General features: G+C 35.1%; 2 protein-coding genes and 1 non-coding gene across 3 annotated transcripts; 2 read left to right on the top strand and 1 right to left on the bottom strand.

Moving 5' to 3' along the window:
• The first annotated feature begins 306 nt into the window (after positions 1–306).
• Positions 307–379, top strand: TRNAM-CAU (transfer RNA methionine (anticodon CAU)). The gene has a single exon. It is a non-coding gene; the product is annotated as a tRNA-Met (tRNA).
• Positions 380–4,765: 4,386 nt separating this feature from the next.
• LOC129274363 (nostrin-like) lies at positions 4,766–29,293 on the bottom strand. The gene is made up of 15 exons (XM_064108881.1): positions 28,944–29,293; positions 24,445–24,530; positions 21,222–21,302; positions 19,510–19,572; positions 18,476–18,557; positions 17,605–17,667; positions 16,700–16,810; positions 15,289–15,513; positions 14,419–14,538; positions 12,677–12,785; positions 12,183–12,265; positions 9,081–9,209; positions 8,228–8,483; positions 7,728–7,808; positions 4,766–6,889 (listed from the first exon to the last, which is right to left on the bottom strand). Exons 1-15 carry the CDS (start codon positions 28,989–28,991, stop codon positions 6,744–6,746), a joined length of 1,683 nt encoding a protein of 560 aa, XP_063964951.1. The 5' UTR covers positions 28,992–29,293; the 3' UTR covers positions 4,766–6,743.
• Positions 29,294–39,369: 10,076 nt separating this feature from the next.
• On the top strand, positions 39,370–57,494 carry LOC129274878 (uncharacterized). Its single transcript, XM_054911617.2, has 7 exons — positions 39,370–39,478; positions 45,906–46,010; positions 46,484–46,562; positions 47,249–47,344; positions 50,160–50,270; positions 51,901–52,141; positions 52,680–57,494. The coding sequence occupies exons 1-7, from the start codon at positions 39,468–39,470 to the stop codon at positions 52,733–52,735; spliced, it is 699 nt and encodes a 232-aa protein (XP_054767592.2). The 5' UTR covers positions 39,370–39,467; the 3' UTR covers positions 52,736–57,494.
• Positions 57,495–60,948: the final 3,454 nt, after the last annotated feature.

Here is a 60,948-nt window from a genome sequence, read left to right as displayed (position 1 = left end):
GAAGGTTTACTTACTCAACGCTGTTAGGCGCCCTTCCCCACAAGCATTTATCGAGCGTTTCAAAAATTCGTCGAAGTGTCCGATCTTCCGCTTGTAGTATCTTTTGGAATACCGACAATCGACGATTCTTGAGGTCCACGCACATGCCTTTGCCTTTCCAAGTACGAAAAAAAAATGCGTGCGCTGGTGGCTGGTCCCATATATTGATAATTTCGTTGGAAAGATAAAATCAAGTTGGTAAACAAAAAATGCGCATGCGCAGTAACTCAATCGAATTTATTTATTAAAGCACCGATAAAAGTGGTAGCCTCGTTAGCGCAGTAGGCAGCGCGTCAGTCTCATAACCTGAAGGTCGTGAGTTCGATCCTCACACGGGGCAGGCTGCTTCAATTTTTTTTTTTTTTTGGGGGGGGGGTTATTGTACGTTTTGACTTAATAATTTCATTTCATTAATTTTTCGTATTTCTCATTGACATTTGATTCACACAAAAAAGCAGCAACAATAATGCATAACTATTAAAACTCTGAAACCAATAAAAAAATCAAAAGAAATGCTTTTGATACTTTATAATCGAAGATTTTGTGTAATTTCTATTGTGCCAATAATCATAGAACACGTAAGTGTATGTGATGGAATTAAGATGGTGTTTCCGGTCACTTTATATTTAGTCACTTTTTTGAAGCACTTAATGATTTTCGGACGCGATTTTTATCTGGGCTTCATTTTTTGTAAATGATATCACAGACAGAGGTGACGATCACAGCTCAGATTTATATCAAAGTCAAATCAATGTTAGCCAATGCATTTAAGTCATTTCCATGTCAATCGTATCCATTATTTCATATTATGATTGTATAATGCATTCAGAGAAGAATATTGGAAAATAAAGTTCATGATTTCGAAAAAAAAGAAGTGTTAGCTAGTACGTTTATTCTCAAATAATATGAATTCAGAAATTATAGTGACACAATTTTTTAACTATCATGATATATCTTTTCAATTAAATGGCGCAATCAGATTTCCCCTATGGCGGCCGTAAGACGAGTCGAAAACAGCCGTTTTAACCTTTTTTTGGTACCAGCTATACGTATACGAGGTGGTTTGAATAAAACTGAATAATACGGCTGTTTTCGACTCGCCCTACGGCCACCGTAGTAGAAATGTGACTGCGCCATAATCGGGATACTTGTAAAAGGGGGCAATCTGGTAATGCTTTTCAATCCCCGCAATACACTGCAGTGCGTATCAAAAAATTAAAAGTTTACACTTTGAAAAAGCCCTGGGAATTAAAAAATATACAACATGTGGGTGATTTTTTTTTCACATATAATCCTGGGTTTGGGTCTGATCTATCCAATGAAAGTAAAAGTTATAACAGAATGTTACACTTGAGTGAGCACTGTCCAATTTTGTAAAGCTCGCAGAAATCTGTTTGCGCAGAAATGTTCGTTTTCACGCTGTGTCAAGGGGAAATCAAACTTACCCTGCGAAACATTTCTCATACATTTCCCTTGCAATTTTAGTCAATTGAAATAAAACGGATGCAGTCAAGCATTTTGTTCTAATTATTTTGCCACCTAAATTGAAATTTCAACACTTAGCATGCTTATATAGTAAGCACAACCTTTACCCTTTTTGTGCCAACTGGATCTGAGGACATAACTGAATCTGAGCCGCTCATCTCCAGCATTTTTTATCACTTAAAGTGGGTTTACATTTCTCTTCGAAGTGTTTTGGGCAAGGAAACAAGTTGAAAAAGGTAAAATCAATTTTACTATAGCTAAATTCCAAGTGTTCTTCATGATTAAGGTCTACTTTTATTCGCATAACTATTTCAAAGTTCTGCGCAAATCATTTTTCACTAACTTTTCAAAAGTACTGATAAGTGGTGCTCACTCAAGCGGAAATATTTTTCGACAGTTATATCGTCATTTGCTTAAATGGATCTGTACCAATGTTTAAATGTGGAAAAGTCTTCAGGATATTAAAAATATATAATTTTACAGGATTTGTTTCTAAGTGTAAACTTTTTTTTATACGCACTGCTGTATAGGCCTGTACTTTAAAAAAAGTATGCAGTTTGGGATTTTTCGTGTTGTTGATTATAGTTTGTAGAATTTTTTTTGAAGTAAATGTGTGTGTGTTGATATTAACATATCTCATGGTTAAAGGTCAAGTCCACCCCAGCAAAATATTGATTTGAATAAGAAGAGAAAATTCAGACTAGCATAACACTGTGTTCATCAAAATCGGATGTAAAATAAGAAAGTTATGCCATTTTAAAGTTTCGCTTATTTTTCACAAAACAGTGATATGCACAACTCAGTGCTATCCAAATGAACCAGTCGATGATGTCCATCACTCACTATTTCTTTTGTCTTTTATTGTTTGAATTATACAATATTTGAATTTTTACAGATTTGACCATATACAGTGCGTATAAAAAAAAACGGGACAGTTTTGAAAAGTCTATAAAAAAAATTGTTTCTAATTATTATATCTATATTTTGATGTTAATAGATGCTCTGATATCTTATCTTTAAAATGCAATTTAAAAAATATATTTTGTTCATGCTTGAGCGAACATGGGACTTTTTGTCGGGGGTTCAAAAAGAGGCTTGCGCCAAAATGGCAGAAATTAGAAATTTGATGATTAGACTTTTGGCCAATCAGCAGACTTCCTCTTAATCTTTTCATTATCTTTGCCATAATTTTCAAATTATGCTGTCAAATTTCATTTACAAATTTATTTATTTACCTGAATTATTTTGTTTTTCATTTAAACTTCTTTACCTTTGAATTTTCCTTCATAAGTAAGAAAAGAAGACTTTTTGTCAACCCAAGTAAGAAGATTTGCATTATTACTTGGAGAATTTGTAATTATTCAAATCCTTTTATTATGTGAAACAAATTATGTTATGGTACCTATACAAGACATGAATCCTTTTTTCAAGGGGTTATTGAATCCTTCAAGTGTAATTATGTGCTTGGCATGACAAACAGTAAAAGGATTCATGTCTTTCAATGGCAATGGTGTAGCCTATTGACAATTTTGAAGGAGCAAGATAAGGCAGATCGGGTAAAATGTAAAAGTTGTGGAGCGAGCAAGCAAAACATTTCCACTTTTTTTATTAAAATATCAAATTTTGTGATTTTGAAATAATATTCAGAAAATTATATCATATTTCACTTTCTATGTTTTCTGTAATTTTCCTTTTCACTTTTTTCTTGTTCATGATTTTTTTTTTTTTTGGGGGGGGGGTGGGCACCCGATCCCCCACCCATCAGTATGCCATTGTTCAAAGGCACCATAACCTTTGTAGCACACAATGAAAGGATTTGAAAAAAATTGACGCTCTCCCATACTTCGGTTGAAAAAAAAAAAGTTTTTGCTTAGAGAAGGAATATTCAAAGCTGAAAGAGAACATATTAAAAACGAACAACAACATAACTATTCAAGCAAATAAGTAGATTTGGAAACGAATTTTGACCGCATAATTCGAAAATTATGGCAAAGATAATGAAAAGGTTAAGAGGAAGTCTGCTGATTAGCAAGACGTCCGACCATCATATTTATCATTTTATGACATTTTGGCGCAAACCTCCTTTTTAACCCCATACAAAAACATTCCGTGTTCGCTCGAGCATGAACGAAACTAAATTATTTTGATGGTTTTTGAAGGATAAGACCTCAGAGCACCTATTGACTCCAAAATATAGAGATCATAATTTGAAACAAAAATTTTATAGACTTTTCAAATCTGTCCCGTTTTTTTTATACGCACTGTATAGGGATCGACCTGGCTGAACCATACAATATTAAACAATGCTAATTCCACATGTTCAGGGAGGAATTAATCACTGTTTCACTTGACAATGATGAGAAAATTAGAATATTCCATATCTCATATGATAAAATACAAAAGAAATAGTGAGTGGATGACGTCATCAGTCTCGTCATTTGCATACCGACCAGGACGTGCCTATCACTGTTTTGTGAAATTAAGCGAAATTTTAAAATGTCATAACTTTCTTATTTTACGTCCGATTTTGATGAAATTTTCAATGTTATGCTTGTTGGATATTTTTCTTTTTATTCAAATCATTTTTTTTTGTCGGGGTGGACTTGTCCTTTAATAAAATAAGATTGTACTTGAATTCTCAAATGCACTATTCTATAACATATAACCGAGGTAAACTTTGTTTGTTTTTTTTTGCTTTGTATTTAATGTAAACAACATTAATTCAAGGAAAAAAAAGTGGGCTCCGCTGATGAAAATTATGAAAGCCTACATAATTATATTTGTCATCACGTATACGACATGCGTGTTACTTGTATTAAAATACACATTACCTCTTTGAGTACAGCATTAAATTACTAAAGCAGTATGTTGTGTATGTGTCATATTATGTTAAAATGGAAATGAATAACTGAAATAAAATTATGCATATAAAGTAAAACAGACACTATGATCAGATGCCGTGGAACCGGGGTGGTAGGATTGTGAAGGAGTGGCCTTCAACCCCCCCCCCCCCCCGCTTCCCACTTCCAAAATCGTTGTGCAGTCTCTGACGAGCGTGATAAAGGATCCTGCTCATATATAAGCTCAGTAGAAATTTACCAGCACATTGACGTCGTCCATTTTCTAAGTTTAATAAACAGCTTAGGTTTTTATTCATAACTTTAAAATAGGCGAAATATCTTTAGATAAAACATTATAAAACAAACTCGAATACATTCAGGAAATGGCACTACAATAGAAGTTCAGGGGGTGTAACTAACTAAAATTTATTTTTCAAATGATAAAAAAGGAGAGAAAAAAAGAATGGTATTGATGAAAGAGTTGTGCACAGCGGAGCCTGGTAAAAGAAGGAAGTCACCCGAGGCCCCCGTCCCATTCCCAAATATTTCAAGTTTTATACATGAAGAGCAATCGATGACTTTTGATTGAATAGTATGCTCATTTCAATTCAATAGAGAACTCACTAGGCATCAAGCTTTTAATCAAATAATGTAAACACAAATAAAATGAGTGCAAAATAAACCTTACGTTTCTCTTAAATGGTTTTCCTAACTAAGTCAAAGTTTTGCAATTTTATGATAAGAAAAAGATCAATAACGTGGCCATCCGATTTCCTTGCTGATTCAAATTTCTCCCCAGAGTTCAAACATAAACTAAATATGTCTCTTCTCATATCGCTTATTCTATTAAATTCAATTCTTTATTTCATTTCCAATAAAACATGACACAAAGTAATGAAAGTAATATAAATCAGATACAAATTAATGGATTAACATTTTAAAGTATAGAGTATATGAAAATCCGGCAGTGCTTGTAAGCATGGTAAGTGTGGATCCACCTTGAAAATTAGAAGAAAAAAATATTGGGTATCAATATTATGCATGTGTATATAAATAATAATAATAAAGAAGAAATACGCTATACAAAACCAGGCGCACACTATGCGATTCGTTGCGATCCGAATTTCAGAGAAATTATAATAACACTTGATATGAACATTCCAACCAATAAAATTCAAGCGATCAGAGTTCAGAATAGTGGTCAAGGTGGTAGGAATACTGAAATTGAAATTCCGTCTAGTTCGAAATTGAAACCGATTTGGGCTTTACTCCGACCACAGGGCTTGCCGCAAAGGAAAATTATGATTTTATCATTCCTAACTTAATGCAAAATTTTCACTTCTTGGAACTTTCACATTAATTGAAAAATACGATTTATTAAAGAATCGGCTCGCATTGGATCGCATAATGCGCTGGGCTTCAGTGCGCAAAAACTCTTTATGAAAACATTAGTCAATAAATTGCTCATGCAGTCCAAATAATGTATTAAATGTTCCCGTCATTTCCATTTTTTTTGGAAACATAGATTGAACCCAAACATCTTTAATACTCTTCTTTGATGACCCTTCTTGCTCCTCATTTTTCTTCACTTTTGTACCATGTCCCCACCCCCCTCCCATCTATACTTTAAAATCATAGTGGTTGTCATCGCGATTGATATAATGATATACATCATATATATACTCATTATTTAAATGTTTTATGCTTTCTTTTTAAATTACATCATTCGAAACAATTTTATTCATAAATTGTATTTGATGCAATGATAAATCTTTACTGGTTTACTACATTTTGACATTTCTTCTCTTGAACCTACTGATATACCAACAATATATTTCCATCAATTACTTGACACTGGCCATAACCATAAAAAACATTAAATATTTAAGAAAGTCGTTGATCGTAGAAGGGTCGGAGCTGGTTTGATCCAACCTCGCTCCTTACTGTTAAAGGGGTACTCCGAGCTAAAATTGATATATCATATGATAGGGTAAATTCAAAGTTATTAAAATTTCAAGCTTATCAAATGCAATCAAAATTATTTCATGTTTTCATACGAGTGTCTAACAAAGTTCAACAGAGGTTATCTAACAAAGAAAATCATTAGTAAATCACATTTTAACATTATTTGGAGCATAATATTTGAATTAACATAATTTCGTATAAAAATGAAACACAAAAGAATTAGTGGGGATATGACATTATCAGCTCTGTCATTCATATTCATGAGGACATAAGTAAAACCTTTGTTACAACTTTGTCGTTCCTTGTCTAATTTTGATGGAATTTTCAGTGTGTTGTCTGTCCGATTTTACTCTATCTGTTCAAAGCAACTTAGTCTGAAGTATCCCTTTAAGGCTTTAGCGATAAGGACATCGGTTACACCTGATCGTTGCCATCATCATTATCCTTGTCGTTGTCCATATCTCCTTTGACGTAGGAAGCTGGGAAGAGACCTATCTTACCCTCCCTCTCACCTTTCCACCAACCATCTTCACCTTTCTCAACAATATTGATGACGTCACCTGTATCAATGTCAGTATAAGAGGGTCGCATTTAGTAAGCACAATCTACACAACAAAATTTACGTGGTCAACACCTTTACACCGTGGTGACTGCATATCAAACTGAGAGTAACCAAAGGTGTTGTAATAACACCAATGTGGTGCTAACGTAACATTTTAAATCCAACACCTTTAGTAAAATAAAATGACTGGTGTGCTTATCTATAAATGGATAAACACCACGTGTTGTGAACCAATGTCAACCAAAGTTTCCCATGATCAATCATACATTCACAGTTTCACTATTCATATCATGTTAATCTCTTCTATTATTATAATATTTAAAAAAATATGTAACCGATGTAAAAATGGTAGGTGTCTCGTTATCTCGTTACAAACGATGTCTTCCCTTTATCATGTCATACGGTACGTCACTCCGTTAATATATACGTTACTTCAGCCGACGAACACAGCCAAAATTACTTTAAATAAGCACATTCTGCGTGTTCTCTTGATAAAAGGTGTCTTCGCACGACGGATTCAAGAACACAGTAAATGTATTGAAAATGCCAGTCGAATGACAAAGAATAGTTGAGAGGTCTTTGTCGAAAATAATTGGTGAACTGTAGCAGCAGTTTCGTGCTATGTTTCGAAGCTGACGAAAAAAATTGCAAATATTACGCTTTTTGTCGAGAGGTCGAAACTGCTGTTTTGATGACCATCAATTTTGGACAAAACTTCCTGGTAATTCATTGTCATGAAAGGCATTTGACAATAGATTTTCTATGTTCTTGAATCAGTCGTGCGTTGTGGAGCGAAAACACCCTATTATGGCAACCTTTACGGTTTCCTTATATACCTTCTTTAATATCAATTTGATCCTCATCTGTGGCGTCATAGTCATAAATGGCAGTGCACTGTCCAAGCACCCTTGTCGTGTCTACAGGAAAAAAGTTTATTGTAAGTAAAGATTAGAGATTGATGAGCTTTTAACTATAATGAGGACATTATAGTAGCAACAGCAAGAAGAACAGCCACATGAATTGGCAAATGAGCCATACACATTTTTTTTTGGAAAAGATTAATTCATGTAGCGATATTGTGTATGAGCACAGCAAAGAAGATGCGAGGTCATTTGTCATTGAATGTGTTGCAGGGGAGCTGACATCTCTTCTCGTAAAATACTTATAAAATCGTTACAATGGACGTTATTTAGAGGTAGGAGGACTTTTTGAGGTAATAGGTTGATGTGATCGTCTTGCAACTCGCCCCCACCTTGCCCGCCTACCCCCCTAGACATTCTAGAATGACCATAACCACGAAAATCGGCGCACATGACGGCGATGATTATCATCTCACCTGACACTTGGTAGGCTGGTGGAGGTGGTGGTGGAGCCGCAGTAGCTCCAGAAGGAGGCACGGGAGCGGGAGCCTTCTCCGCTACCACAGCAGAGGCTGCTACGGCTCCTGGTGGGCCAGGAGCTGCAGCAGCGACCGGAGCAGCTGCAGCGGCAACAGTAACGATCGCCAAAGACGGTACTGCGGAGATGTTACGTGTCGACTTCCTCTCAGGGGCGTTGGTGCGGGGGTAATGGAGGGTCGAAACTGTTGTCCCCTTTTAAAGGAAATAACGATATATCACTAACGATATTTTCTAATTCTCCTTTCACTTAATCATACTCTGGTCCTATTCTTTTAATAGAAAATAGGTAGGCCTAGTGTTATATCCAAAGTAAGTCACTAAGCTTGGCAATTCCAATATTGTGACCGGGGCATTATATGGCGTGAAATATTGCATCAACAACAACAACAACAAACTCTAAGTTGAACAGGGGAGTGTTTCATCAACATTTCCATCCGACAAGTTGTCAGATCTGACATCTTTCTCTGATGTTGATTGGCTGAGAGGTACTGTTACTATGGTAACTGTCGGATAAAATGGGACTTGTCGGATAAAACGTCCGACAAGTCCTTTCATGAAACGCTCCCCAGAACTTCGCATCAGAAATGCATTGCGACTACACACAATATAAATGTACAAAATATTATTTTGTATTACCAGCGTCATGGTTGCTGTCGAGCTGTTATCATAACTCTTCCATTACGTCCACCAGTTGATTGGCTGATGATTCTGTTACCTTGGTCAGGTGTTGGTAGTTACTACCGAATGACATGACATAACAACAGTGAGAGTAGTTTTTTAATGGCTCACCTGTTTATCTTTATTGATTCGTATGAATTGAGCCATTCCACTAACTGGTCTTTGCTTGCCATCCATCTCAGCGATAGAAGCTAATAGCTTGTACTTAGACGCTGTCAACATATTTATGTTATCATCACACTGGTAAAAAAAAAAATCAAACAATAGTCATGCTAATGATGATAATGATGAAGAAGAAAATAACATCAAAATATAACTTTGTGCTAGGTTTTAACATGATATTCAGTAAATCATATCATATTTCACAATGTCCCCTCTTCTTTTTCTTTTTTATTTATTTATTTTATTTTTTGGTAGGGTCATAAAAATGCTGTGGTTCATGCCCCAACCCCCACATGTTTAGCCGAGACCCTATTACAATTCTACACTGTGGTGGGTAGGCCTAATTGGCCCCAAAGCAGCGAACAATTTATAATTTGAGGAAACAATAGTCCACCTGTTTTGCGAATGTGAAATGGTAATTCCTATTTGGCAATCCCTTTTAACAAAAATTTCCCAAAATAATGTTCAAATAAATGGTTCTAATTTTGAAAAAATGTTTGGAGTCCCAGCTGATAAGTTCATTTCATACCTTTTCTTACTTTTGAAGTATTATATTCATACATGTAAATTTAAGAATAATCCTCCAAGTTATGCTCTTTTTAAAACATTTGTTAAAAAACAACAGGACTTGGAATATTTGATAGCTAAGAAAAAAATAAGTTGCCCGCTCACTTTAAGAAGTGGCGATTCACCTTATAATTTGGTTTTCAAAAATGTCAACAGGTTACATGATAACTAATAATGTATATTTTGTATAACAGGCTTAGTGCCCCATTTTTTAAAATGATACTGCACTGTATTGGTTATATGGTTGTAGACATCAGTTCCCATTTTTTCATGCAACTTGTATCTCAGTTTCCTTGATATACTTGTTCGTTTAAAAACCTCCATATTTATGTCGTCTTGGATAACCAGTTGTGTTTTTTAATCCTATCAATAGTTGTTCGGAAACCATTTTATAATCATAGCTTGTATATTTTGTTTTGTCTACTTTATTTACCAAATCACCTATCTTTGTTTAGATAACACTGATATTAAGTTATCACTTTGCCACATTCCTTTTTTGGGGGGTGGGGGAGGATAAGCGGGTAGGTTTTTTTATTCATTATTATGGTTATTTTGTCTTTTTTGTGTAACTAACTTGTGTTTATGTGATTTGCAATCACCTAATAATCATTTGTAATGTGTGGGGTCCAGGGCAGAGCCCCGGAACCTCTTGATATCAAAGCCATTTTAAACCTTGCAGATGGCCACTTATTTTAATCAAATTGCGTGTATATTTATATAGCTTTAACACAACACATAAATTCAATGCAGTTGTGTATCGTAATCATCCAAATATTGTGAGGGGCACACCATAGCAAATGTGGGAAAATTTGTAAAAAGTTGCCAGCCAGCGAAGCGAGCCAGAAAAAAAATGGCCTGCTAAAATAAAATTCTAATTATGTGATAGATTTTTACATCATTATAGCAAATATCATGTCATGTATTTTTTTCATTCATCTCATTTCGCTGCCTCCTTTATTTTTTTTATTTCCCCTTGGCTGTGGAACCACCCCCCGGTACGCCAGTGCTTCAACGTAAAGCTTAATGCAGGAAGGGTCCATATAGGGGCCCGTTATAGAACCCATTAAAGGTTACAGATGAAGAGCCCCAACTGCACGGGGTCTTGACTCTTGGACAGAGCCTTTGGGGATTTAGCAAGTTTATGATAGACTTTCATACGACATTATGCTATTATACCATCCATTTTTCTTCCCGCTCGTTATCTCAATCCTCGGCAGCCCGGTAGTGTACGTTATCTTGTCCCTATTCTTTATTTTCCAATTTAGATTTTGGCTAAGTCCATTCTTCCTTTATTTCCCGCTTTTCTTTGCCTTTTTGTCATCTTTAATTTATTTCCCTGTCTTACTAATCATGCTAATGTATTTGTATATCGGGGCGAATTGTTCTTTCTCACTTGTTCTTTTTTCCTTCCTTTTCCCGTTATCTTTCCGTTTTTCCCTTTTTATGTTTTTTCTTAGTTTTCTTTTCCCTTTTCCTTCCCCTTTCCCCTTTATCTTTCCTTTCCCTTTCTTCCCCCCTTTTTTCTTTTTCCCGTTTTTTTTTATTTTCCCGGTGAGCTCCGCCAGGGGGGGCAGCTTGCCCCCCTGCCCCCCCCCCGCCTGTTACGCCACTGACCACAAGGTCCGGGGCTCGGACCCCGGCCATCGCAACACCTGGGCCCTTTTGGCAATGCGTTTATCTACACTTGCCTCTCTCCACTTGGTAAATGGGTACCCGGTAGGAAGCATGGTGAGGAGTTCATTGAATGCTTGAGCACCTATAGCAACTCAACTAAAGCCGGGATAATAATGACATTTTGTTAAAGGACAAGTCCACCCCAACAAAAACTTGATTCGAATAAAAAGAGAAAAATTCAACAAGCATAACACTGAAAATTTCATCAAAATCGGATGTAAAATAAGAAAGTTATGACATTTTAAAGTTTCGCTTCATTTCACAAAAGAGTTATTTGCACATCCCGGTCAGTATGCAAATGAGGGAACTAATGACATCACTCACTCACTATTTCTTTTGTATTTTATTATATGAATTGTGAAATATTTTGATTTTCTCGTCATTGTCACATGAAATGAAGTTTCATTCCTCCCTGAATACGTGTAATTCCATTATTTTAACATTTTGTGGTTCAGGCAAGGAGGTCCTAATCGTCAAATTCGTAAAAATTGAAATATTGTATAATTCAAACAATAAAAAACAAAAGAAATAGTGAGTGAGTGACATCATCGACTCTCTAATTTGGATGTAACTGGCTCGTTCATATAACTATTTTGTTAAAAATAAGCGAAACTTTGAAATGTCATAACTTTCTTATTTTACATCCGATTTTGATGAAATTTTCAGCATTGTGCTTGTCTGATTTTTCTCTATTGATTCAAATCAACATTTTGTTGGGGTGGACTTGACCTTTAAACAGGGCACGAAGACAGAACAGCTTTCGGTATACTACCCTGGTTAGAATATGACGTTATTATAAAGAATACTTACATGCATGATTTGTATGTGTATGTTACCAGTCTGGACACCTTTGGTTGATTTGACACTACTGTTCTTCTGGTTCCGTGAGATGTCTGAAACAAAAACAAACAGACACGTATAATACTTGGAAATTTTCTCATATATGACTACTTTCTTGTCATATTGCACTGGGACACACTAATTTCTGACTGGAATAACCAGAGAGGACATATGCTAGCTCCCAACTGACCATCGGATCTCGGGTAATGTAAACTCTGGTCTCAAAAGCTAGCCTCTTCACTAATCTGTAAGAGTAGAGGTTTAATTCGTGAACTCATGACGACCAAATCACTATCTGAGGATAAACAAGATGAATGAGACTGTTGAATTTATTACTTAAGAATGAGAAATGACGATTTAGAAGAAAAAAAAATCGATATTTTTGGATTCCCATCATCAGAGTTTGGCCATAGTCTAAGTTAAACTGGACTTTAAAATACGGGCTACAAATAACAGCTACTTACCATCCCTTTTCTTTTCCTCCTTGGCTATCTCATTATCAATGAGTTTGATCTGCCTTGCTACGTACGTCTTGCGTTGATTCAGGGACATACCATTACCAATCTCTTCTTGCTGGAAAAGTTGATTTAAAAAAAGGAAATAATAATGATTACAAGACGGAAAGAAATAAAAAGAATGTGAGAGAGTGAGAAGAAATGGGGAGTTTTACAAGTGAGAGGTAAAGAAAAGGTTGTGAAAGAGAAAAATAGCAAAGAGAGAGGGAGAGATTTGAGTACACATTAATTTATTCATACTACCATGAATCCAACGGCTCCTGTGGAAGACCCTCTACAATAAATTACAGTTACATGATACTCTTTTACTAAGGTGACAAAAATTCGGCACACCCAACCTTGATCAGAAGGTTATGTTTATATCGCATTTGTATTTTCCTTTATTCTATTTTTTTTAATAGCATGTCATGAATATAGGATGGTTATTCCAGAATATTCCTGACAACTTCTGTGTTAAAAAGGATAACAAAAAATTTTAAAGAAAAGTGATATCAAAATCTGATGGCGGTGTTTCACATATTTAAGTGTGACTTGAGTCGCACTTAAGTCTTTAAAAAAAAATCCCAGGACAATTGACGAATTCCTGAAAGTTATCTCATTATTATGAACGTTTTAAAGGACAAGTCTATACCCAACAAAGAGTTGATTTGAATAAAAAGGAGAGAAAAAATCGAACAAGCATACCATTGAACATTTCTTTAAAATCGGATGTAAAATAAAAAGTCATGACATTTTTACTTCCTCTTACTTTCACAAAAGAGTTATACGCACATCCTGATTGGTATACAAATGAGGGCACTGATGACGTAACCCACCCACTATTTATTGTGTATTTTTTATATGAAGTATGAAATATTCTTATTTTCTCCTCCTTGTCTTGTGAAACAAAGAGTTTTTTATCCTCCATAAATACGTGGAATTACTATTCTTTTAACATTTTATGGCTCAGTCAAGTTGGTCCTAATTGTCAATTCTATGAGTAAGGGACATCACCAACTCCTTCATTTGCATGTCACTGAATTGTATACATAACGCTTTTGTGAGAAGTAAGCGAAACTGTATAATGTCATATCTTTCTTATTTAACATCCCAAAGACTCCAAAGTTTTCAACGATATATTATCCCCGAAGATTTGAATAGTTACTCCGCGAAGTTTCCATATTTCAAAGGTGCATTAGTCATAAGTTTTTTTTTAATCCGAAGGTTTCTCAATCTTAAAGAGGTTCGTCATTCAGAAAGATTAATACTCAATAAAATGAGGTACACTCTTAAAATGTTGGGCAACATACTGTCCACACATCAATTGGTTAAACATGTTAAAAAACAACTCTGGGTAGTTTTCAACCAATACTGTGTAGTTTTCATCCAAAGCACACATTATTGGTTTAAAACTACATATAATTGGATAAAGCTTTAACCAATTGTTGTGTGGACAGTACGTTGACCAACATTTTTAAGAGTGTATGGTTCGTATAGTTATATAAGTGGTTATTTTTTTTACCAATTCTATGTAGTTTTAAACCAATGTGTGCTTTGGCGAAATTTTAATACTGTCGAACTTTAGGGAACCAAATTGTAGGCCCATGCCAGAAAAAGAGAGCTTCGGATTAACGAAATTTTGCACTAACATCTACTCATTCAGAAAATAATATTTTGCCAATTATTTACATCAAAGAATGATAATAACTTACGTAGGCATCCATGAGGAGTTGGTATGTTGGTTGAGGGGGCTTCCCTTTAGCCTTGGCGATAGCGATGACGTCATCTTCTGGTTGAACAGCAGAGAGCGCACTGTTTATTTGATCACAACACTGTTACCATGGTTACAAGATAATAAGAGGTATGTCAATTATATATATGCTGTCAAATACGCTTAATATCTTAATAAATATGTTAATAAGTTATGTCTTCAAGTAATGTTCGGATTAATTCATGTAAATAGAATGATCCAAAAGTCCACGTAATACAACCTTATGGATTTTCAAGATACCTGTCGGACGCGAAATGTAAAAGATCAATGAAAATTAATCATGACAATTCTATCTTCCACATATAAAATTACATGCATATAGGCCTAGATCAAGTAAAAAAAATATAGATTAGAAAAAGGGAAACGTTGCCCGAAAAAAAATATATGCACCACAATCATGACAATAAATAAGAGGCACTGCACTGCATTCATTAAAAAAAGAAATAACGTTGTATCTGGAATTAAAATTGTAAGCGAATAATCAAAACGTGCATGGAACATCTTACAAATACCTATGTACATAATAATATGTCACAATGTTATCATCCTTACTAGAAGAAACGTGAATTGAAAGTATAGTCGTAATAACGTTGAAGCAATATCGTACATTTAGCTACGATTTGAAACCAACTTGGCCTTTACTCCAAAATAAAATAGCAAGGGGTAAGGAGAGGTAATGGCTTTCAAACATGTTTATGATATTATTATGGTACAAAAGCTTAAGGAGAAGAATACAAGATATTACATTACATGTTATTCTACCTATTCTACTTTTTTATTTCTTTTCTTATAGGGGTCTTGTGTCGCTCACCGTTTTAATTTTAGGCGTCATATTTACGATGGTCTGGGTGTAAAGATTGAGTAGTGATTTTTGTTGATTGATTCGTTCTATCTCAAGTTTTTGAACAGTAGAAGCAGCTTCGACTAGAGAAATCTCATGATCCTGCCTAGTCTTCTCAGCTAACATTAACTGCTTCATATACTCCTGCTCAGATTTAGCCACACCTTCTTCTGATTTCTGACTCTTACCCTTCAGCTGCCAAGGAAAGACATCACAACATGATATTATGCTGACGCAAAGTCATGTATAAGATAGAAGAACAGAATATTGGATTCAATTAGGAGCAAATTATTTATCCCTCTAATAAGACAATATAAAATGCTCTAAATATCTTACGATTAAGGGCTTATACTCCTGCATGTCTACGCATCTATGACTTGTGTCGATTTATTTATTTATTTATTCAACATATTTATGCAGGACAAAAAAGAAACAGTCTAATCGGCAAAGCTATATTTCATTGATGTCCTGTAAACATACATGAATACATACAATATAACATCCCATTGTAACACTAGATATCTCCGAAATAAAGTATAATAAGCCAAAGTAGAATAAAATCGGATTATGACATACCGGTATCAGATTGAAAATAAAGAACAGTTGTCATAAATCTTCAAATGAGGAAAAGCATAAACAAAATGATAATTTAGAAAAAGGAGATAAATAGTTCACCGTTCGAGCTGCAATGGTGATGATCTACAATAGTTAGAATTGGATCGCAAATAAAAAGTATTATGTTAACCACTGTCATAGGGTTGTACCCCAATGGGCTCGTTTCATAGAGGACTTGCAACTGTTGTAACTTTGTATGCCATTACAGCAGCTACCACGGAAACCTTGATTCTGATTGGCTGCTGAGCCCTGTTACCATGGTAGTTGCCATAATGGCAAAGGTTACAACAGTTGTAAGTCCTTTCTGAAACGGGCCCCTGGACTGAAGATTTGATGTTGACTCCCCCAACATGGTCTAAGTTCGTTGACCCTAAACGACCTTTGACCTTTGTGAACTCAAACTCTGGCAGGATGTTTAGTAATAATTGATAACCATTATATCTGAATTTCATGAACTATGCCCATATACTTCCTAAGTTGTGAAGATATTTCAAAAAATATAACCTTTGGTTAAGATATGATGTTGACGACGCCGCCGTCTGCTATGCAGGCGAGACAATGATGATACTGATATCCACAATGATAATCATAGCAAAATAACACGGTTGATAACAAAAATGGTAAAATGATAACGGGTCTAACGATGCTCACAATTACAGTGGCCACTTTAATGAGCTCGTCTTTTATTGAAATGTGACGTATACCCAGATAGATGGCCGTCTTCAAATTTTCACATCGTAGGTTAGAATGTTATGATGAGACTTACCTTTGACATTTCTTTATCTGAAAGAGGTTTCCCTTTTGAGTTGTTTGGATTGCTCGCCTGGTTCACTAAAACCTGCGAATCTTTTGATTTACTGTATACAGATTTCCGTTTCTGCAATAAATCATTTAAAGAAATCAATATTGAGCAACTATTGTAACGATGTTGTAATTGTTGAAACAAAGAATTGAGAAACTCGTCTAATTTCATGCATGTATAATTCTTCTCCTTGGAATTTACATTACATTACATATTTCAACGAAGAATAAGTGTGTCGGAAAGATATTGGGTCATGAATTCGTAACAGCAGCATTATTTGTTTTATGAAAGAATAGGAACATAACACACAAATGAATCAACGCCTGTTGTTAAAGAGGATCATAAAATAAAAGAAATGGACAAATTTAAAGGCAAGAACAGCCGATGACGAAATACCAACATTATAAATCTTTGGGGTCGTGGATTAATTCGAATCTCATCCATGGCGTAATCGCATCAGCGTGAAATTGACCCGCATTGTTGTACACTCGACACAGGTTATACTATAGTGGGAATGAATCCCTTCATGATGGATTACTTAAATGCATCGATCGGCAGCTGGAGCTAAATCTGCGACAATAATAGACAACTAGATAATCGGAGCTTCATATAGCCTATATATTAATATATTATTATCACCTTCCAATGAGAGTAAATTGTGATTGTTTTTATACACTTTTTTCTCTAATGAAGACATTTTACTCGGGGTTTATTACAGTATATGGTTCAGTTTCACCCATGTAAATGGCTCCAAACTGATCAAAGCTACTACATTATTACTAATGACAGACCATCGATTGGTCTGGGGTAAGTTTGGTCAGTGTGACTGAGGCAATGATTATAACGATTATTTCAATGTAATGTGTTACCTTCATGAGTTCAGCACGCGAATCATTCATAGACTTCACTGCTTTATCAACAGGCGCTTCAAACTAGAAAATAAAGAGAAAGTCATGATATCGACTATTTTCAAAATATTTCATTGCCGCATATAATAAGCCAAGATATGAAATATATTTTTCTAGTTTTTTAAATAGATATTGTAATGATATTATCCTATTATTTTTACTATTGATAGTGGTCGGGGTGCCCCACTAAAATAAATGAACAAAAAATATTTTGAAAAACGTTATCACCGCTCATGCATCCCCCTACAATATTTTATAACATGCAAAAAAATAGAATATAATATTTGTTTAAATATGATATATCAATAATCATGGAGAGCTGTCTTTACCCCCCCCCCTCCTTTTATAGAAAAGTTGGCAATCGAAAAAACGTCATAAAAAATATACGACAATTGTCTACATTGGAACTAACCCTTAATCAACGATTGACGTAAAGCTGAAATCTGAAATATCAGGCATTCATTATACACTTTAAAAACACTGAGTACAATTTTACCCATAATTGGGTAAAAAGGGAACATGCATGTTTACTGGGTATTTTTAAGCCTAGGGTAAATTTCAACGCAACATTGCTTAAAATTTACAAATATTTGGTATCTTTTTACCCAACCAACATGTAGGCCTATGTTTCCATTTTACCCAATGTTGGGTAATTTTTTTTTAAAGATTGTAGCAGCATAAGTTGTGAAAATATTTCATGTAGTAAATTTGAAGAATATCAATGAACAAATGATGATGAAATAATGCATTGTCCTCTACGAGTTAACCACGCTAGTTATTATGGAGAAAATAATATATTAAACATGTTATACAAGGGCAGAAGTCGACATACCACTTTGTAGCTCTTCGCTTGCTGTTCCGACATTTTCTTTAACGGTTTCTGAATGTCTTTTATAATCGTTTCTGCTGCAGTTCTGTATGATATTGAAACAGTATATTACTACTAGCAAAAATAGAATAAAGGGAACAAATTCAACTGCGTTGAAAGATAGCACGTAACATTTAAATAGCGTTCAATTATATTGTTTCTAAGCGTTGCATACTACTACCCCGGATGTAGGCCCAGTTGATATCTCGTTGTTGGGGGTGGGGGAGGGAGGTGGGCATGATATTTACACCAATCACATGATTTTCATAATTAGATAATTCTTTAACTGATCATGGGGCGGGGGTAAGGTATTGAAGAAGAGATACCCTCATTGTGGTACATTGTTCTGGGAAGAAAATATATTTTAAAAGCATATTTTCATTTACCCTACCATTCATCCGGGGCCTGGTAATGGTTTTCTTTTTTAAAAGGGGGTGCTTTTTTTTTGGGGGGGGGGGGAAGCAATTGCAAAAAAGGGGGAATTCGCTCTAAAATGGAGGTCAAATTTCTACAGATAAGCATACCAACCTGAGACCCAGGTGGTTCTGCCTGTGATGGTTTAACACACGAAGCACCCCCAAATCTTAGGGGTGCACACCCTCGACCCCCGCTCACCAGGGTCACACCTTTCAATGGCAGAAGAACGATACTTTACCGGGTGCTTTTTAAGGTTTTTTAAACTCTTTTAAGGTTTTTTTTTAATGAGTGTGATTGATTTTTGGCAGACGTCCGTTTCCATTCTAAAAAAAGAGACCGGAAGTGTTTTACGAAAGTATACTGTTTTATCCAACAGTTACTATGGTAAAATTGCCTCTCAGCCAATTGTTGGATGAAAAGGTTGATGAAACGCTCCCCGGGGCCCGAGTCTCGATCCTCTGCATCGTTTATACCATTACCCATGTAGCTTGGATTACATGTTGTAAATATCGATGAAGTTAAGTGGCATCCATTTCTATTCCTATACACTCCTTCCCTTAATTCCTTTGTTATATACTTACTTGTGAATAGTAGCTTCTGCGTCGAATTGCCCACAAAGAATACTCCATGCTGCACAAAGTGTCCTAATAGAAACAAGATTGATAAACAAAATTTCTAAATGTCTAAATTACCCATGTAAAGTCAAACCGCAAAAATAACTTGTTAATAAAAAAGAAGAAATCAGAAATCAGCTCCAGTCTATCTTTAATTAGAGTTGATATAAGAATATTCACCCTCCCGCAACTTGCGCTCAAGAAACAAATCACTCTTAATAGTTCCTACAACCAATACCCAGTCATATGGTTCACGATCTTTTTATTCCGCATCCCCTCATTTTTGGAACAATCTACAACAAAGTATAAAACAAGCAGATTCAACAGAGAAATTAAAATCTATGTTAAAAACCTACTTTTTTTGTTAAATAGCCTTTCCCTTCGCATGTGAAGCCCCTCAACTGTCTACAGTCTACTGTGAGCTATACAATTACTTTATTTGTTTTTTTTTTGCTGAAATTCCTTCTCTCTTTCTATTTTTCCTAAGTGCTTATAGAGACATGTTTTGAGATAAGTGCTATATACAAATAATGTTCATTATTATTATTATTACCATATAATTATAACAAATCCACTACTTTCCCCCAACCTCAATGTCTAAAGATTGTTTGGGGATAATGAGTAAAACTGCACTGCATGGCCTATTGGTAGGAGTTAAGGTGCTCTGCCCGAGAACAAAAGTAAGTATTCACGGTTGAAATTTGTTTGTGTGTGTTTTTAACTTGTAAATGATCTATTCTCTTTTGAATTCTGAGCTATTAGGCTTATTTAGGCTTGCATTCGAAATTTATTTATAATACTATTATTGACTGTATTTTATTAGTTATATCTTGCTCGCAAATTTTCAAGTAATAATAGCTGGATTTATATAGCGCTTTTTGCCTGACGATACAAAGCGCTTGCTATTATTACCCCGGCTTTAGCTCGAGCTACCATCAACGGCGCTCAGTGCATTCAAGGAATTAATCCTACCGGGTACCCATTCACCTCACCTGGGTCGAGTGCATGGTATTAAAAACTTAGTTCTCTGAAATATTGAGGCCTACCCTTATCACGCCAAGGAAACTATATAGGGATACATGTAATACAACATCGATTTTTTTTTTCGAAAATCCATATTTTATTGTTCGAAATAGACATGAAATGAAATACTCAAAAAATTTACTTTGCCCAATTGATCGTGGGCCAGGCAGCCGCTATGTGCAGCGCCAGATCTACGAGGCTCTGTCCCTTTAATAGTTGAACGCCAAACAGGGTATAGCAGCAACTCCCATCTTTTAACATCTTTTGGTCTGACGCGGCTGGGGTTTGAACCCCCGACCTCCCGGTTGTGAGACGGACGCTCTACCAACTGAGCCAACACACAAAATGGTTATAAAATAATAATATTTATCATTATACTTTATAAGATTATTATTTAATCGTCCATTACTTTCATTAAGGGTCCAACATCATCATCATCATCATCGTCATCAACAATCTCATCATTATTGCCCATGCTCTATCTGCATCGCCATCCTCTTCACCATCATCAAAAAACAAACAGCAAATATCGCAACATCGTCATCAAAAACAATAACAGCAAATCATCTAGACATACTTACTAATGAAATAAACGGTGGTTTGGGAAATACCATTTATTTAAAATTATGAATCACTAGTTACAAGTTTTAACTTACCCAGATTTTAATTTCGTGATTTTATTGGCTTTGACAGTGAGTTTGTTGAGAAGCTTAGCATATGCAATTTCTACTTCAGCTCTGTAAAAAAAAAAATTATGTGAAAACAGAAATATTGAAATTCATTTGCCTTTTGTATTTCATATTCAAATCAAAATATACAACTCCTGAACCTATAATTTTGTATTGAAAATACCAAGAATGGGAAAATCTCCCTGAGTAATTGATATGATGTGTATATATATAAGCACTTTCATACACAATGTGCTAATTTAAAGGCGATACAGGAATAAACCAATGGATGACAGACCATTCATTATTCGATTGAAAGGGGGGGCGATGTCTTCACCTTTCGGTCATCTTGTCTTCACCCCACCAAAAACACAGTGATGCCCCCCCCCCCCTGTGTCGGATTTAAAGTGTGGGGATGTAGATGTTGCTCTGAAAATAATAATAATAATAATAATAACATTTTATTTACCCAGGGTAGCCACTTCAGTTAGGCAACTGCTCTACCAGCGGGCCCTGCATAACATAATAAGTTATTATTACCCTTCTCCAATCTAAATGCTGAGCGCCTAGCAAGAAGGCAGAAGGTCCCATTTTTATAAGTCTTTGGTATGACTCGGCCAAGGATCGAACCCACGACCTCCTGTTCATGAGGCGGACGCTCTACCACTGAGCCACCATGCTGAACACAGCAGAATGAAAGGGACATAAGTCACTAAAAATATATATATTTATAATAAATATTGAATCAGTCATATTCTTGTGTTCAGCACGTGCTGAATAACATAACCCTGAGTTTGTTAATTAGTAACTTGATTATAAACAACCTTTAACCAACACAGTTACACACCCTTTCCGATTTTGATGAAGCTTTAAACGTTTATTGGTGGAGTCCGGCATTTCATACGTTATGATATTTAGAAGAGGTAGGCATAAGAAAGAGAAAAGAAAAAATAAAGAGAGAGGGGGAGGGGAGTGGGAGGGAAGAGAGAAACATATTAAATGAGTGTCATGTGCCAAAGTGCCAAGAACTAATACTATATATAAAAAATATAAGACTTCAGTTTAGATTTGAAAGTCTCTAGTGATGATATAATTCTTAGATTCAAAGGCAAGTTATTCCAAAGAAAAGGTTCTGCAGCAGAGAAAGCTGGCTCACCATATAGGCTACTCTTGTTTTGGCCTCCCATGAGCTGGTGTATAAGGCATGACAAGGTCTTGTGAATATTTTGGTCCATTACATTTAAAATGTTAAGTAAGTAGAAGTATATTGAAATTCTATATACGCTTCCAGATTGGCAACCAATGCAACTTTTTGAGAATTTGAGAAATGATTTGATATTTTGACGTTCCAGTTAAAACCAGGGCAGTTGTATTCTGAGCATATTGAAGTTTATTGACATTGCGTGAGGTTACATTGAAAAGAAGAGCATTTCCAACATCTAATCGAGATAGTACAAATGAGTGTATAAGCATAGCAGCAGACATATGGTCAATGGCTTTCCTAGTGCTGTTAACATTATGAATATTAAGGACGTTCCACAGTTAAAGTGAAATCCATGTCATTTTCACCAAACTTTGCACATAGATACTTTAAAACCTTAATATTCGAAATATGCAGAAATTAACGTAGGTCCATGTGCTTGATTTTTTGCTATAGAGCTTCAAAGTTCACCCAAATTGATGTTCTTATAGAATTGCGCATTCAAAAGAATTTGGCATTTTTAGACCGCCCAATATTACTACAATGAGTTTAAACCTCTATTACTCAGTCAAAATACATGAAAAAGTCATAAAATTTCGCAAGAGAGTTAATAATTGTATCGTTAGAATGGAGAATCTGTTTATAGTGCTATTTGTTTGCAATTTTAAGTTTAACAGCACTGTCAGTTCTTAAAAAAGGCGTAAACGATAACAAAATCCCAATCTAAAAAATGTAAAATTTCAGTGACAAACTACAAACGTACAATAAATGCTGCACTTTATTCAAAATCCATGTCATTTTCACAAAAATTTGCAGAGTTGTAGAGGAAGGTATACCTAAGAGGTGCAAACATTAAAAATTAGGGGTTCATGTGCTTGTTTTTAAACTATCAGCATTTTTATTAGAGCAAATGTGCTTTTTAAAACACCAAAAATGCGCCGAATGCTTTGTCTCTATGTGAAGAAAAAATCAAAACCACTCTACCATTTATTCAAACTCCGGGTAATATTCATGATTCTTGGCAGCAATGCAGAGTAAAGTATTTTGAAATTGTAGAATTTTTTTTTTTAATGGTCCATGGAATAATTCCATTTTTTAGCTTCATGAAATAACGCATCGGATCTGCAGTTAAAGTGCAGAAGATGAGAAAAATCAGCTCATACCCGCAGCTAATTAATCACCTGTTCATCTATTGTGACGTCAGCGCGCAGAGTGTAAACTATGCGCAGATCATAATGCGCACAAACATAACTGTGGAACGTCCTTAAAGTATATTGATTGACATTTTCTACTTAAATGTGCTAAAGCCGGGTTAATAATAGCAGGGCCCGCTGGGAGAACAGTTTTCGGAACTGAAGTGGATACCCTGGGTAAATATGCCGCTATTATTATTATTATTATTATTATTATCCATGGAGATGTTTTCGTGAAATACAACGCCGAGATTTTGAATGACAAAGCCTTAATCAAGGAGTCCCCAACCTGTGTAGTGCGGTCTTTAATCAAATGACTTTGTGATTTAGAACTAATGATCAACAACTCTTTCTTTTATAGTTTCAACTCATTATTTAGCATCCATGACCGCATAATAATCTACTGTATATTGTAAACGAAGCCTAAATCAGACATCTTACTAGCAGGGGTCAGTTGAATAAAACGAAACATATTGCGTATCGTCCGCATACATATTGAATGTTTAGCCATGTTTAAGTGCAATTTTTGCCAGATTACTAGAATAGAAGGCAAAAAACAATGGCCCGAGGACTGAACCTTGGGGCACTCCGAAAGGAAGCTTAAAAGGACATGACCTATTTCACCGATCTTGACAACCTGTGATCTCTTCTGAAGATAAGATGAAAACCAATCAAGTACAACTCCTCCTATATGCCACAACATTTCGAACGATCCAATAGCAAATCATGGTCAACAGTACTATGATAATAATGATAATAATAATAACAATAAGTAACAATAATATTTCTAATAATAACAATAAATATTATAACTTACCTTTCTTCTAAGACAAGTGCAAGTTCCTTGGTGAATTCGGTGCTTTCTCGTATGTGTTTCCTCAGCTCTTCATAGCCAGCGGTATCCTGATATAAAACAAAGTCAATTGAAATGGATTAGAAAACACGATAAGAACTTATAGGCCCTATTAATGAAATAGATTATCGGTTTGGTCAGAGCATGTCCATGGTTTGATGTATAATGTTTGCCCTCCGTCGATCTGTTTCCGGCCGGGAACGCTCTAGGTTTTTAAAATTAATGTTCATCATTTTCCATATCAATTGCCATTCTACCTGATGGTTTTCAACATACGTGACCTGGTGTCACCTTTAAATTAAAAAGCAACATTGACGGAATTCGATAAGTTTATTCAGCTTGATAAAGCGTATCATGATCATATACTTTAATTACACGTAACTTGTCAAAAATGATCAACAATAACCGACACAAGTACTTGATTGAATGTAAAAGAAATTAACTGATAGCTCCAAAGAATAAGAAGAAAGGTTTGGGGTTTGGGGTTGACTCTTGAAAGCACGAGGTGTGCTGAAATTTGTCGTGTCACTGCATATTTGCTCTTGATTCCTGATTAGCCTTCTTATGTTGTTGATTTATTATTACTATTTATTTATTCATGTTATAATCGTTTGGAGTCCGTCATTATTATTAGTCTGATTAGGCGCTTTTTTGTTATATTATTTTGTTGTGTTCGCTTCCATTCATTAGTGCGTCATACTCTGAAGAGTGCACAACGAAAAGCTTTAGTCTAGCTCTTCTTCTCGCTAGTTCCATTTTTATTTGTTAAAATATGCTGAAATGGCTGACGTTGGCCTTATAATTATATTCCTATATCCAGTAGATAAACGAAAAACTGATAATTCTTCCCCTATAGATAATTTCGTTTGGGTCCCTTTTTATGGCAAGAGCATCAAGTATGCGTAACAGAACACATCCATTCACTGACATAGCAACAAACACGACTAAACTGGCTAATTACATACTACATTCAAAATGTTTGTTTTTCATTGGAAGCTCCCAAGTAGAATTAATCTGCAACCATTATGGATCATAGGCTCCTATCTTCTGACAATGTAAACTAGCGAGAGTAAACCCATCAAGAATGTCATGCAGCTCTAATTTGTGGGGGTAATGTATTTTTTTAATCATTCCATCATTTATTTGTAAATATAATATTCAAGGAAAGCATAATTACTCAAACTATGACCAGATTTAATCTCTGCAAGGATTTTCAAAAATGAGATTATTAAGTTGATCCTTGGGAAAATACAAAAAGTTACCCAAGAGAAAGTAGATGAACAAGAATGTCAAATATCACGTACTGTCTTGTTGTTGTAGACAACATAGAACTTAAAGGGATGGTCCAGGCTTGAGAAATCTCTTTATCAATAAATAAAATTTATTGAATTTGAAGGATTTGCATTATTCCGGTGAAACAGTTCTAGGCATGTCATCATGAATATTCATTAGGTTTGCTGATGATGTAATATCCCCACTTGTTCTTTTGTATTTTATTATATACACAACAAAAAAAGTAAGTTCCCCCTAAATCAAATTGCTGTAACTTTTGAACGGAATTATTTTGAGATATTATATTTCGTAGGTGGTTTTCTGCACTCATTAAGCAACTCCTGGGGGAAAATGAGATTTATCGGTTGGGTCATGCATGAGTAATTAAAGATTAAATTAAAAATGACCATTTTCGAAAGTCACAAGAGTCGTTTTGCAGATTGTGCAAATACAAAGTTGGGCAAAACTTGTTTTTAGGTGAGCTTATGGTGTTAATGCTATTTTACTATCCATCATTTAGCCACTCCACACACAATTTTGATATCGTATGTTCATGGTTGAGTGAGCACAATATTGCAGGGGCCGCGGAAGCTGGGTTGGGGTGGGGGGGCTCAGCCCCCACTTTTTTCCAAAAGCATGTAAAAAAATGTAAAAATGACCATACGATTGTGATTTTGTGCATGGTCAGCCCCCTCCCCCACTTTTGGCTCAGCCCCTCCCCCACACTTTGAAAACCGTTCCGTTGCCCCTGTATTGTGACGTATCATCATAGGTTTTTTTGGTAGTATCCTCTACAACTTGTTAGGTCATATTAAACTTTGAAAATGTTGGTGGCTCCCCCGATTATAGACCCCTCCCCCATTTTAAAATTCTGGATCCACCACTGATTTGTCCATAAATTAAACTGATCATGAGAAAGTGTTAGGAAAAGAATACATTTATTCATTCCTAAGTTTCGATTGTGCTCGCTTAACCATGAAAATGTTAAAAGTTCGGAAAGTGTGTGCATGGTGATATAAATGATGGATGATAAAAACAACAGCAATTAGAGTGACATTTGAAACCGAATTTGCCCCCAATATTCACCTTATTACCCTTTAAAATGAGTCTGTGACATTGAAAATACACATTTTCCCACTTTGATGCGTGCTCACTCATCCATAAATGAACAATTCGATTTCATTTTTGCACAGAATTCTGCCGATAGGATGATAAACATTACTGCCAAATGACATTGCTAAAGACAGCCTTGAAAAAAAGTTCCACCATATTGAATAAGGGGTTACTTATTCTTAAACATATGCACCCATAATGTACACACGTCTATGAGAGAGGAAGTCAAATTTTTAACAAATATGAAATGAGGGTTTGTTTCATGGACGGTTTTTGTTACTTCTGCCAACAGTTATTTCATGAAACTTCGCACATGGCTTCAGAGTAACACTATCCAAAAGGTGCGCACACCAAAATAACAATTCGATACGGCACAGAGTGGGGCCAAGGCCTTAAACTTTCTTCTCATTTGCATAATTTTCGAATATTGTGTGCTCACTGATGCATTAAACATCGGGATTTTCATAACAATCAAATCAAATGAACCATGCAAGGAGGTTTGTGACAGATATCCATAGTTACAAATTGCATTTTTTTCCAATAACGCAAAAAAGAGCTAATCACATTCCACATGTTCATTCAAGCGTGAATGTTTAATTAAACGCCTTTGAATCATTGAAGCCTGTTAATTGGTCATGAACATAACGAAAAAGTTGATAAAAGATCAGTTTCAGTTACCAAAATGAAACAATACTTGCCTATGATATTTGAAAATCGCATTTTTTGTTTTCAATAAATGTTCATTGAACCGTGAAACGATGAATATTGTTGAAGATACTCTTCCCAAAAATAACTGTCATCACATTCTATCATTTTTATTGATAAAAATGTGTAAAAATCTAATTTAGCAAATTTTGACTTGTGTTTATTCAACCGTGAAATTTAGCGAAAAAATTGTATCGTCTTTTAGAAAGTACCTTTTACAAGCCTTCTGACTCTTTTTCATGATGAGAATGTAGAATTAGTTCCAATAAAATGGAATCAAAGTCATGATATTTGGCTTGTGACTTTTGAAAAGTGACATTTTTACCTTCTGACGGTGCTCACTGAAGCATGACGTAAAATACGTCCATAACATTCACTCAGAGGGTAGCTTATGAAATAACCTATACGCTCATGTAAAATATATTGAAAACTCGCATTGGTCCGGAAATTATTGATGTTTGTTTAAGGGGGGACTTACCTTTTTTGTTGTGTACATGTATATATGAAATTAGGTTTATTCAAACATTTTCTACCAAGAACTAAAGCAATTGGATTGACAACTGATTAAGTGCATTAGTTATTTATTGCCGCAACTTATTTCATCATTACAGAGACACATCATTTACACATTTATGAAAAAATTAAACATTTATGATTTCATGTAATAACATAAGAAAAAAAGAAAGTGGGGATGTGACATCATCAGCCCACCTAGTGAATATTCATGACGATGTGCATATAACTGTTTTCACAAAATATTGATAAACTTTAAAATTCAATGATTTCGTTATTTGTTATCCGATTCTGATGAAATTTTCAGCATTTTGCTTTGTGAATTTTACTCTATTTAATAAGATATAAATATTTTCAGCCTGGACCATCCCTTTAATTGGAAGATGAGTACTGACATAGCTACGAGACCGTCTAATTGACGTCAAAGTTTAGTTGTTGTTGTTGTTTTTTTTTTTTAATTGCAAACTGGATTCTAGCTACAGGCATATTGTGGGTAATTCGTGTCGCGCTGCAACTAGGGGATGAAAAGAAAAAAAAAGAAATAGGGATAATAAGAGAGGTCAAAGTTGTTTAAAATTTCCCTGAATTCAGAGAAAATCTGACGTCGCATTCAGGTCCCCTTACACCCCCCATTCCCCTCCCACTCAAAGTATCCTGGTTCGATCTGCGCCCAAGCATAATTCGTTTATTTATATCATGTATTTGGGATGCAACTGTACTAACTTGAGTAGTGGGTTCAAGCCAAAGAACTTTGCACTGACAATAAAGCATGTTAAAATAAAACGATCGAGTGTTTTGGCCTCCTAATTATTTCTCCTGGGTAAATGTTAGACAAAACAATACCTCAATGATCTACTCACCACAAATGCTGTTGTGAAGTTGACTTGCTCCGTGGCGACCGCCATCATCAGCTGATACCGTTTATGAACCCTTTGCAATATTTCAAACTGCAGTCAAATAAGCCTAAATCAAAACCTATTTGATGCTGCTTAATTAAGGCGTGGCGATTAATCAAATGGTCACCACATCGTCTATTGTTCATACGAATTAAGGTCCAACCATAAAATTCCTTCCACCCGGTTTATAAACATGATCATGTGTCCGTTATGTCGTGGCTGATTTCAGTGATCATGTTAGATGAATTAGGCAAGATCCAATACCTTTATGGGTTTATAGTACACTCCTCAAGTATTTCACGCCATGTTTAAACAAGTGTGTTAGGGCGATAGCATGTTTATTCAGAGGGCCGGGGATAGCTACCTTTAGCAAAGTTATATAGATACATGTATTTACTTTTAGGATGTGCAATTTTACATCATTTGGAAGGACGGAGTTCGCACTGACCATAAGGGAAATAACAACTCCGTACATGTATAGGCGGGTTAGGTCCACAGACTGTCGTTACGCACAGCACTGCAGCCAAGATATATTATATTAGTTAGTATTTATAAGAGGACAAGTCACATGAAGGGGGAAGTTTAACCTGATAAATAAAATATTGTAAAAATAGCATAAAAACAATAAAAAATAATGTTGAAGGTTTGAAAAAAATCTATCAAAGACTTTTAAAAAAGTTATTAGATTTTTTTTTATTTGTGACGTCATATCCCAGCAGCTTCCCATGTATCGTGAATTTTAAAAAAATCAATAAAATTTCATTTTTTCAGAAAAATGAAAATACGTTTATTGCACCTTCAGTATATCTACAGACAAATTATTGCACACCCGCTCCTGAAAGAGAAACCTTTTAGTCATCATGAAGCATTAAAAAATAAAATTTATACATTTTATATTACTTAAGATATATGGGGAAAAATACTCGTATATGACGTCACAATTCAAAAAAACGAAAATTCAAATAACTTTTGATTTTTAACTGTTGATTTTTAATGGATTTTTCTCAAAACTTCACCAATGTTAGCAAACTTATAGTCAGGGTGAACTTCCCATTTAAACTACAAAATCCGGTTGTTGTAGTACCGCCACTGACATCATCATCATCATCACCAACACCATCCGATTCATCATCATCGTTATCTTCATCTTCATCGTCGTCATCACTACCACCACGCCCACCATCACCATCATCATCGTCACCTCCATTTTTATCCATACAATTCGTCGTCCTCCTCTTCGCCTTCTGGGCCTCACCCTCCTCCTGTTCATCATCAAGTAATATACACTGGAATATCATAATTTTTCAATGGGGGTAAATTCAATCCCCTACATCCCTGGAACTCTACTTTAAGATGGTTTTTAATTCACCACTCACTATAGATATGGACTTTGATCAGATGCTTTATCATAAGCTGATCATTAACTAAATGAGTTCAGAATGAAGTCGAAAAAAAGATAACATCTTATGAATTAATGACCGTGTAAAGTAAATATGTATTTGTTTTAGACTTCGGCAATTAGTATTTCATCTACAGAGCCGATGGGAATTGTAAATTTTGAGGAGAAAAGAAAAATCAACCCAGACCGGGCAGCAGTTCCTGCAAAGCATGCACCTTTGTATTTAACGTGCATGGTCGCTTCGCTAGCTCCCTCGCTTGTACAATATCAATTTAGATATTTTACGTGCTCTTGTCCTAGTACCAGAACAAAAATCAACAACAACACAATCCTGTTTATGGCTATTACTACAAGTTATGATACATGTAATTGTAAAACTATGTCTTTGCATTTATTTTTACCAATTATGAACCTTTTCATTTTAATATTCCTAACCATTTATTTTTTTTTACACGACACCATTGGCCCTCATCATGTTCTGCGTGTCGCTAAATGTAAATATTTGGAATACAAATCGCTCACTTAATAACAGTAATCATAATAATGATAATAATAATAATCAAAATAATAATAATGATAATAATAATGATAAAGATAAAAACAATAATAATAATTATAATAGTAATATAATAGTAATAATAAAATCGCCGAATAATCATTACAAGAGATAAAGTAACGAAAAGGTATTCAATATACTAGTAATGTAAATAAGTCTTTTAATAATAAGTTGATATTCTGATATTCATATATCTCCCCCTCTCACCAACAACATTCTCAATGTTTTAGCTGTAACAGTCGCGGATTCAGTAAAAACAAATTGGGGGTACTCAAGGGTAAGCTGCGACTGCCTTCTGCTGGAAAGAATTTAAAAAAGGACAGTAGAATAATAACAAGAAAAGAAAAAGGATTCAAAGAGGAAAAGGCATTTAATATGTGCATTCAATTCAATTCGTTTCAATGCAATTCAATCCAATTCAATTAAACTTTCTCGTGGACAAGAAAATAAAATTGAATTGAATATTATCTAAAACAGAATTGCTTCTTGGACTTTACTTGTAGGAATATCAATGCCTTGCTCTACCGTGTCTACCATGTCTACTACAATTACTTAATTGCAATTCTCAATATCGGGAAAGCTGAACAATTACAAGACTCAGACAATAATGATGATATAATATTTCGCTATGAACTTTTGAATTTTGTTAATATTTGTAAAACGTGGATTTAACTGAATTGGTTTTCACAATGATCTAGGACTTTGTTTACAACCACTTTCTGTTCGTCAGATTTTGAGTGTTGTCAATCATGAGCATACGGCCACAACAAGAATTATTTGTTTGTGTGCTGTTTTCAAACATAATAATGTTAAAACTACACCGCCTGTGTTTAAAGAGGATGATCATACCGAGCATTATACACTACAGCGTGTCCCATAAAAATTTTTAACTTAAATTTGTCTGTCGGTATGCAGGGCTCTATTGGTAAGAATCAACATTACTATAGTAATCTCGAAGTTATTTCGCAAGTCACAGACATGCTGGTGGCATTCAAGTGGTTTACATTTTCTAACGCTAAACAAATGGGCGGGGTTATTTTTTTTTCTTTTCTTTAACTCAACGAAGAATGTATAATCAGACAATGTAGCACATTCAATGATATAGTTCATCAATCTTTTTATTTTTCTCTGAAAACCAGTTATTGTGTGTGCTTGCATCTATTGCAAAATACTTAACAAAATATTTTGTTTGTTTACAACCGATGTTATACTTCAATACTAAGATACAAATATTCCAATCCTTTGTTAAAAAGTTTAATCTATTTTAGACAAGAATCCATTTCATTCAATTTGGTTAAAAGCATTATGTTTCACTGCTCAACCAGTAATAGAAATGTTTCAAACGTTCACTGACTCCTACGTTAATTGATCTGATGGTATGCAAAGTAGTTGTTGAAACCTGCCTTAGTAAACTCGCAATTTGACATACCAAGTTATTTGTTTCAATCAAATGTTTTTGGTATGAATTGTAATGGTTTTTAGTACAGTTCACCGTACAAGCTTTTGTGCATGAAATCAATAAGAGGTGAAACACCCTTTAATCTTTGTACAATAACTCCAAATGCTAACTTGGAAAAAAGAGAGAGGAATAGAAAGAGAGACGGAATTTGACACATTGTCGTGCAGCTTGGGACTTTTTTCTTCTTCTTTTTTTTTCTGAAAAAAGAAAAGGAATTTTGCGCATTCAAAGATTACGTTTAATTAAAAGAAATTGTAAAATAACAAAATATTGCGTCATGATGGTCTGCGCAGGAGCTTTATTGATAGTTCCTCTCTCTTTTCCTCTGTTGATTTCAACAGCTCATGTTAGTTTAGGTGCTATTTTTCGTCTTCCTCTTGTTGATTTGTAGATCTTTTTTTCCCCTTTTTTTATTCATTGTTATCAACACCCGTTTCCAGTGATCCATGTATGTAGCGCACCAATCAATTCTAAGAATCATTTGCATAAATGATCGGCTGTGGGTTCTTGAGACGATCGAGGTTTTTCCCCCTCCTTTTCTCTCTCCAGCTCTCTCATTTTTTTTTCTTAAAGAGAGCATCAAAGCATTGATACATATATTTTTTCTTCGAAAAAGATATTCATCGTTGTATAAAAGAGGTTGTAACGATCATGTCCAATGCTATTGGCAATTTGAATTTTTTTTTTTTTTAATGGTTTTGGCTACTGTGAAGTCGGGTTTTTTTTTCCAGAAAATAATCTATTTCCTTTCATATCTATTAGATTATGCCTTTTTTATTAGGCTGATAAGAATGAATCGGGTTTATTGTTTAAGTATTTATGATAAATAACCAAGAGCATCGGGTGTTAAGGTATAGGGAGGGGTGGGCGTTACACAATTTAGAGCGTCCTATGTTTGAGTTAGGTATGTCTTTTCGTGGTCAGTTTTCGTCTGTGTCGTTTTTCTTTTTTGTTGCTTGTTTCTTTTTGCATTGAATATTATCTAAAACAGAATTGCTTCTTGGACTTTACTTGTAGGAATACCAATGCTTAACAACCAGTTTCTGTTCGTCAGATTTTGAGTGTTGTCAAGTTTGCAGTGACACTTTGATCATGATCGACTTCGAGTGGGGTAGACCGTGGAGGGAGCCATCCATTTCTCATCCTATGTAGTGTCTTTTCAACATATCCTTAAATGAATAAATCTGTTTGTAATTTTATTTCTTTAAATGTAAGGGGGATTCGAGAGAAAAATAAGCGACAAAGTATTTTCAAATGGTGTAAGGACAAAAATGGGCATATAATCTTTTTACAGGAAACTTTTAGTACTCAAGAAATAGTTAGGAACTGGAGTTCATTGTGGGAGGGGAATTGTATTTATAGCCATACAAACCATGGTAAAGGAGTCATGATACTTATCATGCTTATTGCTCGAGGGGTCAACATAAAGATAAAACATACAATTATTGACCCAAATGGCAGATACATTTTCATAATCGGTCTGTTGCAAAATCAGCAGGTTGTATTAGGAAATGTTTATTTTCCTGTAGGAAGTAAAGAACATGAGCAACTAGATTTTTGGCAAAATATTTCCCAGATTTTGGAGGAGAAAGAATTTAAAAATAAAACTTTTATTATAGGAGGGGATTTTAATATGACGAGGAATGTACTTTTAGATTACAAAGGAAGTAGCATTAATAAAAGACAATCTAGGCTTAGTATTGATTTTGAAAGTTTTTTGGATAATCATAAGGCAATAGATATATGGCGATTTAGAAATATCGATAAGATGCAATGCACTTATCATCAACAAAATCCTTACATGCAGAGCAGATTAGATTATTGGGTGATATCAGACATTTTTGTTGAAAAAGTATCAAAATTTGAAATAATAATTGTCACCTGATCATTCTGCAATAGAATTAAATGTTAATTTTGCCATTACTCATCCTGTTATAAAGACAGGATACTGGAAATTCAACAAATAATAGCCTATGTTACGATGAAGAATATGTTAAAAGAATGAAAGAGGAAATAACTCGTCTAAAACTTCGGCTGTCTGAAGAGATTATGGATAATAGAATACTGTGGGATTATGTTAAAATGGAAATTCGAAATTTCACAAGAAAATATTCTAAGAAAAAAGCTAAAGAAAGAAAAGAGAAGGTTGATCAGTTAGAAAAGGAAATTATGAAATTGGAAGAGGAAGTTCAATTACAGCAAACATCATCGAACACAAATTATATTTTGATTGATCTTTTGGCAAGAAAAAGAAGTGAGCTAAAAACAATTTATGCGTACTTAAATGAAGGTATACAAATCAGATCTCGAGCCCCATGGTTTGAAAGTGGAGAACGAGAAACTGCATATTTTAAACAACTGGTAGATTATAATGGTCGGAAAGGTTTTATTAAAGAACTTAAAGTTAATGGAAATGTGATTAATGACAAAACTAGTATTTTAAAATAAATAAAGGAATTTTATTCTTCCTTATATTTTAAAGGAGAGGTAGAACCTGGTGATTGTTTTTTCCTAGTAACTTACCAAAACTAAGCGAAAACCAAAAAAATCATTGCGAAGTGAAAATAAACCAGGGGGATTGTATTGAAATTTTAAAAGAAATGCAATTAAATAAATCACCAGGAAATGACGGTTTAAATGTCGAGTTTTATATTACATTTTGGCAGGTAATAGGTGACCTAGTCTTAAATGTTTTTAATGATGCTATGAAATATAAAGAATTGTCACCTTCACAAAAACAAGCAATAATTACAATTATACATAAGGAAAGGTAAAGATCCGATGTTTATTAGCAATTATAGACCAATTTCCTTGCTTAATGTAGATTATAAAATCCTAACCAAAATACTTTCTAAAAGAATTAAGACCATTTTGGATAATATTGTGTCAGGTGACCAAGTAGGTTACTTAAATGATAGGAATATCGGCGATGCTGTAAGAATAATAAACGATATGATTTTTCATAGTTTTAATAAACCAGGATACTTAGTTGCAATCGATTTTGAAAAGGCGTTTGACTCAATTTCACATTCCTTCCTTCAAAGGGTGCTTAAATCGTTTGGTTTTGGGCCAATTTTTAGTAACTGGGTTAATGTTCTTTACACCAACTCGCTGAGTTGTGTCTTTAATGGGGGGAAATCGACCGGTTATTTTGCAATCGAGAGGGGGCTAAGAATAGGGGATCCCCTCTCCCCTTACCTTTTTATACTTTGTATAGAATGTTTAACGCATTGTCTTCGTAATGATAATTATTTTAGTAAAGGGTATTCGATTTGGTGAAACAGAAATTAAACAAATACTTTATGCTGATTATATGACTATATTCGTAGAAGATTTAGATTCAGTATGTAGACTAGAATTAATTCTTGACAATTTTAGGAAGACATCTGGACTTAGGATGAACAAAAATAAAACGTTTATTTTGCCTCTAGGACCCTCTGTTAGCCTTACTCACCCTTTCCCTTTTGGGAAACAAGTTGATATGGTTAAAATTCTAGGTAATGTCTTTTCATTAAATCCTGACGTTGCTGAAGAAATGAATTATAAAGAAATATTAAGCAAAATTAAAAAGTTATTAAATTGGTGGGAAAAAAAAGAGATCTAACTTTGTTTGGAAAGATTCATCTGCTTAAAACATATGCATTTTCTAAATTGATTTATGTAAGTTCTTTAACGCCTATGCCGGAATGGGCTTTTAAAGAAATTGAAGAAATTTGTTTCGACTTTTTATGGCGAGGAAAAGATAAAATTAAAAGAAACACATTGTATCTGGGATATAAACAAGGTGGAATAAAAATGCTCAATATTAAACTTTTTGTAATGGTACAGAGAGTGATGTGGGTCAAAAGACTGGTAAACGGTGACCAGAAAGTGAAATGGAAAAAATATTTCAAATTTCTGCTAAGACCATTAGGTGGTAATTTAATTTTTTACTGTAATTTTACACCTGATATGATCAATATGAAAATTCCAAAGTACTACCAGGAAATGTTAGGTATTGGTTTGATATAACTGTGTTCATCAAAAAGGACATAAGTAATAAAAGAAATGAATTTTTTTTCAATAACAGGTATATTAAAAATGAAGGAAAAGCGTATTTTCATGAAAACGTTTTCTTAAAAAACACATACAAATTGCGCTATATTGTAGATGAACATGGTGAACTTATATCAAATACTTATTTTAGATCTACGGGTGTAAATTACGACGAAATAGTAATAATTAATGAAATATTTGCACATGTTCATGTAGAATGGAAAGTCGAATTAAAAAATAATACCTTAGTTGATGGTTTGAAGATTGAATTTATTTTCTTTAAAATTGTTTTCCAGTTTGAGTCAGTTTGTTCAAAACAGCTGTATAGATCATGTTTAAACAATATTGCCGACACTCCTGTCAGTTTTTACAATCTCGAATCGTCATATAACATGTCTGAAAAAGAAATTGAAAAAGTATTTTATCGTCCAAGATTTTGCATATTAGATAATAAGCTAAGAGAGTTTCAATATAAATTATTATACAATATTATCTTTGTTAACCACCATTTATATAGGTTTCGATTTGTATCGAGTAATGAATGTTCTTTTTGCGGTAAAGATGAAGAAACTTATAGACATATTTTTTACGAATGTATTATGGAGATTGTGTAGCAATATATGAAAATTTCCGATTCTTAAAAGCTTACAGTGGAAGGATATCCATGTTGGATAAGAAGAGACAACAGAAAATAGACAATATTAAATCATATCATTTTACTTATCAAATTTTTAATATATCACGGAAGGGGAATCATAAACTACCAACTGCTGAAGAGATACAAGTAAAGCTTTTTAAAAGTAAAGAAGAAGAAAAGAAAATTGCTATAGAGCGAAAAACATTAACACAGCACTATAAAAGTGGGAACACCTAAAAAGCAATTAATTAAGTAGAATGAGGAAGGGATGGCTTTACCCGATTTGCACACGTGCGGGGTTGGCTGCATGGTCTGTCTGTCACTATAAACTGTCCGCTTTTCTTTACTTTGCATGTTACTTATCTCCTTTCTTTTTTTCTCTTTTTTTCTTCTCAGTTCTCTCTCTCTCTCTCTCTCTCTCTTTCTTTCTTTCCTTCCTCCTGCTTTTCTTATTTTTTGTATTGTTTTTTTTTTGTACTGTCTAATTGTTTTGTGTCTTGTCTGTGTGTGTGTGGGGGGGGGGTTGGGTGTGAGAGCGATTTCGTTCTTTTATGGGCGTGTGTGGGGAGTGAGCACTCGAACCCTTTTCCGTTTTTTTTATATTATAAATTTCATTCAGTTTAATCAATGTTGAGCAATCAATTTTCTGCATAGCTATTGTATGATTTTGTGAATTTATATTGGTTATAAATGGTTAATTTTTCTTACTGAATTTATCCACTGTATATAATATGTTAATACCATGACATGTTGTACGATTATTTGTATTATGGATAATATTTGTCATTGGTGAACAGTGTTTTGTTAATATTGATTTGTATTATTTTACAATGTACCATTACTTTGAATTTGAACTGAATGATTAATAAATATTATTACAAAACAAAAAATTGTCAAGTGAAACACGATTAATTCCTCCCTAAACATATGGAATTAGCAGTGTTTAATACTACATGGTTCAATCAAGTTGGTCCTTATTTCAAATAGATAAATGAAATAGTGTATAATTCAAACAATACAGGGGCCGCGGAAGCGGGGGGGGGGGGGGGGCTGGCCCCCCACTTTTTTTCCAAAACCTTGTACAAAAACGTAAAAATTACCATTGGATTGTGATTTTTTACATGGTCAGCCCCCCCCCCCCCACTTTGAAAATCATTCCGCGGCATGTTACTTATCTCCTTTCTTTCTTTCTCTTTTTTTTTTCTCTCTCTCTTTCTTTCTTTCCTTCCTCCTGCTTTTCTTATTTTTTTAAATTGTTTTAATGTATTGTCTAATTGTTTTGTGTCTTGTCTGTGTGTGTGGGGTGAGGGGGGGGGGGGTGGTGTGAGAGCGATTTCGTTCTTTTATGGGCGTGTGTGGGGAGTGAGCACTCGAACCCTTTTCCGTTTTTTTTTATATTATAAATTTCATTCAGTTTAATCAATGTTGAGCAATCAATTTTCTGCATAGCTATTGTATGATTTTGTGAATTTATATTAAATGGTTAATTTTTGTTACTGAATTTAATTATCCACTGTATATAATATGTTAATACCATGACATGTTGTACGATTATTTGTATTATGGATAATATTTGTCATTGGTGAACAATGTTTTGTTAATATTGATTTGTATTATTTTACAATGTACCATTAATTTGAATTTGAACTGAATGATTAATAAATATATTACAAAACAAAAAAATTGTCAAGTGAAACACGACTAATTCCTCCCTAAACATGTGGAATTAGCAGTGTTTAATACTACATGGTTCAATCAAGTTGGTCCTTATTTCAAATAGATAAATGAAATAGTGTATAATTCAAACAATACAGGGGCCGCGGCCGGAAGCGGGGGGGGGGGGGAGGGGGCTGCCCCCACTTTTTTTTCCAAAACCTTGTACAAAAACGTAAGAATGACCATAGGATTGTGATATTTTACATGATCAGCCCCCCCTTCCACTTTGAAAATCATTCCGCGGCCCCTGCAATAAAAACAAAAGAAATATAGTGAGTCAGCTATATAGGACATCATCGACTGTCCATTTGCATGTCACTGAATTGTGCACGACACTGTTTTGTGAAAAATAAGCGAAACTTCAAAATGTCATAACTTTCTTATTTTACATCCGACTTTGATGAAATTTTCAGCGTTACGCTGGTTTGATTTTTCTCTATTCATTCAAATCAGCAATTTTCAGGGGTGGACTTGACCTTTAACAAATTTTGCCGTCGAATCCTTATCTAGAGCCCTTTTTTTTTACGTTTGACCGGCCGCCTAGTATATAGGCTAGCGCTAACTAGCGAGAATCGGGACTACAGCTTTGTAACGACAGCTCTGATTGGCCAATTGATTGTGCATTTCTCGATCGCGAAGCTTCGATTCACAGACTGAAAATACATCTGCGAATTAAAATTAAAAGAATGGCAGAAACGTGAGTATTATGTTGTCCTAATGTTTATTTGATTATATTTAATTGAATAAGTGTATGATAAAGACTCACATGAAAGACGTCTAAATATGAGGTATTTGAAGTGGAAATGTGCGAACAATCGTAGACTTATCACGTGGGAGGTTTAGAAGCATGAGAAGTAGGGTGTATGGCCCCACTCGCTAGTTTTCATGTAGTCTGTCATGTTGCTTGAGTATTGTCATATTTTTATTTTAATATAGGCCCTAGGCATTTGTTGCGTTAACGTTAGATGGGCACTCACATGTATTACATTATTGCGAGGTTAGTATTGGTATACTAACCTCGCACCATGAACCGCGTTTGGCAGTGGATTTCTAACTAGTCAGTAGGCTAGAGGTAGCCTGGAGGCGTCTGGAGAGTAAAAATCATGGTACTAACTATACGTACCCTCACTCTCCAAACGCCTGGAGCGGCTTAGTATGCCTCGCTACAGAGGCTAGGATTACCCAAAAAATTTAGGTCTAGTTTCACCAATTTCTATTTTTTGTTAATCGCCCAAACTTTTGTACATGGCCATGGGCAAGTTTTATGTTTACCCCCATTTTTTATCAAATTTGTATATTTTTATTTCTTTATTATTCTTAAAATGGAAGAAAATTAAGAGCAAGAGTATTCACTTACCCCGTCTGTTTACGTCGCCATTTTGCAGTCTTTTGTTATCGATACCTAGATACCAAACGCAGCTCTACAGTGTAGAGCTGCCAACTTGGATTAAAAAATTACTTGCATCTGCCGATAGATATCAGGAATTGTAAAATATTTGTTTTAATCAATAAATATCACATAAATTAATTTATGATATTTATTAACCGAAACAAATATTTTATGAATCGTGATATTAATCGGCAAATGCAAGTAATTTTAAAATTTAAGTTGCAGCTCTGCACGCGTTTGGTATCTAGGTATCGATAACAAAAGACTGCAAAATGGCGACGTAAACAGACGGGGTAAGTGAATACTCTTGCTCTTAATTTTCTTCCATTTTAAGAATAATAAAGAAATAAAAATATACAAATTTGATAAAAAATGGGGGTAAACATAAAACTTGCCCATGTACAAAAGTTTGGGCGATTAACAAAAAATAGAAATTGGTGAAACTAGACCTAAATTTTTTGGGTAATCCTAGCCTCTGTAGCGAGGCATACTAAGCCGCTCCAGGCGTTTGGAGAGTGAGGGTACGTATAGTACCATGATTTTTACTCTCCAGACGCCTCCAGGCTAAGTAGAGGCGCACGGCCAATATTGGAGACTGTCTCCAATGTGGGAGATTATCTCCAATATCAGAGACTTTTGTAAAGAATTTGGGTATCCAATTTCAGAGACAGTCTCCAGTTTTGGAGTCCAATTTCCTTTGTTTACATTTGCTGCAAAAGGATTACCTTGGCGGCAAATAAAAATGTGATAAGCAGATTCCTCATGAAAAATTACCCCTTTTCACCGTCTACTTTAAATATTCACCGTCTACTTTTGTTTTGATAAGGATTTTTGTTGTCAATCACACACAAAACAAATGGGCTTCTGACCTCAGTGAGACAAAATTTTGGGTGGAAAAAATCATGCTTTTGTTGGTGTTGTTTCTTTTGTCCTTTTGCAAAGCAAGTCTCCAATGTGGGAGATTGTCTCCCCTATTGGAGAGAGTCTCCGATATTGGCCGTGCGCCTCTACTGCTAGTGGTAGGGCCTACTAGTACTGTAGTAGTGGACGTGGGTCGCGCTTGCTGCGATCCCATTCCCAGGGATCCCATTTCTGGTGTCCACAACACACAACTGCTATGGCTTGATTTTTCTGTGCGTGGCATGTAATAAACCCTTGGCCGGGGGGGGGGGGGGGGGTACCTCGAGCGAAGTTCATGCAGGCTCCACTTCACTTCCGTTACACTACGCTCCACCTACCCGAACTTCGAGACCGTGAACTCGATCTGATATTCCGAGTGACAAAGTCAAGCCAAAGGTGGGATTTTATGGGGGGGAAATATGAAATTCATGCAACATCACGATCTTTAAAAATAATTAAAACAAATATTCTTACTTTACACAAAATTTCACATTTCCATGCTTCTATCTATTGTTGTAAATCGGATCAAAAATCAGATCGAAAATCGGATCGGCAGTTAAGCTTCTAAAATCGAAATCGAATCGAAAATCGAATCGGCGATGTTTAAAAACAAAGGAATACATCAAAATGTTGTTCGCGGTCGCGCGCATCTTCCTGACAAAGTCACAAAGACGAATGCATTGGAATGGAAGTCGCCAACATGCGCGATCGTTTGGAACATGTTTTAAAGCCAGGGGTTTTGAGGTGTTATTGCTTTAAAATAAACCGAGTGATTTTTTTTTAGAAAGATAAACGAAAGACGCATCTTCCGAGATTTTCCGAGCAAAGGCGCAAAGGAAAATAAAATGAAAATATTTCTCATAGATCACAGGTTAATGAACGATCGGCGGGACATCTTTTAAAAGTATTTTTAGGTGCTAGCGATTTAGAATTATTGGAATGATCTCTTACGATGCATCATCTTAAAGTCACAAGTGCAATTAAAATGAAGTAGAAGACGCAAGCACGCACGATGATTTGAAATATGTTATTAAAATATTTTGGGTAGCTAGCGTTTTCAAATCAATCTAAAGTTCACGGCGGGGTCCGCTATCACCACGAGGTTGAAAATAAAATGTATATCATCATTAACGATGTAAGAGAGAAACGCAATAAGCCCCGTCAATAATACATTCTTTAAGTTTAAAAGTTTATGGCGGGGTCTGCTATCACCACGAGGTTGAAGAGAAGATGTCTATCATCATAAAGGGGGTAAGAGAGTAGCGCAGTGAGCTCCGTCGGTAATACGACCTTTCAAAGTTCACGGCGGCATCCGCTATCACCACGAGGTTGAAAATAAAATGTATATCATCATTAACGATGTAAGAGAGTAACGCAATAAGCTCCGTCAATAATACATTCTTTAAGTTTAAAAGTTTATGGCGGGGTCTGCTATCACCACGAGGTTGAAGAGAAGATGTCTATCATCATAAAGGGGGTAAGAGAGTAGCGCAGTGAGCTCCGTCGGTAATACGACCTTTCAAAGTTCACGGCGGCTTCCGCTATCACCACGAGGTTGAAAATAAAATGAATATCATCATAAACGATGTAAGAGAGTAACGCAATAAGCTCCGTCAATAGTACATTCTTTAAAAGTTTATGGCGGGGTCCGCTATCACCACGAGGTTGAAGAGAAGATTTATATCATTATAAACGATGTAAGAGAGTAACGCAATGAGCTCCGTTAGTAGCACGATCTTTAAAAGTTCACGGCGGGTCCGCTATCACCACGAGGTTGAAGAGAAGATGTCTATCATCATAAAGGGGTTAAGAGAGTAGCGCAGTGAGCTCCGTCGGTAATACGACCTTTCAAAGTTCACGGCGGCATCCGCTATCACCACGAGGTTGAAGAGAAGATGTCTATCATCATAAAGGGGGTAAGAGAGTAGCGCAGTGAGCTCCGTCGGTAATACGACCTTTCAAAGTTCACGGCGGCATCCGCTATCACCACGAGGTTGAAGAGAAGATGTCTATTATCATAAAGGGGGTAAGAGAGTAGCGCAGTGAGCTCCGTCGGTAATACGACCTTTCAAAGTTCACGGCGGCATCCGCTATCACCACGAGGTTGTAGAGAAGATGTCTATCATAAAGGGGGTAAGAGAGTAGCGCAGTGAGCTCCGTCGGTAATACGACCTTTCAAAGTTCACGGCGGCATCCGCTATCACCACAAGGTTGAAGAGAAGATGTCTATCATCATAAAGGGGGTAAGAGAGTAGCGCAGTGAGCTCCGTCGGTAATACGACCTTTCAAAGTTCACGGCGGCATCCGCTATCACCACGAGGTTGAAGAGAAGATGTCTATTATCATAAAGGGGGTAAGAGAGTAGCGCAGTGAGCTCCGTCGGTAATACGACCTTTCAAAGTTCACGGCGGCATCCGCTATCACCACGAGGTTGAAAATAAAATGAATATCATCATAAACGATGTAAGAGAGTAACGCAATAAGCTCCGTCAATAGTACAGTCTTTAAAAATTTATGGCGGGGTCCGCTATCACCACGAGGTTGAAGAGAAGATTTATATCATTATAAACGATGTAAGAGAGTAACGCAATGAGCTCCGTCAGTAGCACGATCTTTAAAAGTTCATGGCGGGGTCTGCTATCACCACGAGGTTGAAGAGAAGATGTCTATCATCATAAAGGGGGTAAGAGAGTAGCGCAGTGAGCTCCGTCGGTAATACGACCTTTCAAAGTTCACGGCGGCTTCCGCTATCACCACGAGGTTGAAAATAAAATGAATATCATCATAAACGATGTAAGAGAGTAACGCAGAGATGTCCGTCGATAATACAACCTTTAAAAGTTCACGGCGGGGTCCGCTGTCAACTCGAGGTTGAAGAGAAGATGTATATCATCATAAACGATGTGAGAGAGTAGCGCAGTGATCTCCGTCAGTAATACAACCTTTAAAAATTCACGGCGGCCTCCACTATCACCATGAGTTGGAAGAGAAGATATCTATCCTCTTAAACATCGCCATAGATAATAGCTAGCACCTCAAAAACAATCTTGAAATATGTTCTGAACGATCACGCACTGTAACCAGATCTACGCCGATTTTTTATTTTCGATTTTTTCCTTTAAGGGGCATGATCGAAGATCGGCAAGTGATCGCCGATTGTGGTGAAATCGAATGGAATCGGTTGCCGATTGCAAAATCGGTTACAAGCTTACTTCTATCAGTCAAAAAATTGGTGATTTAGAGCCACCATGAAGTTCCTCACACGTAAAAATAATTCGCTGCCGATTTCAAAACATCGATGTTTTGAAATCGGCAGAAAATTATTTATAATAAGCTTCAAATTGATGGGAATAAATATCATACGTAATTTTCTCAAGATGGTTATTGAATTGGTATTTTATGCTGTATAACGTTTGAGAGAAGAAAAGTTTGTGGAATATGAGTTATGACGATATTAGAGTTAATCCTTATAATGATATTTTGGATAGGTCTAATCCTTCTTTAGACACAGGACAATTGCAGAGCACTCGATCGAAATGAATATGAACGTCTCAAATTGAGCTCTAAATTTATATGAATGATTATTGGATGTAAATTATTGTTAAATTATTACAATTTAATAACATTCTGTGGCCATACTAAAAAAATTGGTAATATCAGCAAAGTTATCTCCAGACGTCTCCGAGATAAAGAAGCACATTGCCCATGCGCGATTGATGACATAATTTTCCATTCATTAGTTCTAACCTTAATGCGGAGTTGGGCATAAACAAGCTTTAAATTGATGGGAATAAATATCAAACCAATTTTCTCTGCTTTGTCATGTAAAATTGTATTCTATGGTGATATTACGATCGTGAGAAGAGTTTCTGCAACGACTATGTTTGAAGATCAATCCTGACATGTTCTATTTTTTTTTTACAAGTGCACCCATCACTCGTTTCGGAATTTGTGATGTCCGTCATTAAAAATGGAAACGATATAAAAAATTTTCACATCAAGCTCCAAATTCATCATTTGCAAATTATTGTTAAAATAATACGATTAAATAACGTTCTATGGTCATGATAAGAAATATTGTTAATGAAAGCAAGATTTATTTTACGTTGATCACGTCATGATTTTCCTTTCAGATCGATTTCAATCTGGTTTGATTAAAGCACATGCGCATGAGCGATCGATGGTAAATTCCATTTATGAATTCATTGTGCATAAATTATCTCAGCTCAAACAGACGAGTGAGACTCGAACTAGGATCAAAATAAACTTCAAATTAATGCCGAATAGGCATCATAATTACACAATAGGTTTCATTTTGGGGAAATATAGATCAAGTAAGTAGTATTTAAGTACTACGAATGCGCGGCAAAAAGCTCATAGCTCGTGGCAAGACTTCCATATGTCACCTCCACTAAAATTGGAAAAAAAAAATATGGAGAAGGTTCATCAAGAATTATCTAACATATATCTAAGAGATTTAGGAAGGAAAAGTTGGATACATACCAAAATATGGCTTTATTCCGTCAAAATCTCAAGTGTGTAATTCCCTAAGTAAAAATGCTGAGTCATCATCCGTTGAAAATGGGAAAAAGCCCTAATTTTCTGAGATATATATATGTAAAACTTGGGTTTTGAAATATCACTCATTTATAGCCCACCTCTAATATTATTTTAATTGATAATTCAATGTGTACTTTGATTTGTATAATTTGTTGTAATACTAGTTAATATACAGAGTACAGAAAGAATATGTGATCGGTGATTTCTTTCTTGCTGAACAAAAAGCATTGCGGGAAAATTAAAAAATGGGCAGGTTTCTTTCAATTTTTTCCAGGACTCAGATACCAGCGGTGAAGTGGGCTCAGAGAAATGATCGCATTTTACTAGAGATAATGGTACAGGATCATAGTAATGTCAACACCAATGCGGATTCACAAAAGTAAGTTATTTCAGTGATTTACTTGTACAATGTTTTTATCATTTGTGTCTTTTTAGGCTGAAAGAACTTATGTTGAAATTGTGTAACTTGTCTTTGAAAGAGGGCTGTCCTGCCGCGCTAGTTCATCAGTTTGTAAAAGCGACAAGGAAACTATTAGATAAATACCCAAGACTAAAGAGAGTTGTGGTTGGGGTAGAACTTTTGTTCCTGTCCACTTTTAGTTCAAATCATGTTCATTTTGTCACTATGCTGAAATGGCTTGTGAATATAAATCATATCCTTATACAGGTGTACCATATTTTTACGTATAATTTTTCTAAATCCTTTTCATCATATTTTTAAATACATGTGAATGTTTTGATGAATTAATTATTCTAGGCAAAATGAATTGACATTATAAGGTCATTGTTTTAAATGGAAGCAAAAAAAAGTTACAACAAAATTATTTGATGCACATTCTTATCTCCACACAGGCTCAGTTTTACCTGTCAAGGACAAGGCTCTGTGAATTATGCAATAGACATTGTATTTTTTGAAGAGATCGACCCAGAGGTAAATTTTGTAATGTTTTCTAATTTTTGCTTCTTCGAATTTGCTAAATTTATTATTTTGTTTGAAAGTTATTAAATGTTGTTCTCAAATTATTACATATATGTATATGTCCATTATGAAAGTTAATGATTATATGATATGATATAAATAAATAGCGACTTGGAAGATGAGTTTGGCAGTGCTTGTTACCTTCAGAAGTCATATCATTTTGTCTCACCTGCCTAGCAGAGTGAGACTATAGGTACTGCTTTTCGTCTACATTGAAATCTAAACAAAGGTTAAATTATTTAAATTATGTCATACCTTGATAAGTACATGGACATATTTCTTGACATAAGGGTATTTAAGTATCACTGATCATCTGGCAGGAGTAATAGGTCATAGGTCACTTATGGTCAATGAACTATGACTATGTGGTATCAACATTGAAATCTTATACTAATATTCCTAGGGTATTTTTATTCTTTTCATGCGGGGGGGGGGGGGGCTGAGGTCTCAATAGCCCACCCTAAGATCCCTGCTGCCGATCGTGTGATTGACGTGATCTATGCAATTGCATCTAATTTTACTAAATAATTTATATGAATTTGCTATCCCCGAAAACTCTAATTCACCAAATAAGGTCCTAGAATGCTCATTTTTATATGTTTTTTTTATATTTTTTAAATATTTTTTTTCAACCTCAGAAAACAAAGTCGAAACTCGCAAGACATATAGAACTTGAAATATTTAGGAAAACACCTGGGAGCTACTGGCCAAGGTTACTCAAAGACAAGATGAAGGTAGGTTACCATCATGGAAAAATGCTCAAAATGCTGCAATGTTTAAAGCTTTTCCAATGCAGCAGATTTAGGTTGCATATTGTGAAAAGTACCCTCTAAATAAAAATCAATTTCTGTATCAGGTACCCATAGAGCTTTCATAAAGTTAACAGTTAATGCTCCTCTCATTGGCAAAAACCTTTAGTTTCTTTCATTTTTATTCTTTGAAAAAAATATAATAAATTTGGACAAAATAAGAATCAAACTGAACAACAAATTTTAACAATGATTTTGAGAATAAAATATGGAAGAATGAAATGGAAGATTAGATTAGGAAGGTGGGATTAAGAGTGTCCTGAATCTTGGAAAGTGGAATTTCTGGTCCTAATGACCTGAATACATGTAGCATATGAAAATAGAGTGGGTAGGTTGATAACTGAACTGTTTTGGGGTCACTATTCCTATCCACTGTAAAACTCTGGATGTGCACCCTATTGCAGAGTGTGTTGTTATGGTACCTTTCACTTTCTACTTCCTTGGAAGCTTTTATCTTGATTGGCTGTTGATCATCGTTTCTATAGTGGTTACCAAGTATGTCAAAGATACCATCATAGTAACTTTTGTATCTGTCATAATAACAATTTGACCAGTTTATTGGCCTAACCCTGTGACCATAGATGATTCCACCTACTGTCCCACACTGGGCAAAAATGCTGTGAATTCTGACATCAGATTTCACAAGCCGGCAGACGTACTAAGGCACTGAGAGGAGTAAACTAAATAGTACAACTATTTACAGCTTCGGGCTGCACCCTTCTGCAAAAAAAGTTGTAAGAACCATAGTTCCAATCACCTCATCTGGCAGCTGTATATATTTGTGTATAATGGGTCAATGGGACCCTTGCATTGGTTTTGGTTGGTGGGGCACAACTATGCCTTTTATAACCATTAACTGTATTGGCCCAAACATAGAGAAAAGTGTGTGTGCAGCGCTTTGTAACCGAAAGGAACATGCAATGATATGCATGTATATCAAATGACTACTGGATTGGACTGGACTGTAATCTCATGAAATATTATTAAATGCCTAGTTTTTCGAGTTTTTGGAGTCAACTTTCCTTTTCAATTCAATTAAACATAATTAGTGTTTGTTTTATCAATACAATGATAATGTAGTAAACAAATAAAGAGACCAGGTCCATAATTTCATGCCAAACGAATGGCAGGTCAAAGTATTTACATGGGTTACAAAGACAAAACATTTAGAAATTGAAGTATCACAGACCAATATATGAGTACATGGAATATTATTCTGGAGATGATTTAATAAAGCTGTTATAAACATCATTTAAAAAATGCTTTTTTTCTTAATTATCATACTTATAGGATATATATAATTTTACATTATATAATAAGTTTAGAAATATAAAAATAGTCTATCCAAGAAAAGTTTACTTATTGTGAGAGGAAATTGCCTGAGAATTCCAAAAATTGCATTAAAAAAAAAGAGGTCGGGTTTACTGCTCACAGCTTTCGAGAGAAATTTTTAGTCCCTCAAAATGATTGAGAATCCATATTTTTTTATTTGCCCAATCCATGGTTTTTGTTACCATATTTGTATTTTTCATGATGTTCTTTTTCAGATGGTAAATTACTCAAAGAGATTTGTTCATTTGATCAAGGTCATTTCGATGTGACAATTTATGTAAATTTTCTATATCCAAACAACATTTTTATGTCAGTTTTTGCTTAAATATCTAACAAATTGAATTAAATCAAATTGAATTAAATCAAATTAAATTAAGTTAAATTAAATCAAATTTCTAACGAGTATATAATTTAGATGTGTATTTGTAAATGTAATGTAATTGATTTTTAAGTGTCCACCAACCATAGGTAGTAGCAGAGACAGTCAGAGGTATTACATTTACGTACATTTACAGGTTGTCCTTGGGTCATTCCGTCTGGATTCACCCAGTGGTTGCACCCTACCCTCTCAGTTTTTGTTGTAAATTGGTACACATAAAATTCCCCATGGCCCAAGCACAAAACAAAAAAAATTAGTCCTATCGGTTCTAGTGCTACGGCCCTTTTTTCTCCTTGTTTTGACAAAAATGGGCGTGACCTTCAACTTTCAATGGCCATTGCGTCGTAACGAGTTGACCAATTTTCACGAAACTGGTACCATTCAAAAGGAAATTCAGAGAGGAATCCAAAACATGCATCAAATAATGTATTGGAGCGATTTATAAGGTCATGACCTTTGACTTTTACTTTGACCTTGAGTTTGACCCCCGGAAAAATAATTTTTTAACTTGATTTTCGTGTATGTTAATTATTAGTACGATATTGACAAAATATGTTAAAACCAAAGATGATATTTTATTTCTTCACCTTTTAAAACTCTTCCAAAGATACCAATTATCTGATCTGAAATTTCACTCTAGTCCCACATACTGATATTCATGTTAGTAAAGTTACCAGTCCCATGATATGATTTCTTCCAATTAGACTAATTTTTTTTGTTTTGTGCTTGGGCTATGGGGAATTTTATGTGTACCAAATTACAACGAATTCTGAGAGGGTCGGGTGCAAAATTGCATATTCGTTGGGTGAATTGGCATGGAATGACCCCCTTCCATCTCGCTTTTGTTCTCGCACTAATTCAAGAACCATAGGACGGATTGACTTAATATATTAATCATGTATGTATATGGGATTGACAATGAACTGATAAGTTATAAAAGTATATTCTAGAGGAAATATGTGTTGCATGATTGTTTGTGTTCTTTAGGTTTTTACAATAAACATTTGGATGTATTTTATTCTATTTCAGCAACATTGGCTGTCAGTTGATTTTAATAAGTGGAAAGATGAAGATGATTCAGATGATGAATTAGGAGGAGGAGGAGGAGGAGGTGGAGGAGATGAGCGAGGTCTAAATGAGGTAAGTTTCTTTTGTCTATTTTCCTTTATTAAAAAAAAATGATTACAACTGATTATGATTACAATCAATTACAGTCATAGGCTGAGGACAAACAAATACCCTTCTTGCCATTTGATTGTTTGCCTTGGTAAACAAATAGTTTTAACAGTCAAGATTCTTAGGTTATCAGAAATCACAAAAAGTTGACCAATCTCCTTGACCTACCAGTGGTCACACATAGTGTCCTATTTCAGCGCCTATGACATGCACATCAACACAGCTTATTGATGCATGCATGGTTGCCGGAGTGACCATCATTGATTTTTTCTGTTGTGACTTGAAAGAGTTACAATGTTTGGAATTTGTTGAATTTTAGCACAAATTCCATTTGTTAACTTGCACTTTTTGTCAACTGTTAAAGATTATAGCCATTCACGTTTGATTATGAAATGTCTCAAATCGCAGTAATTAACATCTGGCAAAAATTTGATTAGTGTAAAACGAAGTGTTTGGTGGCCGGTTTTTGGTAAACTGATCGAATGCATTGATTATTAGAGTTATATTTTAGACCTACTATTCATTTTAATTTTTAGATCAAGTTTTAAGCTTCAATGTCCTATTTATGAAAAAAAATAATAAAGTTATAGTTATTTAACCCTAAAAGGCCCGAGGGGGCGGATTCCCCCCTCGACATTTTTCGCGATTCATCCGCCGCGTGAAATTTTTTGACCGCGCCGCTCGCTGACATTTTACTTTTAAGTCTCGCGCAACTTTTGAGACCAAATTTGCGATGCCCGGGTACGCGGTTACGAAATTACGCAACATTATGTAAGTGCATGTCAGACCTAAAATTGCTCAAAAACGTGAATTCATGTTCAAATCCAATGCAAATTGTGTATTCAGCCAAAATTCACAAATGTTATGTATCATTATTTCTACTTTTACTGATGAAAATTAATGAATTTTTTCTTGTTTATGATAAGAATTAAGTCTGCAACATTTTCCATCAAAGAAACAATAAAAAAAAGTAAAAAAAACAAAGAAATCATAAGAAATAAAAAAAAACAATAGAATACATAAGAAAAAATTTGCGATACCAAATTTTTTTGATGTACATTTGGTCAGAATCCTACAAAGAGTCTGTGAATGAAAAATTAGCAATATTGGGGCCATAATAAGTTAATTAGAGCAAATTTTTATTTCATGCATAAATTAGCATAATTAATTCATTTAAAAACAAATCTTATTTTTTTAGAAAAATTAATCATACAACCTTGTGGATTTTATCGCACACTACCACTGTGCAAATTTTCGTGGCGATCGACGGCCGAGATCTCAGGGGGGGGGGCGGAATCCGCCCCCCTCGGCTGTCAAATGGGTCCAAATAACCTGGCTCTTTTAGGGTTAATTCAAAGCAATCTAATCAAAGTATAGGCAGAAGCTTTCATACCTCTACAGGTATATGGAGTGGATTAAACAAAATATTTTGTTCAGATTTTTTTTTCACAATTCCTAAGCCGATAAAGATGTTTATTATTTTAAGCTTTAATTTCTATAATTGTATATTTTTTTCTACATGTCATTCTGTCTTCACTTTTGGCAAAATCAATGAGCCTGATATGTTTTTTTTTTCATCTCCATTTACTTTCAGATGCTGGCAAACATGGGTGGAATGGGCGGCATGGGTGGAATGGGCGGCATGGGCGGCATGGGTGGAATGGGCGGCATGGGTGGAATGGGCGGTATGGGTGGAATGGGCGGTATGGCAGGAATGGGCGGTATGGCAGGAATGGGAGGAGCAGGTATGGCCGATTTAATGGGTGGTCTAGGAGGAGGAGGAGGAGGAGGAGCTGAACCAGACCTTGGGGATGAAGATGACAGTGATGATGAACGTAAGTAGACAATTCCCGAAAAAAAAAACTAAAACCTGGGATAGATTTGCCCCAACATATCAATAGCCCTTATATGAAACAACTGTATTCTAATAAATTTCTATCTAGTTTGTATCAGGGCAGGAAACCATGTTTTATATTCTAAGCAGCTGTTTTGTCTTGGCCATAGGGGTAATTGTTGAATAAACATGTACAATAACTCCTAGCGAACCTTTTTTTTCCATTTAGTTATGGTAAATGGAGTGAAACCTACCTCAAGAAACAGAGCTGAAGAAATTACCAAGCACATCAATGTTCTACCCCTACTCAATTTATTTACAGGGCGTATCTATTTATTTATGAATGTGATTAATTGATTTATTTATGTATTTATTTATTTATTTATGCATTTTACTTAAAAACTTCCATTGCAACTAATTGAAGAGTCATGAATCTGGTCCTAGTTGCCCTGCCAAGTGTAGAATGGAGAGAACAGTATTCCACTTCCTAAATCAAAAGCTTTAACTCAACTGTCCTCTAAAATGTTTTCCTCTAACAGCAATTCCAGATCTTGAGGAATCAGAAGGAAAGGATTCGGAAGTCAGATCTGAATAAGAGTAAAAATGGTTTCCATCTTTTCAAAACAAAAGAACATTGCAAGGATTCAAGAAAGCTGATGTAGGGACATGAAGCAGCAGCAAGTTATTAATCACTACCACCTTTACACCTGCTAGTGTTGTATGCATTCCACTGCAAACCAGATTTGATATACCACAGGAATCCACAATGAAAAACAGAAATATGATAATGACCATGATAATTGTTCTCTTTTTTTTTTAGTTTTGTTTCTACATTTTTTTAATCTCGTGTGGTAAGTTTCATTATGTGTATCTTTGAAAAAGATTGAAAGCATGCAGTATGAATTTGTTCCATTCATTTTTGTCTCACCTGCATAGCAGAGTGAGACTATAGGCGCCGCTTTTCCGACGGCGGCGGCAACAACATCAAATCTTAACCGAAGGTTTAGTTTTTGAAATGACAGCATAACTTCGAGAGTATATGGACCTAGTTCATGGAACCTGGACATAAGGTTGATCAAGTATTACTAAACATTCTGGCCGAGTTTCAGGTCACATGACCAAGGTCAAAGGTCATTTAGGGTCAGTGAACTTATACCATGTTTAGGGAGTCAATATCAAAATCTTAACCGAAGGTTAAGTTTTTGAAATGTCATAATTATGAAAGTATATAGACCAAGTTCATGAAACTTAGACATAAGGGAAATCAAGTATTACTGAACATCCTGCTTGAGTTTCACGTCACATGACCAAGGTCATTTAGGGTCAATGAACTTTGGCCAAGTTTGGGGTATTTGTTGAATTGCCATCATAACTTTGAAATTTTATGGATCCCGTTCATATAACTTGGATGTATAAGTAATCAAGTATCACTTAATATCCTGTGCAAGTTTCAGGTCACATGACCATGTTCAAAGGTCATTTGATGTCAATGAACTTTGGCCAAGTTGGGGGTATTTGTTGAATTACCATCATAACTTTGAAATTGTATTGGTCTAGTTCATACAACTTACACATACGAGTAATCAAGTATCACTGTACATCCTGTGCAAGTTTCAGGTCACATGACCAAGGTCAAAGGTCAATGAACTTTGGCCATGTTGGAGGTAATTATTAAATTGCTGTCATAACTTTCAAAGTTTATAGATGTAGTTTATGACTTGTGGATAGATGAGTAATCAAGTATCACTGACAAGTCTTAGGTTGCATGATCAAGGTCAAATTTCATTTAGGGTCAATTAATTTAGTATCGTATCATTGAATGGTATTTTTTGTGAATAATTATTTTATATTAGTTTTCAAAGTCAGCACAGCTGCTATATTGAATGGCGTTATGCAAGTGAGACTACCAGAGGCGCTCCACTTGTTAGCAGAATTCATGTCGTGTATAAACCCAGCAATATGACTGTATAAAGAATAAGAAAAGAGTTGGGGTTGGGGGATGTAACAAGGGAATGACATACACATAGCGGATGTTGCAAGAAGATCATTTTCAAGGAAACCTTATTTGTCTCTGCAGCTTAGATTTCAACTATCTTACTTCATAGAGTTTTTAGCCTTTAATTTGTCTCACTTAAGTGATAATTAGACCATCGACTTGTTTCGGATATCTTTTAGCAAAATGGATACTGCTAAATTCTTGCATAGATATTTCAGAATTTTGTTGTTGTTGTTGACTTACTGAATATTGTTATCCATATGACAGACATATTTTTTTCTTTGATAACAGTATTGAAAACAAAAGTATGCCATGATTCAAATTGAAAATAGTAAAATTGTTTTGACAACTTAAAGAAATAGTGTTTTTTTTCTTCAAATTTTCCCCATACATCTCATTATACTTCTGGCTTATCCACACAGACCAAAATAGGAGCATTTGATACTTCAACAAACTATTTCTACCAATAGTCTCATTGACTAAATTAATCAAATATGCTGCATGCAAGTATCATCTCTTCAAAAATCTTTTCCTAACAGAGGAAAATGCATATCATTGAAGAGAAAGATAGTAAGAAATTTTATAGGAAATGAAGGAATTTGAGGGATCTATTATCTTGCAGATATGTACAGTAGTTTGTGTTTTGAGGCTCAGTTCTTAACTCGAAAATTGGATCAATGTTGGTATTCATAATTAGTAAGAAGGGAAGGTACTGTAAGAATACCATAATTTTCTTCACTGCTTGCGAATATGTTGAATACCCACTATTTTAAAAATTTACATGTGTCTCTATATATGTTAGCAATTATTATTTTTGTATATTTTCTATTGCCTACTACAATTTTAATACAGACTACTACTGATAATATCCTTTCATGTAGAAAATTTTGTTAGAAATTTAATTATGACCTGTAAAGCCCTTCGGGCCTTTATTTTTGTGTCAAGAAAACTTTTCATTTTATTGATTAATTAATCATCAGTTCCATCATTTGACTTTGAATTAAACCAAAGCTTAATAATCCTGTTTGTTTTTTTCGGTCAAGTTAAAGTTATTAGAAGCATGTTATTCATATGCAAGGATATGCAAGTATTGGGGCACAATAACATTGAAGATTTTGTTTAATTTATTAACTTAATATGACCTAGACCTGTAGGGCAACCTACCAAAATTCTGGGATGTACATTTCTGGGGGAACCCTGCTTAGCATCTGTACTACACAGCAAGAATACCAGCGTTTATTAGCCCATCTTCTATCTATGACAACACCAGGTCCCAGTCTTACAAAGAGTTGCGATTGATCCGATCAACCTCGGCTTTATGGAAATCCATCTATGTCATAATTTCTACTACAGGAAATTTGCACAATGTCTTTTGTAAATAAAGAGAAGCACACTGAATTTTCAAGAAAACAACGAATGTATAAATCTACATCATATCTGGAAAATATTTTGATCAAATAGGCATTGTAAATTTTGGTGTTGCTGGCTTTCCATAGTTGTGGTTGATCAGATCAATCGCAACTTTTTGTAAGACGGGGCCGAAGACGCTGTAACATAAAGCTAAGTGATTGTCATGGGATAGATTTCTACAATCGATTGCATTGATTATTAGCCTCATGAATAATCACTTTGCTTTATGTTACGGGGGGCCCAAGAGAAATAGTAAAGCAACACCAGTTTAGAATCTAACCAATGTTATTTGAACACTGATTGCAGCTTTCATGGGACTTGATTATTATATGCTGACACCAGACTTTGTGAAAGCATTGGTAAATCTGGTAGCAGAGACATCTTTTGGGGCAAGCAAACTCAGCGAGAAATTCTCTGGTCAAGTCTTCTTAGTCTTTGTGGCAACTGTCGGGCCATTGAAAGTGAGATGATGATTGTACCGCTCATTTTCCATAGGCAATACACATATTGTCTGCTAGTCATAAATCTTTTCCTACCATGGTTTGACTGTGATTTATATCCGATTGGTGTCAAATTCCACATGAAAACAGACGACAATCCCCCTTCTTGGTAGGCCTGAAGCCAAATTGATTTTGTGTCATATTTAACTCCCAGGCCGGTGTTAAATTAAAACCTGAGTTTTTGTATTGTTATTTTATCAAAATGCCCATTTATCAAAGTTGTTAATTCAGACAAATTAAATTGTTAGTATCATACAGTTTTGTGACCCTTAATGACAATGATTGACTGTTATGTTATTTGGGTGGTATATTTTGACCTAATGTCCTATGACTAACAATTGATTGTAAATGTTATACATGGGTTGACAACTCTCTATAGACAAACAGTTTTAAAGTAAAATTTTAAAGATTGTGCAAGTATCTACAGGTCTCTGTTTTCGCAAGAAAGAAATATCTGGTGGGCATTTCATAAAGCTGTTCGGAAGTTACAAATGACTTTACGAACGACTGATGATCCTTTCTTAGGCGCTAAATCAATATCACTAAAGATTTGGTTATGTAAATGCCAAAAGAAAGTCGTTCGTAATGTCACTCTTAGCTTACGAACAGCTTTATGAAACATCCACCTGGACCTTGAACCAATATTGAATGTCTAACTCAGAAAAGATGGAAAAGTATCTCATGGATTTTAATTAGTATCAACCATCACTAAAATATATTTTAGTGATGTATTTTATCAGCCTGTTCATTTGTCAGAAAACTATGGACGTAGAAGGTTCAGTAATCTCAATGCCTTTGATAAATATTTGTGCGTTACTCAATGTAGATCATATTGACCTGTGCTTTGAAACCATTGATAAACTATGCTTTGAATCTGTTCATTGATAGTGATACATACAAGTGTCAAACATTAGAATTGACCTGTGCTTTGAAACCATTGATAAACTATGTGTTGAATCTGTTCATTGATAGTGATACATACAAGTGTCAAACAGTAGAATTGATTACTTCTGGCGGGGTCAAAGATGATTGCAAATAATTTTCTTGACCAATAATTCATCAAGGGTCTTAAAATCATTCAGGAAAAATTTAATATTTGTCATTGACTTATTATGTGGCATTCTTCTAACCATTTCTTGCAGATAGAGTTGTGACATATTTCAGTACTTTATTAAATTTTCGTACGTAACTAGCATAGTAGACCCCTATGATAAATATTACCCCTTCATCATGTATTGTAGCGCATGAAATAAAAAGATAATGGAGAAAATGATGGCATGCAATAACATAACATGCAACCATGCAATGAATATGTTAACCAAATTGTATAAATTTGTGTTTTTGAGGGTTTGTAGGTGTATATGTGTTCCACTGATACCCTCTTACTGTGGAATGTGGCTTTGTTTTCTGAAAATGAAACAATGTAATTGTGAACTTTCCAAACATAATCTGATCCCTGTGTGATTTGTATTTGAACTTGTACATGAAAAATATTGGTTTATACAAAGCTCCACACTAACTTTTTTTCTTGGTGGCCCAATCAGTCCACTAAAATCATTGATTAGATATTTTTGGTAGCCTGCAAAGCATATCTAGTGGCCCTAAAACATTACAATTTATCAAAAGTTTTGGTAGCCCAACCAGGCCACCAAGTGTTGGCTTTCACAGAATTTTGGTGGCCCGACTCTCATGTTTGGTTGCCCCGGGTCACTGCTAATGTCGAGCCGTGGTTTATATTTGCTTGGTAAACAAGCAGTCACATGTTGCTGACAGAATCTCTCAGCCACACAACTTGGGGTGACAGAGCCTTCTACATCTCTGGACCAAAGCTGTGGAATAGCCTTCCTCAATTTATCAGGAGAGCAGAGACCCAATCAACTTTTGAGTCTTACCTGAAGACTTTTCTGTTCCCCACTCCAACATTATTGCAAGAATAACTCAATTGTACTAGGACAGTACTTGAACTGAATGATGATCCTAAGCACTGTTTAAAGACATTGAAATTTGTGAGATATTTCCTATTTTTGAGCAAGCGCCATGAGCGCCCAGCTGAGGCGGATACCGGCGCTATACAAGAACCCATCATCATCATCATCATCATCACATTTGCAGTTATACATACATGTAAATGGTGTTGATTTTTTTTACTGATTGCAAAGAAAGCACAAATGCTTATAAGCAAGCAACCAGAGGACCGATGGATTAAAGTTAAATGGATGGTCTGGGCTGAAAATATTTATATTTTAATACAGAGTAGAATTCACTGAGCAAAGTGCCAAAAATTTCATCAAAATCGGATAACACTAATAAAGTTATTGAAGTTTAAAGTTTAGCAATATTTTGTGAAAACAGTCGTCATGAATATTCATTAGGCGGCCTGATGATGTCACATCCCCACTTTCCATTTTCTTATGTTATTACATAAAATCAGAATCTTTCATTATTTCATACTTGTGTGAATAATATGTCTCCCTCATAACGAAATAAGTTGCAGCAATAAATATCTAATGCACTAAATCAGTTGTCAATCCAATTTTTCTAGTTCTTGGGAAGAAAAAAGTTGAATAAACCTGATTTCATATAATAAAATACAAAAGAACAAGTGGGGATGTGACATCATCAGCCCGCCTAATGAATATTCATGACGACTGTTTTCACAAAATATTGCTAAACTTTAAAATTCAATTACTTTGTTATTTGTTATCCGATTTTGATAAAATTTTCTGCATTTTGCTCAGTGAATTCTACTCTATTTATTAAGCTATAAATACTTTCAGCCCGGACCATCCTGTTAAGGTCCTCTCGGAGGGACCTGGTAATGAGGATAAATGCCTTACCAAAGGGCACTAGTGCACCAAGTGGGAATCGAACTCGGGTCATTGGAATCCGAAACCCCCGCTCTACTGACCGAGCTATCGTGCCTTCACACTTCTCAGGTAGTCTATAACCAATTTGGTTTAATCAATTTGGTCTACACTAGTTCTGAAACCCACTTAGTGTAATTCTTATGTCGTCCAATTCCAAGGTGGTCTAACTTCCACATTGTCAAATGAAATTTGATTCATAACCAGTTCATCTAACAAAGACTTGGTGTTAGACCAGGGACCAAGTGTATATTATACCATATGGGTAGAGCTTACTTGTTAGACCAAGTGGATATTAGACCATATGGGTAGAGCTTAACTGTTAGACCAAGTGTATATTAGACCATATGGGTAGAGCTTAACTGTTAGACCAAGTGGATATTAGACCATGTGGGTATAGCTTAACTGTTAGACCATTATGGGTAGAGCTTAACCGTTAGACCAAGTGGATATTAGACCATATGGGTAGAGCTTAACTGTTAGACCAAGTGTATATTAGACCATATGGGTAGAGCTTAACTGTTAGACCAAGTGGATATTAGACCATGTGGGTATAGCTTAACTGTTAGACCATTATGGGTAGAGCTTAACCGTTAGACCAAGTGAATATTAGACCATTATGGGTTTAGAGCTTAACTGTTAGACCAAGTGAATATTAGACCATATGGGTAGAGCTTAATTGTTAGACCAAGTGGATATTAGACCATATGGGTAGAGCTTAACTGTTAGACCAAGTGAATATTAGACCATATGGGTAGAGCTTAACTGTTAGACCAAGTGTATATTAGACCATATGGGTAAAGATTAATTGTTAGACCAAGTGGATATTAGACCATATGGGTAGAGCTTAATTGTTAGACCAAGTGAATATTAGACCATATGGGTAGAGCTTAACTGTTAGACCAAGTGTGTATTAGACCATTATGGGTAGAGCTTAACTGTTAGACCAAGTGTATATTAGACCATATGGGTATAGCTTAACTGTTAGACCAAGACCATTATGGGTAGAGCTTAACCGTTAGACCAAGTGGATATTAGACCATATGGGTAGAGCTTAACTGTTAGACCAAGTGGATATTAGACCATATGGGTAGAGCTTAACTGTTAGACCAAGTGGATATTAGACCATATGGGTAGAGCTTAACTGTTAGACCAAGTGTATATTAGACCATATGGGTAGAGCTTAACTGTTAGACCAAGTGGATATTAGACCATGTGGGTATAGCTTAACTGTTAGACCATTATGGGTAGAGCTTAACCGTTAGACCAAGTGGATATTAGACCATATGGGTAGAGCTTAACTGTTAGACCAAGTGAATATTAGACCATGTGGGTATAGCTTAACTGTTAGACCAAGTGGATATTAGACCATGTGGGTATAGCTTAACTGTTAGACCAAGTGAATATTAGACCATATGGGTAGAGCTTAACTGTTAGACCAAGTGGATATTAGACCATTATGGGTAGAGCTTAACTGTTAGACCAAGTGTATATTAGACCATATGGGTAGAGCTTAACTGTTAGACCAAGTGGATATTAGACCATGTGGGTATAGCTTAACTGTTAGACCATTATGGGTAGAGCTTAACCGTTAGACCAAGTGGATATTAGACCATATGGGTATAGAGCTTAACTGTTAGACCAAGTGGATATTAGACCATATGGGTAAAGATTAATGTTTGTTAGACCAAGTGAATATTAGACCATATGGGTAGAGCTTAACTGTTAGACCAAGTGTATATTAGACCATATGGGTAGAGCTTAAAGGGGAATCCAGCCTTGGTCATAAATGTTGTGTTGGGAAGGAGAAAAATAAATTGAACAGAATGGTGAAAGTATGAAAGAAATCGGAAAAGCAAAAAGAGAGTTGTAGCTGCTTTAAAATTGAGATCACTAATACTATGTAGATTTCAAATTGGCAACTGGGTAAGTAAATTATGACAAGGGGCAAGGACAACTTTCCCATAGGCCATGTACTTTATTATCAGGGATTTGTGGTTTTCTCCTAAGTACCCATTCCCCTGGGTCAGTAATCTAA

Source organism: Lytechinus pictus, chromosome 13 (genome assembly GCF_037042905.1).
Source record: "Lytechinus pictus isolate F3 Inbred chromosome 13, Lp3.0, whole genome shotgun sequence".
Taxonomy (NCBI): Eukaryota; Metazoa; Echinodermata; class Echinoidea; order Temnopleuroida; family Toxopneustidae; genus Lytechinus; species Lytechinus pictus.
The sequence above is the reverse complement of the archived record's forward strand: the minus strand, read 5'-3'. Positions and strand labels throughout refer to the sequence as shown.

Bases quoted from the DNA above. Each gene is read 5' to 3' on its own strand.
- LOC129274363 (XM_064108881.1), bottom strand. From the start codon at position 28,991: ATGATGGCGGTCGCCACGGAGCAAGTCAACTTCACAACAGCATTTGTG. The intron at 12,266-12,676 runs GTAAGTAGCTGT...TTTTTGTTTCAG, and splicing joins GGAGGAAAAGAAAAGGGATG to ACATCTCACGGAACCAGAAG. The intron at 6,890-7,727 runs GTATATAAGGAA...ACATTGATACAG, and splicing joins TCAAATTGATATTAAAGAAG to GTGACGTCATCAATATTGTT.
- LOC129274878 (XM_054911617.2), top strand. The intron at 50,271-51,900 runs GTAAGTTTCTTT...ATTTACTTTCAG, and splicing joins ATGAGCGAGGTCTAAATGAG to ATGCTGGCAAACATGGGTGG. The intron at 52,142-52,679 runs GTAAGTAGACAA...TTCCTCTAACAG, and splicing joins AGATGACAGTGATGATGAAC to CAATTCCAGATCTTGAGGAA.